This window comes from Spodoptera frugiperda, chromosome 9 (assembly GCF_023101765.2).
Source record: "Spodoptera frugiperda isolate SF20-4 chromosome 9, AGI-APGP_CSIRO_Sfru_2.0, whole genome shotgun sequence".
NCBI classification, from domain to species: domain Eukaryota; kingdom Metazoa; phylum Arthropoda; class Insecta; order Lepidoptera; family Noctuidae; genus Spodoptera; species Spodoptera frugiperda.
Window position 1 is genome coordinate 2918961 of NC_064220.1, and position 72089 is coordinate 2991049.

At 35.9% G+C, this 72089-nt stretch overlaps 5 protein-coding genes across 8 annotated transcripts; 4 read left to right on the forward strand and 1 right to left on the reverse strand.

Moving 5' to 3' along the window:
• The first annotated feature begins 1178 nt into the window (after positions 1-1178).
• LOC118271095 (probable RNA-binding protein EIF1AD) lies at positions 1179-5189 on the forward strand. Its single transcript, XM_035586982.2, has 2 exons — positions 1179-1582; positions 3935-5189. The coding sequence occupies exons 1-2, from the start codon at positions 1460-1462 to the stop codon at positions 4301-4303; spliced, it is 492 nt and encodes a 163-aa protein (XP_035442875.2). The 5' UTR covers positions 1179-1459; the 3' UTR covers positions 4304-5189.
• Positions 4903-6816, reverse strand: LOC118271094 (speckle-type POZ protein-like). Its single transcript, XM_035586981.2, has one exon. It carries the CDS (start codon positions 6654-6656, stop codon positions 5517-5519), a length of 1140 nt encoding a protein of 379 aa, XP_035442874.2. The 5' UTR covers positions 6657-6816; the 3' UTR covers positions 4903-5516.
• A 302-nt stretch (positions 6817-7118) lies between these two features.
• Positions 7119-13969, forward strand: LOC118271175 (ras-related protein Rab-30). The gene is made up of 4 exons (XM_035587130.2): positions 7119-7578; positions 8258-8441; positions 9662-9813; positions 11065-13969. The coding sequence occupies exons 1-4, from the start codon at positions 7408-7410 to the stop codon at positions 11164-11166; spliced, it is 609 nt and encodes a 202-aa protein (XP_035443023.1). The 5' UTR covers positions 7119-7407; the 3' UTR covers positions 11167-13969.
• Positions 13970-14618: 649 nt separating this feature from the next.
• LOC118270966 (coronin-7) lies at positions 14619-44658 on the forward strand. 3 transcript variants are annotated; one of them, XM_035586814.2, is made up of 23 exons: positions 14619-14775; positions 15225-15597; positions 19413-19599; positions 21441-21644; positions 22365-22586; positions 23256-23383; positions 24213-24353; positions 27106-27696; positions 28261-28369; positions 28987-29115; positions 29800-29920; positions 30526-30624; positions 31098-31195; positions 31490-31603; positions 32376-32615; positions 33064-33323; positions 33796-33917; positions 34425-34563; positions 35127-35258; positions 35770-35844; positions 36690-36825; positions 38970-39094; positions 39877-44658. In XM_035586814.2, exons 2-23 carry the CDS (start codon positions 15289-15291, stop codon positions 39967-39969), a joined length of 3774 nt encoding a protein of 1257 aa, XP_035442707.2. In that variant the 5' UTR covers positions 14619-14775; positions 15225-15288; the 3' UTR covers positions 39970-44658. The 3 variants fall into 3 exon arrangements, with proteins under 3 accessions (XP_035442707.2, XP_035442708.2, XP_035442709.2); XM_035586815.2 differs by having other exon boundaries at positions 27106-27687; XM_035586816.2 differs by lacking the exon at positions 27106-27696 and having other exon boundaries at positions 14620-14775.
• An 8550-nt stretch (positions 44659-53208) lies between these two features.
• LOC118271320 (uncharacterized) lies at positions 53209-66691 on the forward strand. 2 transcript variants are annotated; one of them, XM_035587377.2, is made up of 2 exons: positions 53209-53371; positions 64905-66691. In XM_035587377.2, exon 2 carries the CDS (start codon positions 64913-64915, stop codon positions 65798-65800), a length of 888 nt encoding a protein of 295 aa, XP_035443270.2. In that variant the 5' UTR covers positions 53209-53371; positions 64905-64912; the 3' UTR covers positions 65801-66691. The 2 variants fall into 2 exon arrangements, with proteins under 2 accessions (XP_035443270.2, XP_050551773.1); XM_050695816.1 differs by lacking the exon at positions 53209-53371 and adding an exon at positions 63513-63668.
• The last annotated feature ends 5398 nt before the right edge of the window (positions 66692-72089 follow it).

The following is a 72089-nucleotide window of genomic DNA, read 5'->3' on the forward strand; positions in this document are numbered from 1 at the left end:
GTCAAACAGATTTTATTCCGTAAATATCGCTCCAAAAGAAGTTTGACTCATCTCAAGTGCTTTTAGTCAACATGTATCTTTAATACTATCGAAAATTCTTTTACTACTAACCTCTACGAACCCTTTTTAGTAAATTTTAACGTTTGTAGTAATCGTATATGCCTTGAAACAGTATTTAGGTAATAAAAATCGTTTTCAAAAAATACTCTGAAAAGAATTTTTTTTCTGTTTTACTACAAACGAATAAAATTGCACTACAATCCACTACTAACGTTCATTTATGAGAAACAGCCGGAAAAAACATTTTTTTTTTTAATTTTGGGGAATGACATTTTTTAACTACTTTTTTCAAATTTTTCGGTATTACTACTAACGAAAATAGCTTCACTACCTATCCACTACTAATCGAAATCTTTCGAAAAACCATTGAAAAAACCAATTTTTCCAAAGTCGGGTGGCATGTTCACACAGGTATAACACGGTAGCCAAATGTTTTAAACTGTAGCTAGAGGTACTTACCTATTAAATCCATTTACTTAGCTCAATTTAGGGAAGTTCCACAATGTAAGCTACCATTTCAGTAAAAACTTGACATTGTAGAATTTTTTCTTAACTTGAATTTCATTAGTTCCAGAGTTACCTACGTTAATGACTTTTACAAGTATAACTGTACTACCGGGGTGATATATTGCATCATTATACTCGATATCAAGCTCTAATCAAACAATATATGTACTGATATAAATCATAATGTGAAATGAACATATAGGTAAGTCATTTTCGGAACGATCAATGAAAAAGTACCCACCTATAGATACGATGCAGCGATGCACAATGTATACATACCTACATATGCGTTGAGATTTATACATACTTTTCAGCACAGAAGACTAGTTCCAGCCCCGGCAGTCTGCATTCTATATCATTAGCGAAATAGAAATACAAAGGATTTACGGAATTTACAACATCCGTACAGTGCATCAATTTCAAATTCTTAAAACATTATATTTTGATTAAACATAAGTCTAGTAAGTCTTGATAATATGAATATTAATTATTTTTTAAAATAATTCTACGACATAAAACATTTGAGAAAATAAAAATCGAATGAGAAGAAAGATATGCATAAAATTTCAACCAGAGCAATATTCGGATCTGGAACGCTACATAACCTACAACTATACGTATACTGACATATAGCGAGCGTAGCACTCTGTTCTGTGAGAACCGATCGATATTCGATAAAGAAGATTCCATTTTGTCCTAAGAGTATTACAGATAAAGAGTGATTCTGTGTTTAGTGTAACTAGCTGATGCACGCTATCTTTGTTTTCGTTCTTATTTCAGTTTTCGCGACGGGTTTTAGTTGTAAATTAAAGTAACACTAAAGCCTTAATAAAAAATCAATACAATCAATTTTTAGTTAGGGGTGTGTATCTTTTTGTTTTATTATTTGTAAATGTCTCGAGTGACTAGAAGAAAGCACGTCATGAATGAAAATACGTGGGATGATGATGAGCTCCCTAAGGAGAACCAGAGCATTGTGAAAGTGACCAAGAATAGGGGAAATAATTTACATGCGGTAAGAAATTCATATCTAGACACACGGCAGTGTGTCCGCCAAGTTCGAGCAAAAAAACCGACACACCGGCCGTGGGTTATATTACACGAACCATTTCGGGCCAAGTTCGACCCACCTATAACTCAAAATCTATTTTATCTACGCATATGAAATTTCTAGTATCTGTCGAGATCTACTTACTTATCTAAAATACAAAATTTCATTAATGTACCTATTGTAGGTCTTGAGATATTGACGTCAGAAAATCGCTATTTTTACTATACACTCACTGACTGACTGACTCACTCACTCACTCACTCACTCATCAAAAACCTAGACCACTTCCAATGGTCGTATTGACTTGAAATTTGGCATGGAGGTAGGTCTTTAGGTCAAGGTAAAGGAAAAAATCTGAAAATGGCCAAGTGTGAGTCGGTTTTAAAAATAATGAAGGTGTAAATTCATACCCCTAAGGAACTAAAACAAAAAAATTATCTATATCTTCCAATGGTCGTACCGACCTAAAATTCGTTACGAAGGTTTGTATTTAGTCAAAGTAAAGTAAAATAAGAAAAAAAGAAAATAAACTTTACAAAAATAAATGAAATCCCACCCAAAACATAAATGTGAAAGGCTGCCAAGTTCGATAATATTGGAATGCTTCGCCTATAAAAGAAGTGAGATCTAAATAAGTACCAAGTTCCATACACAGACCTCAGTTAAAAATGATATAACTTGGCAAGTTTTAATAGAAAATTATATACTTGACTCATTGCGTTTAGTAGGTTTATAACAAAGTGTGTGAAAACTTGCCAACTTGTTATATCATTTTTAACTGAGGTCTGTGTATGGAACTTGGTACTTATTTAGATCTCACTTCTTTTATAGGCGAAGCATTCCAATATTATCGAACTTGGCAGCCTTTCACATTTATGTTTTGGGTGGGATTATATATAGAAACTTAGAGATTCAGCGACCCCACAGTCAAACCATTACAACGGTTTTGTGGGGCTTAGTCTATAATATTGTTACCTGTGTGGAAATGAAATAAATAAATAAATAATAAATATAAATCTATATCTATACTTATACCAATAGATATCAGTATATATTTTCAGGTTTCTATTAGGAAACATTTTTCTTATAAATTTCATTGTTTAAATGCGCTATTCCCTGTAAATATTGGATATAATTGAATATTTAACACACAATTGTGTGTATTTATTGAAGAGAACCATATGTATGATAATATAACACCATGCTACGATCAATAGGGGCCGAACAGTGAGTGTAGCCACACGTTTGTAGCTGGCATGTGATAATTTTCTAATAAAATAATTAGTGAAGTCATCGAGGAGGTCTATGTGCAGCAGTGGACATCTTGTGTCATCAATTAAATCAATCATCATCATCAGCCTATAAGTGGCCACTGCTGACCAAAGGCCAGTATACTATAGTAGTCTTTGCAAAGGCCTCTTCTCACATGAAGAAGGTTTGAACATTAATCACCACTCTTGCTCAATGCGAGTTGGCGAATTCAAATTTATGATTAGAAATTATAAAGCCCAGGGTTTCTCACATACTTGAAATTCACAGTTTATCAGTGGTGTCTAAATAATCTTAGAAAGTACATATAACTCAGAAAAAGTCACTGTGGTACTTGCCGTTGGTAGGATTTGAACCCGTGCTCTCATGCATAAGAAGTTGGCGTCTTAAATCACTGGACCACCACATCCCCAAAGCACCAATTAAACCAATGATGTTGGTTTAATGTTCTTATATCGTGACTTTCAAATTAATTACTACATTATCAATAATTATTATTAATTTTATTCCATATATTAATTTTAAAATCCACAAAAATTCAGATTTAAATACTACTTAAAATAAGAGCAGATTAGTAGAGTAGTACTCCTAAAAGAAAAAGGAATAGGAAGGATTTCAAGAACTGCATGCAGTATCAGTTAATGTTACAATTATTAAAAGTAGTACCCAATACCTAGTTTTGAATAAGCTATTCAATTTTAATAATTATATATGTATAGCATTGCCAATTTGAGACATTTAGTACATGTTGACTGCACGGTAGTCGCGGTGGCTGGCCAATCGGCTACCGCGCCCACACGGCTCAATCCTTTTGTGTGGTCCATTAGGTTTTGTTTCGGGTCAGGGTGTCATGTGTATGTATGTAAATATACCCACGACACAGGAGACAACAAGAGACCCTAGTGTGAGGCAGTTATTTTAAAGAAAAATATAACCGTTTTATCTGGCTGTGACAGTTGTACACTTCTCTAAGTAGTTAATTTAGTTAAATTATGAGGTGTGCTATAAAATAAATAATTTTATTTATGTAAAATTTTTCTTTTTTAGGTAATTAATCCATCTGGTGAAGAATTCTTAGTATCAATGCCTACTAAATTCAGAAAAAACATTTGGGTGCGACGGGGATCATTTATCGTTGTTGAACCGATACCTGAAGGAGACAAAGTAAAAGCTGAAATAGTCAAAGTTTTGAATAAGGACTCTATAAAATATTATAAAGAACAGAATGTTTGGCCTAAAGAGTTTGATGACACACAAGGGGACATGAGTGATGATGAATTATTTGCCAACTGTAACAGAGACCCAGCATACTGTAATAGTGACACCGACTCGGAAGATGATGATGATGACGACAGCAGTGATCTTATGAGTGAAACGGACAGTGGTAACGACAGTGGTGATACTCGTACGAGATAATTATTTATTGTAATATTAAATTTTTTATAAGTATTTATTTGATTTGCTATGTTGAGCAATCTTTTCTCCCTAAGACAGGGGTTCCCAACCCTTTTCTGGTCAAAGACCACTTTTATAATTCTTGTTATGTTAGGGATCACAACTACTATTAATTTTTTCGTGTGGGCTTACTCTCTATTTTGCATTAGTGTAATCAGTTGCACCTCTTAGTTGTTTTCCTTTTTTGGGCTGAGGTGTAGTCTTGTATACTTTTTTTATCGCAGACCATTTTGTCTGCAGACTACCGGTTGGGAACCACTGATCTAAGTACTTACTTATGTACCAATGCATTGAGCAAATATGTTTATACTCATCTCTAATTTTAGGCAACTATAGTTATTTAGGGACTAGTACAGTAGTGTTTTTTAGATTTATATAAATCGTACCTTTGTAAAGGCAAAGGCAAACATTCTAAAAATGAGTTGAATATCCTTATTAAGACTAGGGTCTGCTCATTACTTAACAAATTTTTAGAGTTTTTGCCCTTTATACTATTGTATTACCAAATATATAACGTAGTAAGCTTTTAAAATAATATAGAGAATGAAAAGAAACAAATATCTTGTCATATTGTCTATAAGACATTTTATTTGTTACACACTTCTCAAAATATTGTATACATAAACATATAAAATGAGATTTATATTGATAACTTAAAGACCTAATTGACATCATTTTAGATTTGCTACAAAACTTGCACCCTACTTGAGATCATAATAATTATAGACAAAACATTTGTAATAGTAGACTAAATGTTAGAGGAATGTTTACACCAATTTCGTTACCATATTAGCCGACATTGATAATTGTATGTTAATCAAATTGTAATAAATATTTCAAAATTAAATATGCTACTTTATTACATTCATTCATTACAGTCCAATTTAACGCCCTCAACATTACAATTTTTCTTTTAAATTCTAATGGCAAAATAATTAAGAATTTAGTCATTGTAATATCATAATTACTAATAACAATCTGGCATTAATAAGAACAATGATAATAGGACAAGTTCATCTTAATTGCCATTAAGATTTAAAACATTAATCACACACACACTCGCACATAAGCTGGAATGCACTACAATCTGTCAGGAATTTGGAAATATGAAGACAATATGAGCAACAATTGTCAAGTTTAATCTCATAGAAATCTTCTGTAGTGAGATAGTTAACTACTTAATATCTGCATCAATATCATCAGTCATAATGTATTCATAAATCCTTTTGATCAGTTCTACAGACTTCACTTTATTCCAACCTTCAGTCTTGGTTATTAGTTTTGCCTGACCATCCTTTATGAACTCCAGGGTAAGCTGCTTCAACGCATTAGCAGAGTGAAGATCAGCCAGTTGTAAAGTTTCTATGGCATTTTCCACTGTTAGTTTCTTATGCAAAGCTTCCTCGCAGAGATTCTTCAATCTGCTTAGTTGGTAATAGTCTGCCGCAGCCAACAACTTCTCTGGTATTTCGTCTACCCTTGGAGCTTTGTCACTGTATATGAAAGTCAGGACTTCTCTCAATACCTCCGACTCTAATGGAGATTCAACAACATTAGTGTAGCATTCAGTAGTATTATGTTCAAAGTGTGCCCTGAGCACTGCACTTCGGCTCGCTAACACAGCCTTGTGCACCTTATATTCAACATCCTCAGCAGATTTCATAGTGACATCAGAAAACAATCCATTGTTTAGTAAATTTTCAAAATCATTGCTCAGTTGTGCCTCAGGGATGTTCGAGTGGTCCACTTTAATATCATTAGTCACCATAAACTGGAATTTAAGTCGCAAACTGCCATCACTAAGTAGGAATATGTCTCTGCCATCATAACTGGCGATGTCTCGTTTGAATAGGGTTGCTAAGTACTGCCATTTATTTGCCTGAACAGTGTGATACTCTTTTATTACTATCGATCGCTCTTCGAAACGTTTCAGGCATATGGTTAGGATAGACTTCAAGAATACTGGAGTTGGAGACAGATAGTAGATTTCTATGATGTCATTATCTCTTCCTAAGAATTGCATCTTCAATTGAAATCTTGATTCAGACAAATCAGTAGAGGGATCCTTAGATTTCTCGGTGCGAAACTCTCTTTTAGTTTTGTTTTCCAGCAGTATGATAAAATTTGGCACTGTCCATATTATGGTATTTATTTTAGTTTGTCCCTCGGTACGGGTAGTATAATTTATACTAGACATAGTTCTAAGAATTTTAATTCGAGCAAACCAAACAAAATACGTGCTACGCCACCGAATAAACTTTATGCACCGCACGCATATACACCCGCGAATACAACTTGGACGCACTAAATACATCAATCAAAGTCATCTAACGGTCTGTCAAAGATAAACGTAATACCGTCAAACTAGATGAAAATTAAACTAAGAAACAAAACAAACGTGTTTATTTTAAATTAAGCAACAATTTACTAACTAACAAACAAACAAACTCTGGACTATTTTGTTATTAAGCGTCGCATCGTAGTGTTGTGTTGCAATGTTTTTGAATAGTATCGATTCACCTAAAATCGACTAAAAATTGACATTCATTGCTGTTTACGAAGTAAGTTTACGATAAGTTTTGCTAGCTGAATATGTAAACGTAAGTATAGTTTGAATAAAATTGAATTATTTGCAGCTTATACCTTTACTCTTTGGTAATATTTAGCAAACTTATAAAATAATTTCGTTGTATTAAATGGTTACTAAAAGTTAAAACGATGATAAACAAAATTAGAATATAATAAGTGACGCAAGCTTTTAACGTTCTTCGTAAAAGCAAAAGCCAAAAACAATTTTACTTGAACGACGTCGATATTTTTCGCTCTTGAGTTTTCTTTCTCATTGTTTTGGCTGTAGAATTGATTTGACAATACGGTTGTCGATTTCACTATCTAATCGTAATGAACTTGTGATCGCAAAATAATCTATTTGATAAAAATATCAGTGATTTATCGTAATGTAATAGACGTTCTATTCATCAAAGCGTAACAGTGAGAGGTGAAGATTACTAAATACCTAAAGAATTCTATTTTTTTCTCGCGACAAATGTGAATTGGTGCTCGTTATGGAGGATTATAAGTTTCTATTTAAAGTAGTATTAGTTGGGAATGCAGGAGTTGGGAAAACATGTTTGGTACGTCGTTTTACTCAGGGTCTTTTTCCACCTGGCCAGGGTGCTACGATTGGAGTGGATTTCATGATAAAAACTGTAGAAGTGGACGGTGAGAAAGTGAAGGTGAGTTTCTTTAACACTGATACCAAATATGGCATCTATTGCATCATTTTAGAGCTACAATTACTAGTTTAGAGTGTGTATTTGTGTTTTCTTTATAAAAAATAATCCTTTGTGCAGTGATGCCCTTGTATTATTATAAAGAAAATTAAAAACAATGAACTTCACACCAAGTTGCCAGTAATTAAGTCATTCAGTATTTATTTGTTTAGACCTGTAATAAATGAGAAAGTTTATGTTCAAAAATTATTTATTAAACTAATTTATAGTGACAAAGTTTGCTGTTCATAAATTAAACATGTACCTATTATAAAATTTTATATTATTGCATCTAATAATGTACTTTATCACATTTAATTATTACCTATCTGATATTATTTTTAGATGGTTTGGTGGATTTTCCTTTTAGTCCTTATTGCCTGATTTGTAATTTATATACTATGTCATATATATATATTATGAAATTTATATTTTCGTAATTCATACATGGAACCTAATTTATATACCATACAAGAGTCATAATAACATTCCAGGGCATCAAATATTTACTGAGAAGGTGTTTTTACAAATACCAAAACTTGTACCCATTTTTTTTTCTTTACACTTATAGTACCTAACAACTAATGAACCAAGCTGCTTTTATATGCAAAAAGTAAAAAATATTTTTGTTTTCCTCTTTTAGTTGCAAATATGGGACACCGCTGGCCAAGAGAGGTTCCGTTCAATTACTCAGAGCTACTACAGATCTGCTCATGCTCTGATACTGGTGTATGACATATCTTGCCAGCCGACGTTTGACTGTCTACCTGATTGGCTTAGAGAAATTGAAGAATATGCCAACAATAAAGTTCTTAGGATATTAGTTGGTGAGTAATTTTTTAATTAAAGATATTTCTAGCATGTTGACTAGTAGTGGTTGAATAACTGGCTGCTGGGCAACTTGTTATGGATTCCATACCTGTTCCAATCAGTGTGACACCCAATCTATGTGACCCACTATGCTGGGGTAATCACATTCAATAACACATCTACTTTTCCCTGATGCCAGGTATAGAGAGAAACAAATAAGTACAATTTGCATCTTTTTAGCTACTTTAAAAAAAATGGACTTTGAATATTTCCAGAACTGTATTTCATAATAATTTATTTTATTTGTTTCATAATGAAAATAAATCATTATTATTTTTTATTAAAACACTCGTAGAAGTTATACAGCTTACATAATAAATTGCAATGCTCCAATGCTTAAATCAATCCTTAGGGAATGAAAGTATTCAATTGGCATAATTATTGTAATGATTTAAAAAGAGAAAGTAAATTGTCTTACAAGGCCTTGTGTGGTCACTGCACAGTTGACATGACCTTATACAGGAACTTGTCAGTGAAGCTATTGATTCATTTGACCCTAATTTTCGAACCATAGCTGGAAGTGATCAATTTGATGAGGCCCATTGGGGTTAAGGACATGTTGTTTTGTAACTTTCATATGTTTAAATGTTGTTATTTAATGGTCTATTATTTTTGTAAGGAGTAGGTTTTAGACAGTAGTGTGTCTATATTCGATCCATAATCTATTTGAGACGCTGATTTCCAAAAAATTATGATAAGTAATTGATGAAAAGGTATATTACCAAAATTTTCAATTACTTAGTACTTTTATAAATTAAATAAAACAATACTCTCAATACCATATGAGGGTAACAGGGAGCGAGGTCGTAGGCGGTCACCCACGCCTTAAATAGCCATTCGATCTTGTTTGGTGATGACTCATAAACCTCTAAGTACTATTACGCCTTAAATCCTAAAATGTAGCATAATCTACTTATTCGATGAATAGGTATGATGATTAAGTTAAGATTATTTTATTTTTAATATAAGTTTTTTATGAACAAATACTGAGAACTTATTTTTTTTTTATAATCCCATTAAAATGTTAAGTTCTCTGCCTAATTTCATGCCTTTGTATGTAATTATTTTATTACATAAAATTATTTAATATTTTTATTCTTATTGCGATACATCAAAAGAGACTATTTTTTTCTGGATATAATTGGTTATTTTTTCAAATCTTATAATGCAATTTCAGGTAACAAAACTGATCGGGAAGACAGGGAGATACCGAGGCACATTGGCGAAGACTTTGCACAGCGCCACGGCATGTATTTCTTAGAGACATCAGCTAAAGAAGCTGAAAATGTCGAGCGATTATTTATGGAAATAGCTGTTGAACTCATGGAAGTAAGTTTACCCAATCTTTTTATACAAACATGCATTTATCATTCGCTTTAAAAGTGTTCTGCAAATAGCACTGTTTAGCTAAAACCTAAACAGATGTAGAGATGATTCAAGAAATCGAAACGGGAGTGAGAAAAGCGAGGATTTTTACAAGTAGCCGAGGTCAAGGCGTAGCGTATAAAGGAAAACTTGTATCTACACAGTTATTATGTTTTTATGGATTTGCAACCTATTGTTTAGGTGACTCGTAAATCATGACCACGCGATAAAAAAACAAATTCCACGTTTTGTTACGAGTATTAAGAGGCTGCCTCATTTGTTGAGTGGTCGTAAGTGCGACTGCCGGGTAAGAGGTCTCTTGAGGGAAGGAGAATCCTGGGTCGGGAAAAGTATTGCTGGTGTTTTTCGCCTTATCGAAAATTTCTCAGTAGTAGTATGGAGTCTGGAATTCTGGCCAGTATATGGCAAAAGGCTTACCACCTATTACATGAGACTGACATAAATAGTGAAAAGTTGGTGTATATTGTACAGTGGCATTACGTGCCATAATGTTCAGCTCTACAACGTAACGTTACGCCTTTGGGGATAAAAAGGCGTGACGTTACGTTACGAATATTAAGACATTAGAAATATTATTCAACAAAAATGGTCTTCTTGGAAGTCTTTACCGATAAAATTCTCACAATTATTTTCAGTTTCGCTAAAAACCTAAAATGCCGTGAATAATTACATTACCATGGACCATCGACTTGTTTGTGTTAACATTTATTGGGCATAAACGTTTGATTGTATAAATTGTTCGCTCAAAATAGAAGTGTAAATATTTTCGACTTATACATATTATAACAAAGTAAAACAGACGTCAATTTCCATCTGTTTATAATTTAGCAAATAGTACGAAGGTTATCGTTGAATGTTGTAGATTTTTACACATTATACTTAGTTACTTACAGGCCCTAGTTAGTGTAGTTGACGACTGATTGTTTCTTTTTTTTTCATAATCAGGTAATTCTCGATGGAATATTATCGGTAAATTACCTATGAAGTTATTTAGGTCTTTCTTTTCAGTTGGGGATGTCACAGCATCCCCTGGCTGCCTCTTATTTTAATTTATTCTCTTCATGTGGTTTGTTTGGTTATTTAACATATTACTGCTCCTAAATAATACCCCTTGCATGGGTAGGCGAAACATTTATTTCGTCACCTTATATGTAGTTATTTTTAAAGTACTAATCAATTTTTTTCTTATTCCAGCAAGCAAAATGCAAGGAGTTGCCGAAATATGACGGTAGCTTAGGACCGATCAACGGAAAAACAACGTCGGTAGGTGACGGTTCGTGTTGTCTACGCTCGTAAACTTAACGAATTTATCTCATTGATATTAAAATAGTTAAAATCTGCTGCGGTGTTTTTGAAAAGAGACTTTATTAGTTTCTACTAAAGGTAGGTTTTAAGATGCAAGCAATAGTATATTTTTGAGGGATTGAGGCGTATTCGTCACTTTTATTTAAATTGAATGTTGCATTAATCTTTTTTCTTTTTTTTTTCATTTAAATGGGTTGTGGAAAGAATATGCTAAAAGTACATAATATTTTCGTGCGTTGAAAATAAGTCAATATAAATACAATTTAATAAATAACTCCATACCACGTCACTATACTGACAAAAGGAATTGATATTTTGTTGTTAACGAATTAGTAAGTACCTATCGATTTTATAGATATTTTTAGTCGATTTTTTTATATTAATCGTTTTATTTTTTTATATTCTTGCCAACGAACGAACGACGGACTGACAAGAATTTTTTATTTGTATATTTTGTTTTAAAGCATTAATACTTTTCACTAACACCGCGACAGTCATGTCGTATATTTCGTAGGACGGAAGTCATTCCACTCGCTTTAAGTGCTGTGCCGTTGTCACAATGTCATGACGTTTGTTGTCATAATGTCATTTTCATGTCACTAATTCATGTCAATTCGTAGAAGTAGTGTTGATACCATTATATTGCATATCAAGTATTAATTCTATTAATTATAGTTAAAAATTGAGACCAAGCATAGGTTTACTCGACTAAAATACAGCTGGTTGTATATCTGTTATAATGGTTTAGTGTTAGGTCTTATGTTCTAAGCAGTAAGGTTGACTTTCACCAAGTATTATTACGGATGTGCGATTGGCTGTATACACATACACATAACGTTTAATGGACGACGGCGTAGATTGGTTAAATCTTTGGCAGACATCAAGGTTTGTTTTTTAATACGAGAAATGCATAATATTGTTAACATGGTACATGACACGCGTTTAATATTAAAATTACCGCAACGACAGCCTTAAACTGTTTGTAGATTTAAATAAGGCATCAATCATAATCGGCAGGCATAATAACTAAATACGAGATCAAAAACTGTTGTGACAATAGAGAAAGACTAAAATCATTAATAATTTAGTCGATTAATCGATTACGCTTATCCCTGGATTTAGTCGTTTAAAATCAATATCTGTAATTAAATATCAGTTCTTAGATTGATTTACAATTAAGAATAAAAACGAGTTCAACAAATTATATCGTATCTTCGTGTCAAGGAAGGTAGCGTGGAGTTAATTGGTTTATATTATAAATCATGTTAAGATGTAATTAGTGATAATTGTACGTTGTAAATCAATTGTCTGATGTCTGACAAAGATTCGTTCTACGCTAGTAACGTCAGGATAGTCATGACATTGTATCAATGTAGTAAACGATTTTGCTGTTTGCAACTTTTGTTATTAATATGATAAATTAGTACCTATTGCCCAAATTGTTCGTAAAAATGTTGCAAAGTAATATTTTCGTTTAATTATTATTGATCCATTTTATCATTTGAATGCCATGTTCCTTAGAACTTTAATTTACGTTTTAAATTCGTAAAGTCAAAGAATTATGATAATGAATCCAGTATTGATATTGTACTTAATTTTATTTTATTATTAATTTATTTCACTTAAAAGATTGTAGTATTATTTTGAAGCATTTTTACACAATGTGAGAGGGCTTAGAACATCTCTCGGAGTGGTTACTAGATAATGTAGGGTAATGTTACTGAAATACTATTTTGTAGACGATTACCTAGATTTTAATGTACTCTAATGTTAGAATTGATAGTCACAGGAATTACAGAATCAGAGACTGTCTTACTACAGGACAATATGCATGTTTTGAATGAAATTGAAGTGTAGACATGGACATGGAAGTTTTCTCGTGTTGTAGTGAATTTTATTACTTGTCATAGTCGTTAGATTCAAATTTTATCTTTTGCTCTATAATTTTAATAGCAATGTTCGTTCTGTTAGCATTTACATACATTTATGTGAATATGTTCCCTTAAAATAAGCAACAACTTCAATTTCATTTATAAATTAATACAGTTTTGTGAGAAAAATGTTGATGAATGATAGACTAAGATCAGTATTTGTTACATTCCTAAAATGCATAGTTGGAATAAATTGTTGTATTTTCTACATATTTTTTTTATTCATTCAAGAAATGTTAATAATGTGATCTCTTTTAAAAATATATTATTTTGTAATAGAATTTGACTAGATATTACGATACACATACATATTATTGTACATTTATTAATTTTGCTAGTTTATCATAAAAGCTACATAATAGTGTTTTAGTAAATTGTTAATTTTAACTTAGTGTTAAACGATTATATTTATTTTCTTGTTGTAGGTGCCCATTTTGGAATTTTATATGTTAATTTTTTATACTAAACATCACACGTAACTGTATAATGCACTTGATGTTTTAAATGATTTTTTATATTAAAGTTATATATTTCATGTTGTTCGTAATTTTGTGCAATATAAAGTTTATTTTTGTCGGCCACACTTGCCTAGTTGACATTGCTATGTTTTATTGATTAACATACATAAATATATTTTAAATCATGTTATGAATTGCGTATTTCTATGCTTTTGTACAATGTTGTATTAGTCCGATACAGTTTAATGTTGATTTGTGGCTGGTTGCACTATTATTGGATCTGAAATATCTAATTGAATAAATATTTCTCCATATTACATTGATTATAATTATATTGAAATTAATCCTCACCAAAGAAATTGAATTATTGTAATACTCGGAATATAATAAATCACTTTGGATATATGTTTTGTTTTTTTTTTTACCTAACTTATTAAGTCAACAGTCAGTGCAAAAACTCTAGTGCTCTCTGTTTTCATGAGACGAAAGCGGGTTCCAAACCTACATACACTTACCTACTGCTTCATCAAAATCAAGTTACTGATAGGAACACAGTGCTTGTGCCCGAAGCAAGAGTCAAAATAATCTAATTCATGTATGATGCTTGATTTCGATAATAACAATAACACTGCAAAAATGCATATTGGCGTAGTGGCTCGAGAATTGGTTACTGCACAATGTGTCGCAGGTTCAATTCCGGCATGGTACGATTCTTTCAAAAGCACCCACGACATATAAGGAAAAAATTATATTAGGGGCGAAAGTTTAATATATTTGGATAGTAAACTGTCACAAGTATACAAACATTAAATACAAAAGAAAAATAATTAAGGCAACTTCCAAATAATACTGCGTAAAACGAAACAGAGCAGCTGTTCAAAGAGCGTAGTGTTGTAAAAAGTTACTAAAATAATGGTGACGACTAAACAAAAATTCTCGACTTCCGATTTAAGACAAAATCATCGGTTAATGATAATATAAAAATATACAAATAAAGTGCAATTGCGTAATAATAATCAAAGAAAACTTAAAATTCATAGGAATTGGATTTTTTAAATAATCACCTATTTTTTCTGAAATGTCATCGGTAGGCATCGACTATGATGTTTATATTATTTATCGATCCACTCTAATGTCGCTTTTGAAATGGCCGACGTTTAGGGGGAGTGTCTAGCGGAAATCGAATTTCTGAGTAATTTTTACCAGATAAGGTAAGTAGTCGAACATAATATTTATTTATTACGATAACTAAAGTAATGGACAATGTAACTGTATCCCAAAACCCTGCCTCATTAACTGTAGTAAGAGTTTCCGGTGCGACAGCCGGCCAAGTTATTCAAAACAAAAGGTGTTTTTACGGTATTTTGTACTTTTCCATTCAGGAATTTCAGGTGTTGTAAAGCAATTTCATTCTATATTTAGACTCATCATAGAAGTTTTATAAAAAAACGTATTTTCTGTTACAATTTCTCTATGTGATTTCGGTACAAAGAAATGCTCTACCTATACTAAGTAGCCTGATTTTTTCTAATTAGAAATGTAATTAGTGTAAGTGAAATACTTATTCTCGGCTTAAAATACCGTAACTTAATGTAAGAGTCGCTTTTGAGTTATAAAAAAGTATTTGGTGATTAAAATGTTGATAAAAAAATTGTTTCAGACTAGTACACCTCATACATTCCAAATTTAAAGACTGACAAACTTTTTTTAAAAAGTGGATAATCATGGCTTGGCGTTTCAAAGCCTCTAAGTATAAAAATGCGGCACCGATTGTGCCTAAGCCAGAGGCATGTATTCGGGACATTTGTGTTGGATCATATCAGACTTATGGGAACAACATTTGTGCGTCTGCTGCCTTCATGGCGTTCAACTGGGAGCATGTTGGGTCGAGCATGGCTGTGCTTCCCCTGGATGACTGCGGGAGGAAGAGCAAGACAATGCCTCTGCTGCATGCTCATTCTGACACCATAACTGACATGGAGTTTTCACCCTTCCATGACGGCTTGCTGCTCACAGGATCACAGGATTCCTTGGTAAGCATTGTTTAATTCATATTTTCATCACCATTACTAATATTCAACTGTTCTTGTCTTTGATATCATTACTTTATCTGTGCCATTTAAAAAAGTATTCTGATGTATTTGCAGGGCTACTAATTAATTTTTATCTGTTACTTTACTTGTCTTAATTTTGTCAAAAACTAATAAATATTGGCTATTACTCTAAAAATTGCTATCAGAATGGTCAAACAATAACATTTAACTCTGAAAAGAAAAGCCATGTTTGCATAAAAAATTTAAATAAATAAAATATCCCTAAGTACATACAACCCTTAAAATATCCTAGACTATTTCCATTTCTTAATACACTTATAATGATTTAAAAAATGTAACATACTGATAGATATTCAAGAAATTTATCAATATTTTATTTAATTTAAATCCTTTATAAACGGGAATATGACCATGCCAATGACCTAACTACATATAGTACATATGAACAGCAACATTTTAAAAATATTTTGGCTCAAGATGATATTTGCTCCGTACATGTGCACACATTAACATAGACCTAAATATTCGCTGAAGTGTGGAAACTAGATTTTGACTTTCCAACGGCAATATTTTAGCTATGATGACTTGAAGATTTCTTTTAATGTTCAGACTTTAGATGGCTATAATAAAATGTACACTTCTTTTATAAGAGTATAAGCAGACTTGTCAATTTGCAATTCAATGATATGAGCAAAAACATAAGGATTGTGTCTGATGTCAATTTTTATTTGCACTTTCACTAGTTAACTCAATAATTACTCTGTTTTTAATAATTTCTTCAGATAACTGTCATGAGACATACTAAATTAACTAAAAATGCATGAACATGGGAAGACTGCTCCTGGGCTTACCTCTGTGACTTGAAACTAGTAGAGTTTTTCTCAGTATACTTCGTTAATATGAGTTAATAACCATTATGTTTAGTTAATTTCTTTAGATTTTGTATCATACACAAATTCTTAATAATGTATAACATTTCTCTATCACAGTGGGGCTTAATATCCTAATAATATTCATAGAACAGCAAGTACATATACAAGTATGTTAAAAATCTTGTATGCATCTAAATTATACACTTAACGATTTGAAGAAATACACAATGATTCTGAAAACGAATAAATCTGGTGAAGATTGAAAAAAAATAAGCAAAATAAAGATGAATAGGTATATGTGAACAAGTGCTCAAACCATTAGTAATAGGAATGCAATGAAATGTAATAATTTATTGTGTACCTCTATAAAAAGTGATAAATATAGAGTAGATAAAATGGCGCACTTATCTTTCGTACACGGAATTTGTACCACAGATAACATATGTCATGGATGCACAATGGCACATTTCTATGGTGTAATACTTTTAGAACACATTTGCGATAATGTCCTCCTGATCGAATTCCGATCATGGTGTTACTAGTAGCGTAACGTATGACTATCGAGCAAGAGGTTTGATTCCAGTGTTTGGCAAAGTTCACTGTGCCATAAAAGATATTTATTTAATTTATTGCACCGTAAATGCATGGTTGATAATTACGCATACTCGAGTACGTAGTACAACAAAAATGTTACAATTTCTTCAATATTTTGTTTGTAGTATAAGGTATATGTCACTTGAATAATATACTAAAGGCATGCCTTTCATTTGGAAAATAATAAATAGAAAAGAGATATTTTCAACACTTGATAAACTAAAACCTACGTCCTAAGGCTAACATTAGAACTTTTACCATGTTTCGATACTGTTGCATTATGAATGTGTGCCAAAATATCGGAAACTCATAGACATAAAATACATACATGGTAAATATCCCGTCTTAAGTTCTAACGCTAATAGTTTTGTTCCATAAAAAAAAATAGTAAAATAGTGTACTAAAAAAAAATATATATACAGCAGGACCTCTTTAATCCGAACTCTGAAAATTTAGCCCCCGTTCGGATTGGTGGAGCGTTCGGATTATAGGGATATAGATGATAAAGGTATTTTTTGCGAATAAAACTACATAATAGGTACATACATAATACAATATTTGTATTAATCTATAAACGTTACATATTTTATTCAACATTTTTGAAGAAATCCAGTATTTTGAAAGTAACTGGCGGGCGAAAGCAAGACAGCGCGGACTCGGGTCGGGGGTTCGGATTACAGAGGTGTTCGGACTAGAGGGGGTTCGGATTAAAGAGGTCCTGCTGTAGTTACATAAAAATCATTTGAATTTTCTTCAGTAAATATCCCGTCTTAAGTTCTAACGCTAATAGTTTTGTTCCATAAAAAAAATAGTAAAATAGTGTACTAAAAAAAAATACATAGTTACATTAAAATCATTTTAATTTTCTTCATCTTTTTCTGTTATGCGTCGTAGTGTCTATAAACATTACCAATTAGAAACAAATGCAGTAGATGTATTTAATCGCGTTGTTATTATTAGACGTAGTAAACTAGTAAGGGAACAGGAAAATGTTCTACAAATACATATAAGTACCTAGGTAGTTGCTCATTGCAATGGGTTAATTACGACAACATACAATAGGCGCACTTATCTCCCTTTTGACTGAACGGATTGTCTATTATGATTTACTGTTCACCATTTACGTTTAAGGTCTTAAATACCACCCACTCGCACGAAGCGTTTCGCTTCAAGCTTCCTTATACGAACTGCTAGGGAGTGGAACTCTTTGTCGGTCTGTATTTCCTGATGGGTATAACCTGGGTGTCTTCAAAGCCCGAGTGGTAGGTAGGTTGCTTATTGGCAGACGTGCTCCATCGTAGGCCGCATCATCACTTACCATCTGGCGAGATAGCGGCCAAACTTCGACCTATTAAATGTAAAAAAAAGGTTTTATGGATAGTAAAAATATGACTACCTTTTATAGAATAGTTACATGTTCCATTACTATGAACCAACCAATAGGGATAATGACTGGGTCAAAAATAAATTATTACAACTTTTCAATACAATAAAATATTCAAAAACAATCACACTCTCATTCATAAATTTGATGAACTACTTAATTTTCGTTTTTTTCTAGCTAAATTTCTAGAAATAAGTCTGCTATTTGACGTCAAAAACTTATGACGTCATAATAGAGTATTTCATACAAAGTTCATAGAAAATATCGTTTTGACGTTTCGAAAAAAGTATTGAATTTGACTAGTAGGAAACATGCCTATTTGACGTGGTAAGAAAGTTAAACAGCACTTGTAGTAATAAAAGTGTTATGACTGCAAACTAAAAAGAGTCGTCATAAGTTACGTCTATTATAAATTGATTGTCGCTTGTTCCGTGTCTCGGAAGGCACTTTAAATCGTCTCTGCACCTGATCTCTTTCCGGTCGTGTCGGATTGCCGTCCCATCAAACCATGAGAGAGAGCGCACTTGTGTTTGCACACTTATTTGACTTGTGCAGCATAATATCTCCTGCAAATTGGTTAACCTGTTCAAGTTTGGTACCCAAAAAAAAGAGCCATAAATATCTGAAGTTTTTATACGTACCGAGTCTACTGTCATACATCAGCCTCAATTCACACACTGCTCATGAATATGAGTCCCGCTGTGAGTTGAAACTAGTAGCGCATTAATGAGTTCACTAAACCGTTTGTTTCAATTAATTAGTATGTCTATTTTTATTTGACCTTGAGCGAGGCGAGTGTCAGAGTCTTACTGACTAGAAACCACTCCTTACCTACTCCTGTTTTTCGAGCCGGAGCCCCGGTAACCCACCTACGCAGTCCGGAGCTCCGGTAATTAGTATATCTTACTATAGTTATTTATTACTCAAATATTATTTGGTTCTAGGTAAAAATATGGCACATTCCGCCCGAAGGTTTGAAGGAGTCGCTGTCGACTCCGGAGTGTACGTTGTCTCAGAAGCAGCGTCGCGTTGAGAATGTTGGCTTTCACCCGGTGGCTGATGGTCTGATACACGTCGCCTCCGGCCATGAACTCGCTCTTTGGGACCTTACTAAGCAGAAAGAGGCTTTTGGTAAGTTTACGGGAAGTTTTACCCCATATTAGCGGTTTGTCCTGTACGGTAAAAGAATTACTGCGTAGGTAAAGTTTGGTACTACAAACGAACCAACTCAAACCAGTCACTAGTCTGTTTGTTACCACGACTGGCGCAACTCAGTGAAACGCTAAACTAAATACGAAAATATGCCTTAAAAAGATAACAAGATCACGAAAAACTTGGCGTTTATGTAAGAGAGTTTCGATTGTTGTTTTGACTGCACGATTGGTGGCTGGGCAACCGGCTGCCGCGCAACGTGTAGCGGGTTCGATTCCCGCATGGAGCAACGCTTTGTGTGATCCACATATATGCGAAATTGTATATTTGTAAACGCACCCAAGACACATCTCCTCAACTCTCCTGACACACAGAAGAAAATCCAAGACGGGGGTGCGAGGTATTCCTCGAAGCGCAACTGTTTTGAAGCGCACCTCTCCAAGCGCACCTATTTTATTCCTCGAAGCGCACCCGTTAGTTGCGCTTCAAGGAACTATTAAAAATATTAATTTTTATTTCCTCGAAGCGCACCTATGTTATATTTTCGACTAGAGAGGGGATGCTAACTGAAACTATCGATAATAAGATATCGATAATCTGATACACGTAGCGCTATCTATGAGCAAATAAGGTTAAACCTTTAAAAATTGTTTCTTGTCGATGTATGACATCGCAAAATGAAATGTTCCGCTTGAATCCAATCAACGACTTTTATTATCGTAATTACAGATGTGTTTTGTTGTCAAGTTTTTCATTTTCTTAAATAATAAAAACGCTATTAAATCAGTCTAGTTTGCAAACACAGTGAGAAACCTTAAAACTAATACACAGTGTAAAGTAAACATTAAAAAAAAACACACCATTAAATATAATAAAATATCACAGATGGTTTATTTCCATATTAAATGTTTAACAATTACAAATAGGATACTTTTGGATAAACCTAGTTCCCGAGATTTTCTTCGAAGCGCTTGTTTGTAATGAAAAAAACACCCACTTGCAACTGCATTTGGAAACACTGCTAGAAAAGCACTGATTGCGGCTTCCTCAAAGTCGCCTTTATAAAAATCTACTTCCATATTAGGTATTGTAGATTTCAACAATTGAAATAGTATTTCGTTGTGTGAGTGAGGTTACTGAGGCCCAATTACCCCCTTCCCAATCTTCCCCATCCCCATTCCCGAACAACAACCCTTAAATTCCTAACTCCCAAAAAGCCGGTAACGCACTTGTTAAGCCTCTGGTGTTTCAAGTGTCCATGGGCGGCGGCGATTGCTTACCATCAGGTAATACGTTGCCGGCATGTCTCATAAAAAAAAGAATTATACTAATACTTTCGGTTGAAGTCTATGGCCACTCATAAGGATCATTATTAAAAAAAAAACAATCTATGGTCGACGAGTACAGAGTTCTTGACTATTGTATAAAGGGGTTTCAAGGGGAACATTTCATTTTGCGATGTCATACATCGACAAGAAACAATTTTTAAAGGTTTAACCTTATTTGCTCATAGATAGCGTTACGTGTATCAGATTATCGATATCTTATTATCGACAGTTTCAGTTAGCATCCCCTCTCTAGTCGAAAATAAAACATAGGTGCGCTTCGAGGAAATAAAAATTAATATTTTTAATAGTTCCTTGAAGCGCAACTAACGGGTGCGCTTCGAGGAATAAAATAGGTGCGCTTGGAGAGGTGCGCTTCAAAACAGTTGCGCTTCGAGGAATACCTCGGGGGTGCGTTTGAGTGAAAAAAAAAAAAAACGTAATTTTAATAATTTTCCTTAAAAATTGTAATAATTTTCCTTAAACATCTAACAGTGAACAGAGACCACGGTGAGGTGATACAGTCTACCTCGTGGAAGAAGGATGGCAAGTTGCTGGCGACTTCTTGCAAAGACAAGAAGGTGCGCATCATAGACCCGAGGGCGGCCACCGCTGTGGTGGATGTAGCCAACAGCCACCAGAACATTAAAGACAGCAGGATTGTGTGGCTCGGAGATCAGGATAGAATATTGACTACTGGTAAGTTCTTCAGATATTTACTTCTAGGACAGGAACCTGGGGACCTCTCGCACTGATCAGTGATCGACAATTCTGACACAATTGTTATAGCAGACTAAGGCACCTGGTAGCCTTTTTCGTTAGTATTAGTCTTCTTCTTCCTCAACCAAGTATGTATAGGAGTTATTCGTATATTGTGCGGGCAAGCAATGATTTCAATAAACTCTGTAAAGTTTTCTTTTGACCCATTTAATACAAAACTCGTCGTGGCGCGCAGATAACTGAACCGTCAGTTGTTTAATTCATAATACCTATACAGTGCTTAATGTATTACTGCCGTACTCAGAGACATTGAATGATTACTTAAACCATTCCTTAGTAACGATTTTCTTCCGAAAACAATTGCAAAGAACCGAGTTAAGTAACCATTAATTGACTCTGAGTGCGGCGGTTAATTTGAGCAGCAATATGTGATTGATTATCATAACTAATATTTAACATTTTAACAGTTTATAGATCTGTTGGCATGCATTTGTATTTTCTCCTGCTATTCGGGAAAATCTATAATTGGCTTTTTGTCACATTATACCACATTATTTATTCAAATTCTATAGCTGTTGGTTTTCCATGTTAAATTAATAAATAAGTATGTTACATGATCACATACAGTATTATACTCTGTCGTCACTTCTCGGTATGTTGGTAGTCTATGTTCTTAAATTATTATCCTTTTACCACCAGGTTTCGATTCAGCCCGTCTCCGTCAGATAATGATCCGTGATATCCGCAACCTATCACAAACGCAGAAGACCTTGGAGCTGGACTGTTCCACTGGGATCCTGATGCCACTCTTCGATCCTGATACCAACATGCTGTTCCTAGCTGGGAAGGGAGATACCACAATCTTGTACATGGAGCTTACGGACAGGGAACCTTACCTCATTGAAGGATTGAGGCATTCTGGTGAGTTTACTGACTCATCTTTTTTTTATTACTGCTCTACACTAGAATTTTCTCCTGTGTCGTGGGTGCTTTTACAAACATACAAGTTCACATACACATGACACCCAGACCCAATCAACAATTTGTGGATCACACAAAGAGCTGCACCGTGTAATCCAGGAATCGAACCCGCTACACGCTGCACGGCAGCCGGTTGCCCAGCTACGACATCATAGATTGTTATCTGACTATTGATAGTTATGAAAACTAACTTCTGAACTTAGATAATAACTGAAATTAATCCAAAACCTCTGGATAGGATCGAGTTCAGTTTGTGACAGAAGTCCAATAGTATTAATGTCAAAACTTAAACAGGACGCAAATATTCTGCAAGCATTTTTGCGTGCTCAAGTTTTGTAACTGTTTGATGTATAAAATTCTAATGTCTAATTTCCCTTATATCTTTGTAATTTTTAATTGAATTTTTTATAATTTCTGTATGGACATTTGTTCTGAAATAAAGATTTATTATTAAACTTCATCTATAAAGATTTTGGGTCAAGATCGGTTATTTATTAATTTCGCTCGTAAGTAAGCCGTATTTTATATATAGTAAATAGATAAAAGGACTTAGAAAACATATTAGTTACAAAAGTAGATACATATTTGTAAATAATTATTTTGTAATAGGTGAACAAACTAAGGGTGCTTGCTTGGTACCGAAGCGAGCTCTTCGCGTGATGGAAGGCGAAGTGAACAGGGTGCTACAACTGGCCGGGTCCTCGGTCGTGCCTATTATGTACCAAGTGCCAAGAAAGGTATGTTGTCCATATTATTACCTAATATATTCTTCGAGTGGTCGAAAGCGCGACTACAGAGCATAAGGCCTCTGATTTCGATCCCAAGTCGGACAGGATAATCTATTCAATTTATAAGTTTTTAAACTGACATGATCACTAACACTATTATTAGAACTTATGACAGGATATTTACCATTTTTATTTATTTTGATGAGATTCCGATATTTCGGCACTGTTGCAAGCGCATCAAAATTAATAAACATGGTAAATATCCCGTCATAAGTTCTAATAATTATCTATTGAATCTAAAATAGAACTCGGTAATATCTAGTCTAGAGTTGTACTTAGTGTTTTGTTATTGCGTATTTAGGAAACAGAGATTAAGGTTCCCTAAGAAAAGGAGCATCCTCAGACCAGGCGAGGTGACCACACCTGGCGGGCTTTCTGCCCAACTGTTGATCGTTGGGATTTTCCAACCACATTTATTCGCATGTAAACTTCATATGTGCGATGTAGGATTTTATGACGTCGATAGTCTATGTGCGATTTTTGTCGTGTTGCCAAACGTATAACATACATCTTCAAATTTGCATAATGCGCCGCGAAATAAAAGGTATGATGGTATGTATGTTTTTTATAAGTTTTTAAACTGACATGGTCACTAACACTATTATTAGAACTTATGACGGGATGTTTACCATGTTTATTCACTTTGGTGAGTTTCCGATATTTCGGCACTGTTGCAAGCGCCATGATCACGGATTAACTGGAAACTCACCAAAGTGAATAAACATGGTAAATATCCCGTCATAAGTTCTAATAATAGTGTATGTTTTTTGTTCGGCAGAGTTATCGCGACTACCACGCAGACTTGTACCCTGATACAACTGGCTCGGTGACGTACCTCAGTGCTCCGATGTGGCTCGATAACCAGGACCATCCAGTACCCAACATTTCTTTGCACCCAGACGCTAATAATGGCACACAGGTCAGTCACAATCACAATACAGTGTACTGTATATCTTAGTAGTATATTATAGTTTGAGTTTTCAACCTAAAAAGAGCGTTTACTCGGCGCGAGTTTTCAAATAAACTTTATCAGTAAACTGATTTTAGTAAAACTTGGTAAGTTGGTACTCATACGCATTATAACAAGATCTAAGAAGTTTATTATAAATATTGTCAGAACAGGATAGCGTTAAGATTTCATACAAAACTTAAAATCAAGCGTAACTGCTCGCTTAAACGATATTTGCGTATAAGTAGCAATTAATTAAAATCTGTTTTCAATCTGTTTCCATGAATTTGGACTTGAAAGTTTGTATGACAACCACGCTGCGTAAACGTTCGTAACTATAGGGAATAGTGAGGGCTACCGAATTTGAGATTAACACCTAGAAATCTCTACTCTCCTCTTTAATAGAAAAATTACAGGGATTGCCTTTCTAGTGAACACAAAAACGGTAGCCCTTATTGAATATGTAGGCATTAATTTAAAATAAGGTACTGATATGTTTTTCTGAATATTATTATTAAATTTGCCTGCGAGAGGTGACAATTTACGTTAACAGTCGAGTTGCTTAAATTAATGCTCACCAATTCAACTGCACTCTGTGACAATGTGTCAATGACAGTTATAGAGATAAGGTAGTACTATGTAGGTAATGTTCAAAAGCCTTCGCTTTTAATATTGTTGTGCATGAGTTATTTATAGATTTTTGTTTTTATTTAATGGATTTTTTGTTAAATACTATCGTTTTATCATCCCATTTTTATGAAATATAGAAAATCGGAGCGTTATTTTATTAGGATACCATTGTCGCTAAACCAGTGCGCAAACAATAATATATTTATATAGTAAGTAGAAGTCAGCTACCAAATCGACCCATAGCCATAGTTTAAACGTAAACGTAAAACAAACTCGTACTACTCTGATGTCGACCATACTTGGCTGCGCAAATCGGTCGGGCAACCATGGTGTCCTAACTAAAAAATTAAGGCGGTAAAAAAGCATGACAGTAATTACGGATATGACATTTTGGGAGCCTGGGCAGGGACTATCTGCGAAGTTATTGTGTATATAGGTAAGAAAATAAAGATGGACTTAGAGTGGAAACAGTAGCTTTTGTTACACAGAATATAGGTAATTCGGTGTAATTTGCTTTTATGAAAAGAGCATGTTCCTTTTTGAAAGGCCGGCAACGCACTTGTAACGCCTCTGGTGTTACGAGTGTCCATGGGCGACGTTGATCACTTACCATCAGGTGATCCATATGCTCGTTTGACCCCTATTTCATAAAAAATTAAACCATGTCTTTAATAATAATAATTTGTCGACTCAGTAGTTACTGTTTCAGTACAGAATTAATCTTTATTTTCTTACCTGTATACTAAATAAAAGTCATTTCATCACCAAGTGATTCTAGTCAGTGTCTGTCCATATAAAAACGTATCATTATAATTTGTTTTTATTCCTAACGGTATCAGAATTTCAGAAATAAGTGAAAGGCAACAAACACTGTTTTATATTATTTGTGTCTGAGAAAGAATAGAGTAGATGACTAATTTTTATTTTAATGTCCGTCTTTTAGATAATTTTAAAATATTAGACGAGTATTTTTTATTTTCTTACGGAAACAAGTAGGTACTTTCCACGTTATATTGATTTGAAATATCGCCTGATGTCACTTCTAAGTACGTTTTATGCATAGAAATGACGTATTTGCTTCCAATCCCAAACTTTGATTCGATTTATCTAAGTATGTCTCTATAGTATCTTTTAGGACAAAATAAATAAATACGTGTCTAATATATTTTCATTACCTAACTGACGGACTAAATAGATTTTTAATTTTCATACCCCGTCATCATCCCTATTGTATAAAAATTGAATTAAAGGTGATTTATCATTTCATTATTATTATTCGATTGGGTTCCATGTCATAAGTTAATTACGTATATGATACAAGAGGTTTAGGAAAACTAATATTGTTTTACTTGGGGTGTAAACATGATATTAAAAGAAAACATTTATTTTAAAGCCATTTTCCATAATATCAACCTATCTATGTGCTTACTAGAGATGTAATTAAGTACTTATATAAATTAATATACTATTAACACATTTTGTATGGAGCCTATGTCAAAATTCTCTCTAGTAAGCATTTAGCGAAGCCAAACATCTAGTCTTTTAGTTAGAAAATAAAGAAATAAATAACTGCCGTACTCAGAGTCATTTAATGGTTACTTAAGTCCTTAGCAATTGTTTTCAGGATAAAATCATTTTTAAGGGATAGTTTAAGCAATCATTAAATGTCTCTGAGTACGGCAGTTAGACAAGTAAGTCGAGAGTATTGCCTAAATTTTGGTTGTTGCGTAGATTTTTTTTGCATGTTATTTTTTAAGTTAAGTTTTTTTTTTGCCTTTTTATTTTCATTTAAAGTGGTGTGTTTTGCGTATTTTCTTTATGGTTTACATGGAATATTAACCCATGGTGTTTTTTATATTTTTTGTGAATGAGTGGGATATTTTTTATATTTTTTAGAAAAAGGTGAGTTATAGATGCTTGTTATTCAGTGATCATTTATGTTATTTTCAGTTTTATTAGTTATTTTTGAGTGGTGCTTGTTTTTTTTTTTAACATTGCGGGCTTAAAAGGGTTACGTAAGTACTGCTATTTGTATATTTTTCGTACTTTATATTAGTAGTTACAAGTAAATAATTAGCCATTCTCCTTTTAGATTCACCGCGGGAATTTAGAAGAAATGGTTAAGGCTATATTGGCAATGCCTCCACCGAAGAAGACCGATTCGAAGAAGATGGCGCCGGCACCAGTTCAGATCGAAGAACCTGTGAAAACTGTAACGAAACCACCACCAGAACCAAAAGACGAAGACCGAATCGACTTTGTCAACGTAAAAGACCTTATTAAGGGCATGGAAAGACAGAAATCTAACAAAGTAGACTATCAGAAAGAGACAAATGGCTTCCACAAGAAGATTACAGATAACGGTCACGATAATTGTCACGAGAAGAAGACTGATTCTGAACCAGAGAAGCCCGAACCAGACGTTATTCCGCAAAAGACTGAGAAGACCGAGGACAACGATGAAAAGACCGAAAAGACCATTGAGAAAACTGATAGTACGGAGTCGACCGAGTCTTCTCTATCGAGGAGTAACAGTTTGATTAACGGGGTACCTGTTCAGGTGCCAAAGCCGATGCCCAGATCCTCGATTTCGGAGCCAGGGTCCATGGAGGAGCATTCGGAGGTGCCCAAACCAAAGCCTAGGACTACAACAGTACCTGGGTCTGGCTACAAGGTACATGAGGTTTGTGGTTTGAAGTGTAGAGTTGTTGTTTTGTGTTTTTGTGCAAGATTTCAGTACATAGTTTCGCTTGAGGACTGTTGATAGATTTGATAGGAGATCCCATGGTTTTGCCACTAAGAGATTAGCTTCAAAATATTCGGCTATTTAATTAATATACGGTTGGCATTTCATCGACTGTGGTGTGAGTATGATGCTTGCATTGAAAGATTAATTCAATGATAATAATGAAAAAAGTAGTTAAAATGATTAATTCCAGTTATGTTTGACATCGTAGTGTTTGGGTGTTTGAGCTACGATATTTTAGTAAATTATTGGATTGGTTTTTTTTTGTTTATTTATTGTTTATTTTTTTGCTTTCTTTTGACAATGTGATGCAGTTTTTTTATGATTTCATTTTATTTAAGTTTTTTTTTGTTTAAATGTTTTAATTGATTATTTTGTTATTTTTGCGTGTTTTATTTTTTGAACTTATTTTATTATATTTATATTTAAGTAAATTCTATTGGTATAAGCAAATGTTTATCTTGTATTATAAGTATCTTAAACAATTTGCTTTTTAAATAGCCTCGTCTTGGACCGAAGCCGTTCTCAGCGGCTACTGGCAACGAAGATTTCTCGTTCGATAAAGTCTTCTCAGTGCCAGCTGTGCCTGGACTCACCAAATCTGATTCAGGTAAGATTCTCTTATTAAAGGTGTCTTAAAAATAAAACATATATACCGTTCCTAGAAATTAATACATACATACATACATATCGTCACGCCTTTAATCCCCGGAAGTTGACAGAGGTGTACATTATGGCACGTAATGCACACCCACTTTTCACGAATTATGTTGTAAGTCCCATGTAATAGGTGGTGAGCCTATTGCCATATACCGGGCACATTTCCAGACTCCGTGCTACCACTGAGAAATGGTCGAAAAACCGAAAAAATAATAGTAACCCGACCCAGAAATCGAACCCGAGACCTCTTGCTCACATTTGCAACCACTCTGCCAATGAGGCAGTCATCATAGTAAATAAAGCCATAATAATTGACTGCACGGTTGGTGCGGTGGCTGGACAACTGGCTACCGCGCAACGTGTAGCGGGTTAGATTCCTGCACAGAGTAACATTTTATGTGATCCACAAATTGTTCTTTCGGGTCTGGGTGTTATATGCATGTGTAGCTTTTGTAAACGCACCCACGTCACGGGAGAAAATCCTATTGTGGCTACGTTATTTGTTACCCGACTGCGCCAGAAGGAGGGTTATGTTTTTTAAAAGAAATTATTATTATTATTTCATAGCATCATCTCCAGTGTCTGGCCAGGCGACTACCCCGACTGCTACATCGACGCCTACTGCCAAGGACGGCAGCGAAGAGAAAGACAAGTCGTTGTCTCCCACTAGCGATGTGGAAATCGCACCTAATAAAGGTACGGTACTATACTACTTACCAACCATTGACGATTTTAATACATTTGTTGAGTGGTGGGATTGAAAAACGGATGCAACCTCACGGCTTTTATCCCTGAAGGGGTAGGCAGAGGTGCACATTACGGCACGTAATGCCGCTATGCAATGAACTTGTAATGAGGACTTGTAATTGGCTTTATGTTGTTTATAAAATCTTTCTTTTGTTAAGTTTTTATATAGCTGTAAGTCTTCCATAGTGTAATAAATGAATAAATAAATAAATAAATAATAAATAAATAAATAAATAATAAATAAATAAATCACATCCACTCTTCACCATTTGTGTTATAAGTTCCATGTAATATGGGGTGAACCTATTGCCATATACTGGGCACAATTCCAGACTCCGTGCTCCTCTTTCGAATAGGAACCGGAAAAAGCCCAGTAATACTTTGCCTGACCCGATAGTCGAATACGAGACCCCTTGCTCGGCAGTCGCTATTGCGATCACTCGACCAACAAGGCAGTCAATGTAAAAAGATTTAGATTGTTTATCATTTTGTTTCGAATTGAACGAGTTAGTTAAGTTAGTGAACTTGTATAATACCTATCTAATACTAACCAGTAAGCAAATCTACAGTTAGAAATGTAATAATTTATCTTACTTTATGTTTCGTATTAAAACGTCTAATTTTAACATTTAGAAGAATACACAAATGGCAAGTCGGACACGAGTTTAGAAGAAGAGGTGAATTCTTCTGACTCCGGCTACCGCCCGAAGACGCCAAGCACAGCGGAACGAAGGAAAATGTTTGAAAATACTGAGTAAGTATTCGTGTAATCAGTTATATTATACTAGCAAACCCGGCGAAATCCGTTTCGCCACCAATGATTTTCCTTTCTTTTTCTGCTTTTCTCTTGAAACTTTCCTAATTTAAATTGCTATAAACCTCACGGAGCTCGAGACCTTTCCAACGAATGCAAAACCGTGAAAATCGGTTCGTGCGTTCTGGAGTTATAGCGTCAGGAAGGAAAACCCAACTTGTTTTTATATTAGAGATTTGTTGTAGTTAAAAGTCAATGTTCGTTATTTCGTAACATGCATGTTACAAGTAGGGAATTCAATCTCGTGAGATTCTGCTTGACGCCCAATCTTGCGAGATTTGTACAGATACAAGTCTTTTTCGTTTTCAAAAATTATTAGCATCTATGCTAATACTAAAATGCTTAGACCCAATTATTAGCATCTATTAATTGCTTATACCCAATTACCCCCAATTACTTATTCACCCACTTTTGTCCATATATTTTCACCAGGTAAACTTTGTTCACATTATTGAGATATAAAAATGCTAACTAGTTGACTAAAAAAATATTTATTATAAGTTTGCACTGCATTGATTTTATACTAATAAAAATGTTTTCCTTAGCGGTGCCCAGTCAATAGCTGACCGTCGTCGTGCGTACGAGTCGAGATCCGTGAGCGTCGCCGTCGAGTCCGATACACCGCCGTCGCCCGCTCCTCTTAGGTAAAACAAAAAAATCTCAATTTTGTGCTCGAAGGGGTAGGCAGAAGTGTAATATTCACTTGTCACCAGTTTCTTATGAGAATTATGTAATAGGGGATAAGACTATTGCAATAGGTATATTGCATATAAGGTGTCAAGGAGGCAATCGCCTTGACGCCTAATCCTGTCGGGGCTCCGGCGAAGGTCTAACTAGAGGACACGGTGACCCTTATCGGTGCTGAAGGTGACCATCGAGGTGGTTTTAGTGAGGTAAAAATCTCCTAGTGAGTGTGGATTTTTACCTCACTCTTTCTGCCTAAAAAGCTAGGTGCCTTTTGAAGGTTTCCCTTCGCGACAGAAAATAAAAATTTATATTGCGTATGCAGTCCATGCCGAAATCCCCAAATAATCCTTTGCTTGATCCAGGCCTACAACTCGAGATTTGGAGTTTAATATTAATATTTAAGTAAAATTTAATTATTAATTTGTTTCAGACGTCGAGATTCGCTGAAATCCCGCAAAAGTCCAGACCGCGAAGATAAGAGGGCTTCGGTACCTAATGTCACTACAAAGAGGACCTCCACTGTATTTGGTGAGAACATTTTAATACTATTATATTATAATCTATCGTATTATAATCTATTATAATCTAATAGATCGTAGAATCGTATTATAATCTAATAGATATTATATTATAATTATGAATAAAGTTTATTTACGATATGTTTCAATAAATCTATACATAAATCTATAGAATTGAATTTTGACTTTAGGCTCCATAGAAATGTATAATTTTTTTTTCTAGTAAGCAAGTCTACCGAGAGATTGGTTAGGTTTGGTTAAGAAAGAGATTTATGTTTAATAAATCTATTTATGTGTTCAACAGGCAAAGTATCGAAATTCCGCCACTTGAAGGGAACTCCTGGCCATAAGTCGACTCAGTTGGAGAATATCAAGAACATTAGCAGACAGATATCTGGGGAATGCAACGGTTTCTATGGTGAGGATATTATAAATAATTTTATTTTTCATTAGTCTATTACTAAAAATAAAGTAATTAAAAAAATAATTTATACTCAAAAAAAAAAACATCAACAGGTACACGCATATACATCCACAACCAGAGTGTTCACATTCATAGTGCTAACACTTATACCCCACACTTACGTTCACTCACACTCACTCGCATTCACACTAACATTTTCACTCATACCCACATTCACCCTCACGTCCACACCCACACCCACGTTCACACCTACACTCACACCTACACTCACAGTACCCATGGGTGAGTTTTCAAAAAAACTAACTTTTATTTAACAAATCATTAATCTCCTGCGTTATTAAGCATCGCGGTAGCTTATTATCATCCTTATTTTTATTGGATTGGTTGAGAACAATGTCACAGTTTAATTTGTTGAAACCAAATTTTGTGTTCTATACGGCAAAATTCCTAACTTTTGGTTGAGGATAATGACGCCGTTAACATTTTGTGATTTCGGTAAACCACCCCCATACTCGCAATACCTACCTAATAAACAGGTTCAGTATATATTTACATACATACATACATAACCTCACGCCTGTCTCCAATGGGGGTAGGCAGAGACAATGGAACGCCAATTGCCACGGTTCTTACACACTTCTTTCGCTGCATCAACAGTCATCAGTCTTTTCATGCATGCTCGTCGGTTAAAGGTACTTTTAATTTGTATAGTATATATAGTACATATATATTTAGAATCGCAATAACATATACGATGATATTCCAGCGAACGGCTACCGTTGCGCGGTCCCGCTGGGCGGCGGCGGCGGGCGGGTCGGCGTGCTGGAGCTACCTACGGGGGCTACCCGTGTCGCAGTGGCCCGCAACGGGCCGGGCGCGCCGCGCGTGCCCGCGCTGCTGCACCCCGCGCCGCTGCAGGACTGGGCCTGGGACCCCTTCCGACCCACGCGTCTACTCGTCGCCTGCGACGACGGACTCGTGCGCGAGTGGATCATACCTGAAGACGGTGAGTTTTTTGTGCTATTCATTTTCATTTTGTGCCTTTGTTTGAGCTAAAGATGTCCAAATTAAGTCTGCAGCGCAGTGTTAAGCATCCAACTATATAGATGGTAATTTGGCACTCATTCAGAAGTAGTCAAGACCTTAATTTTTCAGTCAATTTAAATGCTCATTTTATTTTGTTTCATAGATTTATTTAAAATACTCTAAAATTATATTTTTAAACTACTTATAATATACAAAAAGCAAAATAACATTTAAAATTATAAAAATACTACACATTTTTATATATAGGTTATAGTATAATTAGTAGTAGTAATATTGCAGTAATCTTACTCTTAATTCAATATCCATTTTTTAGATTCCCATATAATATTTTTTTTCCATTTTAAATAGTTTCATTGATTAAAAATCAACCGTTAAATTATTTCAACACTTATATTTTCACACTCCAGGACTACAAGAATCAACCAACGAGCCGGCTCGTACGTTCTCGGCTCACCCGGACAAGATCTACATAATACGGTTCCACCCGACCGCGTCAGATTTACTGACCACTGCGGCTCACGACTTGAGTGTAAAGATCTGGGATTTGAACCCGGAGACTCCCGTGGCAGCCATTATATTGACTGGCCACACCGATCAGATATTCGCGTTGGACTGGTCACCTTGTGGAGAGTATCTGGCTACTGTATGCAAAGATGGACTTATAAGGGTGAGTCTTTTAATTCTTTACCTTTAAATTGATTTATTTGATAACTTTATTGCTTAGTCGAAACTTCTTACCCAAGCATATTAAGTGCCTTTAATTTTCTATGACATTTTTAGTTTGTTAAAACCTATGTTTTTTACTACAGTTTCTTAGGGAGAAGCAATAAAAGTAATTTTTAAAACGTAGCTGGTTATGTAGCGTTTGTTTCGTGCCCTCTCAAAGAGGCTAACGCCCGAATACTCAAACGCTACTCAATTTTAAGTTGTACTTAAATATCGTGCTATCTCTGTCATTTTATAAAGAATTGATAGTGACAGAACTACATTTGAGAGCGTCTTAAAATTGAGTAGCGTTTGAGTATTCGGCCATATGTTACTTTTCATTTTTCTATCAGAACTATCTAACAGATTTTACCCTACAAAAACTACTATTATACACGTTTTTAACTTAATTTACTTAATTATGTGCATGGCAGGTGTACAAGCCCCGGTCGTCGACGGAGCCGATAGCGAGCGGGCCGGGCCCGGCCGGCAGCCGCGGCGCGCGCGTCGTCTGGGCCCTCAACGGGACGCATCTCGTCGTCACCGGCTTCGACAAGTAAGTACACTCTCATACTATCTTGGAAAGAAAGAAAAGTTGATCTATGATGTGGCTATTAGAGGTAGAATTGAAAGAAAGAAAGAAAGGATCTATACGATCTTACCATCAGCTTATCCGTCTGCTTCTTTGTCCCTCCTCGCCATAAAAGTAAATAATCAGTTATTCGAATTTCGAAGAATATTTGTGTAGTATAAAATAAATTATTACAACTTATCAATACAATAAAATATTTAAAACTAATCACACTCTCATTCATAAATTTGATGAACTACTTAATTTTAGATTTTTTCTAACTAAATTTCTCAAAATAAGTGCTATTTGACGTAAAAATCTGATGACGTCATAATAGAGTATTTCATATAAAGTTCATGGAAAATATCGTTTTAGACGATTCGAAAAAAGTATTGAATTTGACTAGTTGGAAACTAGCATAATTCTTTCAATGATGGTGGACCTTTAGTTAACCGTTGCAAAATAATGCTAACATCTAAATCATCTCGACAGAGTATCAGAGCGTCAGATCCTGCTATACAAGGCTAGCGACCTGTCTGCGCCCGTGTGCACGGTGGGACTGGACGTGTCCCCCGCCATACTGCAGATACACATCGACCACGACTCCGGCACTCTGTTCCTCACAGGACGGGTAAGGCAGCTTTTATTATCATTGTAATTATTAGCAACACGTGACAGTCTGCTCCTGGACTATAAAACTTCTACATAACAGGGGTTTGTTATAACCTCCTCTTTTGGCTGGCGAGTTGGAGATCGCATCCATCCCTAGTTTAGATTTACTGGAGAACGCTGGTGCGTAATCTCTATTAAATGTAGACTCTCGCGTCTTTCCAGTCAGATTATGATGATGACTGCACGGTTGGTGCGGTGGCTGGGCAACTGGCTGCCGCGCAACGGGTAGCGGATTCGATTCCCGCACGGAGCAACTCTGTGATCCACAAATTGTTGTTTCGGGTCTGGGTGTCATGTGTATGTGAACTTGTATGTTTGTAAAACGCACCCACGATACAGGAGAAAATCCTAATGTGGGGCAACGTTTTTTTTTAATAAAAAAAAAAGAAAAGATTGTGAAAGTCTTCCATCTGATTTCATTATCTGTCACGTAATCTGTAAGAATAGCTTAAAATAACATTAAATGTTATAATGTTATACTGTGGAAACAAGATAGTTACAATAAAGAGTGTTTGTCCTTAGGGCGACTCGACGATCTACTGCTACGAGGTGACGAGCGAGGCGCCCCACCTGTGCGCGCTGTCCCACCACCGCTCGCCCACGCTGCACCAAGGGATCGCCTTCCTGCAGAAGAATCTAGTCGCTGTTGAAAAGGTAAGGTCGCCTCCAAAATATGTCATAATGATGATAAATAATGATAAATGATATTTATTTCTGTAAATAGGATATAAAATATAAAAATAAGTCGGGTTTTCCTTCGTGACGTTATAACTCCAAAACGCACGAACCGATTTCTACGTTTTACATTCGTTGAAAAGGTTTCGTGCTCCATGAGGTTTATAGCAAAGAAAATCCAAGAAAAAATTCAAGAGAAAAGCACGAAAACAGGGTAATCATTGGTGGTGAAACGGAGTTTGCCGGGGTTTGCTAGTAGTTTATAAAATAACACTTCCCACCACGTCAATATTTCAAATAGCTAGATGAGGCCGGCATTTCCTATCCGACTACTCTGAGAAGAAATGCCGAAACAAACTCAGATGTCATAGTCTCTTTTAAAGTCCAGACAATGAAATAGAGGATAATGTGAGAGATATATAATGATATAAGGTTCTACTGCTTAGTTACGATACATATATTAACTACATATGTTCTATGCTCTTTACAGGTGGAATTTGCAAGAGCTCTACGACTGACTAATGGAACAGTCGAGCCTTTGTCTTTCACCGTACCCAGAATAAAGGCAAGTATTAGTAAATCGTATTTTGCTATTTAATTTAAAAGAAATAAGTACATCTCACCCCCTATTATTACATGGAACTTGCAACACAAATGGTGAAAAGAGGGTGTACATTGTATAGCGGCATTATGTGCCGTAATGTATAACCTTTGCCTATTCCTTTGGGGACGTTGCAAATACATCACAGTTTACTCATCTTATACAAAATTCATAAAAGTGTTTTCGACATTTAGAAAAAATAAATAAACTCGAATTTTAAACTCGTCATCATCTTTGCTACAAAGGAAAGTACTACGATAATTTATTGACTTCTGTTTAAATAAAAAGTTGTGTAAATTATTCTAAAAGCAATACCTGAAATGTTGGTTCGTTTGTAACAAGTTCTGTATATTAATTATTATGTTATCGGCTTACTCACGTAACTATTTGACGAGGAACTCGACTAGTTTCAAGCCATGCTAGAGTAGCAGCGCGACAATCGCCGCGTTGTGTGTCGCGGAATGCTGCTCATGAATATGAGTCTCTAGCATGGCTTGAAACTAGTCGAGTTCCTCGTCAAAACATTACGTGAGTAAGCCGATAACATAATAATCTATACTAATATTATAAAGCTGAAGAGTTTGTTTGTTTGTTTGAACGCGCTAATCGCAGGAACTACTGGTCCGATTTGAATAATTATTTTTGTGTTGGATAGCGCATTTATCGAGGAAGGTTATAGGCTATAAATCATCACGCTACGATCAATAGGAACCGAGCAGAGCGGGTGAAACCGCGCGGAAGTAGCTAGTTAATTTAGTATGTCTCAGGAAAGTTACAATAAAATTAAAGATGTGTATATGTGTTTGTAGAGCGAGTTGTTCCAAGACGACCTGTTCCCGCCGACGCTGGTGACATGGGAGGCGTGGCAGGGCGCCCGCGCCTGGTTACACGGGGACCCTGTCACTCCGCGCATCGTCAGTCTGCAGCCGCCCGGCATGGAGCCATGTCAGTACTACTACCTTTTTTTTTTGAGAGGGGAAAATCATCCAATGACTTCTCCCGCCTTAGGTGAGGTGGGAGGGAGTGTCAGACTCTTACTGACTAAAAACCACCCCGTTCCTTCTAATACTTTAGCCGGAGCCCCGGTAACCTTTTACGTTGTCCGCAGCTCCGGACTACTTATCTACCTGCATCTAGTATACGAGAACCAATTGCCCAATCCCTGAATTCCCTATCCTCAAATCCCTAACCCTCAAAAGGTCGACAAAGCACTTATAACTCCTGTTATGTTGTCGATTGCTTACTATCAGGTGATCTGTCGGATAACATAGTAAATATATTGCATATAAATATATTAAAATGAAATCTATTGCGCGACGTCTTTTGTTGCGTTTGGAGTTCATTGTTGTAAGCTCCAGTGTTGTTCGAAAGTAGTCGAGCATAATATAACAGACTAGTTTCGAAAACTTTAATCAAACGAGTGAGTTATAAGAGTAACTGCCTCACTCAGAGATATCTAATGATAACTCAAACTATTCCTTAGTAACAATTTTGTATCGAAAACAATTGCTAAGGACTGGGTTAAGTTACCATTAAATGACTCTGAGTATGGCCGAAAGCTGCATATCTATACATATAATAAAATCGTAGAAAAGTGCTGTCTGTACATTGAAAATAAAAATAAAAAAAATAGCAGGGGTTATTGTTATGTCGATGTCGAACCCAAAAATGTAATTAACTTTTTTTTTGTCTGTTTGTCTGTTTGTCTGTTTGTCTGTTTGTCTGTTTGTCTGTTTGTCTGTTCGTCTGTGCGCGCTAATCTCAGAAACGGCCGAGTTGGATGCGGTTTTCACGAATATATTGTGGGATGCTTAAATTTACATTTAGTGTTTGTTTCATGTCAATCGGCATAAATAAAAAAGTTATGTCAAATTAAAGAATCACGTCGAACATTCTATGCTTATACCATTAATCTCCGCAACTATTTGACGGATTTGGTTGAAATTTGGTACAGATATAGTTTAGAACCTTAGAAAGGACATAGATATATTTTTATTTAAAAAATCAAAAAATAAAAATAAGAAATAAATTATTTATAAATAATTCTATGTCGATCGTTACACGACTTTGGTTCATGTTATTGTTTTAATTTATCGAAAAAAAGTAAATAAATAGTAAAAAGGTATGAAAAAAATAATATCAATATAATAAAACATTTAGTACAAAGAAAATGCTCTAACGGAGTATAGATAATTCTATGTCGATCGTTACACGACTTCGGTTCATGTTATTGTTTTAATTCATCGAAAAAAAGTAAATAAATAGTAAAAAGGTATGAAAAAAATAATATCAATATAATTAAACTTTTAGTACAAAGAAAATGCCCGAACGGAGTATAAATAAATAATCCAAGTTGTCTTTATCCTCGATAGATGGCGTTGGGATCGAAATAGATCGCGCTATGGTTTCGTTACATTCATTTGGTTGGGTATCGGCCGAGCGCTTCGGTACTATCGTAGAAAAAGTGTATTATCTGTCGTATGATTATTTGTCTGTAGTGGTCCTGCTGTTTCGTATATTCTAAATTGGTTTCGTTGTATTTGTCAATTAATAAGTTTATTTGTTGGGTTTTCCTGGTTTTCTGGTTAAACTATTTAACGTAGGTTTAGTTTGATATCGATTATTAGTAGTTACTGTAGTTAGTTTTTTTAATAAAATTGTAAGTCTAATTTATAAATTAATTAGATTAGATTTAAGTCGTTTCTTTTAAATTATTTAGTTTAAGCTTGGTTATTATAGCATAGAGGATAGGTTGTAATATAGTTTCTTTTTTAATTGTTATAAATTCGTAATTCGTAGCTTTCTTTAGTTTTAAGTTAGTTTAAGTCCGTTTTTAAACAATTTTTTCAATGCCCTAAGTGAGTATACATCTATTAAATTCAAACGCAGAGCTCATTATGTTGATTTTTGAAGAGTTCCCTGGAATATCTTCCACATCTCATTTTTGAAGAGATCCCGCGAGATCGGGAACTATGTGGTTAAAACCAAAAATTTGCCGGAAGTCACTATTCCACGCGAACGAAGTCGCGGGCAAAAGCTAGTATTAATTATTTTATTTAGAATTATAATTATGACGTATGTTTCCTTAGTATCGGCGCATACCGCGGCGTCGCCCGTGTCCCGCGAGGCCCGCGACAAGCCGGCCGCCACCAAGCCCAAGCCCGACCTCATCAAGTCGCACGTCCCGCAGGATACCAAGGCTAAGGAGGACAGCGTGAGTATTTTTTTATTTAAATAAACGTTGCCCCACATTAGGATTTTCTCCTGTGTCGTGGGTGCGTTTACAAACATAAAAGTACACATACACATGACACCCAGACCCGAAACAACAATTTGTGGATCACACAAAGAGTTGCTCCGTGCGGGAATCGAACCCGCTACCCGTTGCGCGGCAGCCAGTTGCTCAGCCACCGCACCAACCGTGCAGTCGAAATAATGACAGAACATTATGAGCACTAACAATACAGTAAGATTTTTAGTTTTAATTCCGCTTATACAAAACTAAAAATCTTATTGTATTGTTAGTGTAGCATGGATTTCCGCAAAGTAACGCCTGATTCTATTCTATATAGAACATTATGCTTCTTGCTGCTGATTGATTCGATAACTGTGGACAATCGGCTGCCGTGCAACGGGATCGATTCTCTCACGGACCAACCCGTTTTGTGATCCACAAATTCTTGTTTCGGGTTTTGGTGTCATATGTATGTTTAATTTGATTAAGTTTTATCTGTCTTATAAAAATATTGTAAAACTTGACGTCTTTTTAATATTTGACTGCAATTGGGTTCAATGCCTGCACGCAGAATTTGTGTGATCTACAAATTGTTGTTGCGGGACTGGATGTCATGTGTATGTGTACTTTTATGTTTGTTAACACACCTACGACACAGGAGAAAATACCAGTGTGGGGCAATACTAGTGTCGGGAAGGAAAATAAGACATAATTTTCTCTTTATTGTAAACAAAGTATTTTAAAAAATCTTTCTTTCCCAGATAATGAAATCCATTAGCGCCAAAGTGCAGATGAATTTGAAACTGGAGCAAGACAGTATGGAAGGTGTCGACGAATCCGAATGGGATCAGTGAAAGGTAACCCGACTAAATCAAGTGCAATTGAACAACTCTAGCTTGTAGTGTTATTTAGAGGCTCCCGTAATCGGTCGCGTTATATGTACAACGACTGATCGCCCGTAGACTGATTTTGGCGGTACGAATATAGATATTTGCTTGAAAATTTAATGTGTATTTAAAGCATACTTTCAGATATGATAATGATTTTGTTATAAAAATACAATTAAATATGTGAAGATGTCAAAAAAGAATGTATGATACAATGAAAAACTTGTTTAGTTTATAAATTGTCACAATAGGAGTACAAGTAAGGCGGAACGGCAAGTATTTTTAATAGAAAATGATAAGTTAACTAACATTTGAACTCAGTACAGTTATTCACTTAGTCAAATCCGAAGATATAGACCTGCATAGAAGAATGCAAGTTCTTCGTTACGGTAGTAGTATGAATTATTTATTGTTGAAAATTATTCCTATCTCTATACGTACCGTCAAATCTAAAACAATGAAATAGCACCCCTCGCAAACGAAATTTAACTTTTTATACCTAACAATAAACTTGGGATTTCAAAATATTTTATAGAAATTTTTCCAGTGGATCCCATTTTTTACATTTTAATCTTAGATATCAAATAGTCGTGGTAATGTAGAGCCCTAGTGTTATACGTCGGCGCATAAGTCCAATAATATGTACTGATTATAGTTTTTAAGTCCACTGTCAAAATATACATTCAGATTTGAAAATGGGAGTCTTCGGGATAAAAAATTGACCGCGAGGCGACGAAATGGGGAAACATAGACATAGTATTTAATTTGAACTAGATATCTTATATTTGAAATCGGTCAGTGCAATTTTGGTGGTAGAATTGTAATTGGTTGTTATAAAGCTCCTTACTAGACGTCTCCCATTTCCAAATTGGAATGATTATTAAAATATCAAGTCACTGCTCACGGCCAGTCACATTCTCATCGCCGCACTGCTGATAAATTATTTGCTGTAATGCTAAACTCGTGATCTCATTGATATTCGACCAAAACTTAACCAACCATGCTCATAATGCTCACTTAACGCGTTTATTATTGACCCACAATTTGTTCTAATAATTACTAGCAAAATGCTCAAAATTCCATTTAAAAGGACACAAATTTTAGTCGACTATTGTCAGTAAACTCCAATCGATACATTTAGTATCGATACATCCAATATCGATACATTCAGTGTCGATACATTCAGTATCGATACATTTCGTATCGATTTCAAACTCGATTATCGCATAAAGTTTTTATTAAACAAATAGGTCAGCGCAACATTCCTACATTTTGCCATAAAATGCATTTATTTATATTGCGTATGCGTATTTACTTTATGTATGAAATAACGAAAAATATTGAATATACGTATGATTTGTATGTAATACTTGTATGTAAGGATGTGTAGGGTATTCATACTTATTAGGGAATTGACATTTTATGATGTAACCGATATTCTATAGTCACCATTAATATTGCTAGAAATAACACTGGCTTGTGATCATTGGAAATCTATGATTTCATTTACAAGAACCGACTAAAAGTATACTAAATATATTACTTAACTGAAAATAAAAGGTTTGCAATGATCACTAAGTTAGTTTGGAGATACATTGAAGATGGAGCCTGTAAACTAACGCCCAATACTCAAATGCTACTCAATTTTAAGTTGTACTCAAATATCGTGCTATCTCTGTCATTTTATAAAGAATTGATAGTGACAGAACTACATTTGAGAGCGTCTTAAAATTGAGTAGCGTTTGAGTATTCGGGCATAAGTCTTCTAGATTCCCCAGTTACTTCCAATAGATAACCAAATTATTATTTCTTGCACTTAGTATATCTCTTCTTTCTTATATCTAGTTATTATAAAATCTCTCTTAATAAAGTGACCCATTCTAAACAGGACTCCATCTTCCTTGCATTTCCTTCTTAGTCTTTGTATATGAAAAAAAAAAATATCTGTAACTAATGAAAGCGCGACTTAGTACCGCTAGTTGATGCCATAAACACACCACTTTTTGCTCAAAACGCCAAAGACTATGTTTTTCTTGTCAATATGTTGAAATTGTATTAGTTTATATTTTATTTTGAAAACTTTTATGGGATGTGTGAAGTAACTGCTACAGCGAGATTCGTCGTCAGTCGAAAATATTTATTTAAAGTCAAAATGAGACTTGGCGAGACTGCGAAAGTTACTACACCGTCTCAACCCTATTTCTCTATTACGAAAATGTCTGTCTTTGTTCCAATCGACAGAAATATCTAGATAGCTAGATTTTGTACCTAGTATTAAAAAGGAATCTCATTTTTAAATTATGTATGTATTAAATATTCCCATTCAAAATTAAACTTTAAAGTCATGAAATTAAAAGTTAAAGCGCATCAATAGGCCTACAAGAGCGAGTATGATGTATGTAGTGTCCTCTCACTCGCACTCACCAAGTAAGAGTGAGACAAAAGTCAGGGACGTCATACTCAAGCTTTCGTATTTTACTTAAATATTTACGAATAGGTGTAATTTTTATTCACTAGTCAAAAATATATACTTTAAATGGGAAGATTCTTAAAAATATATTCAAAATGTATTACTTTATGATTAATTTATGATTAAGATTTCTATGTATATTTTTAGTTTAGATTTTGAGCGGTTTGTTGTCGGTGGGATTTTAAAAATACACAAAATAATTAAATATTAATCTAGTACAATTAATTTTACTAACAGTTAATAATTGAACAACAAATCACTAAAAGATAATAAACCAATCAAAAACCGACCTTATCTCCTATGGAAAATGTTCAAAATATTACCGACAGCAAACAGACGCTTCATACTACTGCACACTATATTCATATCAAACTAAAGAAATCACCACATTATATCGTTTGCTAGTAAGAACGCACCTTTGGTAACAAGTATATTTAACAGTATCTTTTAAGAGCAAGAGATAAATGAAATTTTATATGAGGGTGTGGTCTCAGTAACAGCGGGTACATAAGCTGAGCGGATATTGTAAGACTGGATTTCTACCATAACTCATTTTGTATTATAACTATCGTACCAATGACATGATAAATTAATAAGGTATATGGCTTACTCACGTTCTAATATTTTGACTCAACTAGTTTCAAGTCATCCAGGAGCCCATAATCATGAGCAATACTTGCGACAAATATCCCATCTGTTTACAAATTTCATTCGTCTATTTGGGAAATAATAGTATTAGATAATTTCATTACCATAACTTCAACCGCCCTGGACGAGGCGAGAGGGAGTGTCAGACTCTTACTGACTAAAAACCACCCCGTTCCTACTCCTGCTTTTCGAGCCGGAGCCCCGGTACACCCGCTAGGTAGTCCGCAGCTCCGGATAGAATACACATATGCCATTACTTTTTGGGATACAAATAGGAATATGAGATAAAGCCAATATTAAAGTGTCAAATTGTTACCCGAATCGTGCCCGCTAGTACACAGACCACACCCTAATCAGTCTCACCACCATTTTATTAATTCTCATTGTTTGTGAGTTTTAAATCAAAAGTAGAATTTATTTGACGGTTTCTTATTATTCAAGTTAATGTGTACTCAGCGATAATACTTTGTTAAGTGAAATTTTAAAATATCTGTTGACTTAACACTCGAATTTGTAATCTAAATAGACAAATGAGTATAATTTAACAATAAACGCCCAAGACAAAATAATGATGATAATATTTATCTAAGAAAAGTTGGTGTAATTTGTCTTAGCGCTAGGTATATCCAATTTTAAGTGTGGGAGAGCCAGTTCGTCCTGAGTGATACCACGGCCTCACAGAAAACCGACGTGAAACAACGCTTGCGTTGTGTTTCGTTGGGTGAGTGAGATTACCGGAGGCCCAATTATCCGCCCTTCCCAATCTTCCCAACCCCGATTCCCCAACAATCCTTAATTTCCTAACCCCCAAAAGGCCGGTAACGCACTTGTAACGCCTCTGGTGTTTCGGGTGTCCATGGGCGGCGGCGATTGCTTACCATCAGGTGATCCGTCTGCTCGTTTTCGTTAAAAAAATTGTATTGACGCTATGTTTATTAATAGCAGTAGATATTACAAGAGTACCAAACTAAAAACTTGTGTGTTCTTTAAGAAATCGTCAAATATGTTTATGCACAAAGTGTTACCTGCATTAATTTGCTCTCTAAATCCCTTACCAAAGTTGTGAAATGACAATAAATTGATTTTGTAACGTGAACCTTCCTCGTCACCCCTAAAATAGTTTCGTCCAAAACGCTAAATGTATTTATGTATGTAATACGTAAAATTGCTACAAAATTGGGAATCTAGTGCCAATATTTCTTTTTTTGTTTCATTATTGTGAAATCGGCGTTAGATGTGTTGAATCTTTTCCCTAATCCTTTTTCGATAACATTGATAGAGCTAGCAGGCAACAAGAAATGTGTGAACTTTTTTCTAACAGATGACATTGAGGATTGGCGCCAAAACATCTGTCAATTTTATCGAAGGAGGTTACATGTAATGTAATATAATGATCACAGACGATACCCTCATTGTGTGAGTGCGTGTAATTTTTGTATTTTTGGATGTTGTAAACCTACAGATATCCTAGCGTTAAGGCTCAATATTTGGAGATATTTTTATTATTTTGCATTTTTTTATTAAACTCTTGCTAAATTTATGAGTGTTTTATTTTTAAACCTGTTGTTATATGATCAATCGTGTAGTTTTTATCTTACCAATATTATACATGCGAAAGTGCATGACTTTGTGTGTATTTTTTTTACTCAATCAAGCCAAAACGGCTGAAGGGATCGTGATGAAATTTAGAACAGGGGTGGATTATGTTCTGGAATAATACATAGGCTACTTTTATCCCACGGGATCACGGGTGAAGCCGCAGGCAGAAGCAAGTAGAAAAATATCAATGTCACTACATTGTCACATACTTAAACTCACATGGTAACCTATTAATACACGACCTTTATCAATTAGTTCGTACTTCAACACTACCAGCCATAACAAACAACACGCAATTTAGTTCCGGGAATCGAAACATACATACATATTACCCATAAGCACTTAGTACTCGTGGTAAATGGATTTAATTAATCTGGAGTATGGTCCGCTTTGTGAATAGTATGATAAAAAAATCATTTCATATGGGAGAGCACGGTTGGTGCGGTGGCTGGGCAACTGGCTGCCGCGCAACGTGTAGCGGGCTCGACTCCAGCAACAATTCTTTGTATGCTCCACAAATAGTTGTTTCGGGTCTGGGTGTCATGTGTATGTGAACTTGTATGTTTGTAAAAGCACCCACAATACAGAAAACTGGCGTGAAGTAACATTTGCGTTGAGTTTGCCATGTGATACCAAAGTCTCAATTCCCCGATACTGAAAGCCATGTGTGGGTGAACTGAGGGACCACACTGGGAATTCGCGAAATGAAAGTTCTAGGATTTAGTAGTAGACCTAAAACAATTGTAGAACGAATCTGGGAATTTGTAAACAAATATATTAAAAACTATGACCCATAAAGTGTGGTCCCTCAGTTCTCAAAGACGATCAGCCAGATCTCGGAAAGTATCTTATAAAAGAAGGTTTGGTGAATACAGACATTTAGTAAAGAATTTGTAAAGATATCTATTAAATATCAGAGCACAAAGCATTAAAGATAAAAAAAGTATAGCAACTGAACTGTGGTCCCTCAGTCCACATAACAAAGATAAATATTTTAGTGAATATTACTGAATAAAACCGTTATTATTTTACATAAAGTTTTAGTAAAAGTCTTAAAACATATTGTAAAAAGAAATGGATCTTAAATATCGAAGCATTTCGAAGATAGCGATGATTAAAAGTGGTCCCTCAATCCTCTCCTCCACTGACATATAGACACTGCTAGCTGCTAGACGAGAGGAATATCAGAAAGTCTAGTGTACTTAACATTTAGTAATAGTTTTCTACTAAATAATAGGTATATAAAATTTTGTATTTCTTACCTCTAAGCTGAGAAAATATAAATTTTTTAATCCTATGAAAATAGGTAGACCAGTGTGACCACAAAATCAAACAAAGTGTAGACATTATTCTTTATTTAATATAACATCATTATTCAGATGAAACGAAAACAAGGTTGTACGATTAATTTAATGCTTTATTACATGGCTTATGTGTATTTAATAAAAAGTAGAAAAAAATGTACAAAATTAACTCATCACTTATTAAAATACTTTTATTTAAGTAAGTGACATTTGGACGTAGCTTAATGAGTGTAAGTATATTTGTTGGTCAGTACTTTCAATAATGTTGAGACGTTGATCATCGTAGCAAAAGAAACGTTCATTAATAAAACAGTGACATCGGTAATGGCCAAGACCGCTTGGAATTAATGATGGAATGAATTCAGATGCGCCCAGGATTTTGTTTTTTACTGTTACGGTAACAGGAACATTACTAAGACAATTTTTATCAGTGCCACTCAAATCGAATGAAATTATTTTTGAAAGCTCGTAATTGTAACTAAATTGGTGATCACAAGTGGTACAGCTCCTGTTTCCTTCATCGATGGTAATTGCCTCTTCTAAAATACCAACGCGTTTGTCTACACTTTGTTTGATTTTGTGGTCACACTGGTCTACCTATTTTCATAGGATTAAAAAATTAATATTTTCTCAGCTTAGAGGTAAGAAATACAAAATTTTATATATCTATTATTTAGTAGAAAACTATTACTAAATGTTAAGTACACTAGACTTTCTGATATTCCTCTCGTCTAGCAGCTAGCAGTGTCTATATGTCAGTGGAGGAGAGGATTGAGGGACCACTTTTAATCATCGCTATCTTCGAAATGCTTCGATATTTAAGATCCATTTCTTTTTACAATATGTTTTAAGACTTTTACTAAAACTTTATGTAAAATAATAACGGTTTTATTCAGTAATATTCACTAAAATATTTATCTTTGTTATGTGGACTGAGGGACCACAGTTCAGTTGCTATACTTTTTTTATCTTTAATGCTTTGTGCTCTGATATTTAATAGATATCTTTACAAATTCTTTACTAAATGTCTGTATTCACCAAACCTTCTTTTATAAGATACTTTCCGAGATCTGGCTGATCGTCTTTGAGAACTGAGGGACCACACTTTATGGGTCATAGTTTTTAATATATTTGTTTACAAATTCCCAGATTCGTTCTACAATTGTTTTAGGTCTACTACTAAATCCTAGAACTTTATGTTATAGGCTTATTCACGCAACTGTTCTACTTTTGAGTTTCCATGCAGTACTGATGCTTACCATCAGGTGTATTGGCCCCTATTTTCAAGCTAAACATCAGCTTTACAGAGGTAATATAACTTACCTGTCAATTATTTAGTGGTTTATTTAAAAATATTTTAGTGCCGAACAATTGAAAAAAAAATGGATTATCGGCTTATCACGACTGTTTGCGAGAAACTGATAGTGTCAAGCGCATGCTAGAGGCTCATACATAATAAGCGCTGATAAGCCGGTAACATAATTAATATAGTATTTCTCACGAAAGTTATAATAAAAAAGAATTGGTTTAGTTATTTTGATTTTCTTCTATATAAGCATAGTAACATAAAGTTTTCTGATATATACAATTGTACACCTATGCGAGACGCTCTTGAGTTTTTATTGTTTCATACAGCGTCAGCCAAGAGGTTAAGGATATTTCTTAAAACCGTCTATACGTTTATTGCTATGTATATGTAAGCTCCCGAGTCACGCTACAAGTATCTTGGGAAGACATGAAAATGTATTGTCAACCCATGTCGTGCGGCGACGATTGATGAGCCGCTGTTAATCCCCGAAGGTGGGAGGTCACGACCAATCAGCCCAGCCTTGTCACTCACTCTGATGAACATGTGTTGTGACGTATAAGGACTGTGGTGCTAAGGAGCTATGTAATCTATGTATCTTGTTTTTATTCTTACAGTTTTATAGATAATGCTATAAATGATATGCGGTTTCTAGTAAATGACGCGTTAAAATAAACAAAAAATATTGATGTTATTATAGTCTGTTTCGTTGTAATTATTAATTCGTAAACACTGATATAGGTAGTCTGTTTTGTTGAAATGATGCATTTGGAAAGATTTAAATTTATCGTGTAACAAGAATAGTCACTCTGTTATCTATTCTCTGAAAGATGTAGCAAATAATTTTATTATTAATTTATTTATAGCCATGATTCCTATTACATTGTCAAGGGTCTCCCCACCCACTTTCTTTCAATACAGCTTTGCACTAAGCCTTTTGCGGCAAACCTTGCAATTAATTAGTATCGCCATCCCTTTTATCCCAGAAAGGGTAGGCAGAGGTGCACATTACGGCACGTAATGCCACTGCACAATATACGCCCACTTTTCACCATAAGTCCCATGTACTAGGTGGTGAGCTTATTGCCATAAACTGAGCACAATTCCAGACACCATGCTACTACTACTAGAAACTTTCGATAAACCGAAAAGAGCCTAGCAATACTTTGCCCGACCCGGGAATCGAACCAGGGACCTCTTGCCCGGCAGTCGCTTGCGTCCACTCGACCAACGAGGCAGCCAATTAATTGGCTTATATACAAAAACTGTAAATAGTAAGTCCTTAATTTAAGTACAGACCTACTTCAAAAGGAAAATAAACTCATGTTTATCACGACAAAATCTTCAACAGTTTTCACACACAATGATATCGTGAAAAAGTCACTTTCCAGCGACAAACTTCAATGGTAACTTATCTTTGGGATTTGAAAAAAGGCTCGTAAAAAGGTTTTCAAAGTACTGTTAGTTGATAGATGTTAGCAATCTGTTGGGCAGGCTTTGAGTGCCGGTTGATCGGGACACAATTTTTCAGCCTTATTCAAGTTATCTTCAAGGTTTCCCTGCGGCCGCTTAGTGGTGACAAAAGGGATTTGGTGTTATAGCTAACTAAAAATAGTAGGTAGCAGATATGTGTGAGTGTAGGGGTGATTGGGAAAACGATTTTTTGATCAAACAAAATTTTATGTTAATGTTTGGCATTAAGTATTCTGAAGGAGAAAGCATTAAGCAGATCAGTAACCTTAGTACGAGTTTGCTTTATCGAAAGGAGAATGCGTTCGGCGCTCCGATTAGTTGGTTTATTCTCTCGTTTCGATTACCTTAAACGTAAAGCAAACTCGTACTAAGGGTACGATTTCGCTGGACAAGAACCTATTAAATTAAAAGGTACCCTTGTTGGCCCCAAAGTGAAAAAACAAGTACCTATTACTTCCTCCATTAAAAAAACCTCATCAAACCCCCTATACCTACACCAAAAACATCAACGACGTCACAAGAGTCAAAATTTGAGCGGAACAAACGTCATTAATTGCGATTCTCCTCCACGGGACAGATATTGCCTCCTTTAGTATCCAAGTTATTTAATCTAAGTAACGTACGCCGTAACTTTTGGGCCCAACTTATTTGTACGTGTACGTGAGCAACCTCACATGGACCAGGTAAAGGTTTTGTTCAAATACTTGGGTTTGATGATCGCCAAAAGTAATATGGCGGATGTCTTTGGTAATATATCTCGCTTGGGTTATGGGACGTGGTATGCAATAATAATAAAAAGGCGTTATACCTGTTCTTTGATCATTTGGACAATGATTTTCGTGAAATGAGGATGTTAGAGTTGAAGACTAGATATCAATTTTGATATTGATGCAAAAAAATAAAGGTACTAGTGACACTGATGATATAGGTACGTAGAAGGCTCGGATTCGCTGAATGGGTATTTCAGGGAGAGTCTTGCTTAGGCATGAATGGACCGGTTCGACTGGAGTGACCATGGAGGCACCACGGCCTCGCAGAAAACTGACGTGAAACAACGCTTGCCTTGTGTTTCGTTGTGTGAGTGAGATTACCGGAGGTCCAATTTACCCTGTCCCAATCTTCCCAATCCCCGATTCCTCAAGAACCTCTAAATTCCTAACCCCAAAAGGCGGACAACGCATTTGTAATGCCTCTGGTGTTTCTGGTGTCCTTAGGCGGCATATACCATAAAAAAAAAATAAGTAAAATGTTATAAGTTTTTAAACTGACATGGTCACTAACACTAGAATTGGAACTTGATACGGGATATTTACCATGTTTTTCAGTTTATCCGTGATCATGGCGCTTGCAACAGTGCCGAAATATCGGAAATTCATAAAAATTTAAAAACATGGTAAATATCCCGTGTCAAGTTCCAATTCAAGTAAAATGTTAGATACGAAGCAAAGAGGAAGAAAAATAAGCGTGCCTCCAGTGAAATCGTTATCAGCGTAAAATGAAACCAGTCAAAGAGTCTCTACTTACATGGTGATGCTTCATAAAGCTGTGATGCGCGATGAAAAATGCAAAAATCTTGGATCTGGGTCGCACATCAAAGGTTCTTAAATGGCCTACCAGAGGGCATGGTAGCGGTTGGGCCATAAGAAATGCGGTTTACTTGACATGGATTAGAATAGAACTTCATTTTATGTAAAACTTACAGAAATAAGTTTATTTGTAGTAGCAGGTATGTAGACAACGAATCGATGCTTTAAAAAAGTTTTACTTTTTTCAGTAGTTTTTTTAAGGGGGGAAAATCGTCCAATTACTTTTTCCTGCCTTGGGCGAGGCGAGAGGGAGTGTCAGACTCTTACTGACTAAAAACTACCCCGTTTCTATTCCTGCTTTTTGAGCTGGAGCCTCGGTAAACCCGTTTGGTAGTCCGCAGCTTTGGGCATCAACAGCCTTTGATTTCTCTTATTTGAATCGTTTACAATCTATGCATTTCTTGACAAATGGTGTTTGAAATATGTACCTAGGTATATTTAAATAGGGTTGAATATAGAAATAACAAGAATGCTGTGGTCTCAAGCCTCATGTTCCATGACGTCACTTTCAACCACTAAACCGAAGCAATTACTAAGGTTTTAGTCGAAATAAGTAAATTCTTCGCGTATTTAGCAACCGCAGGCAACCGCGTGGAATTCATTAGGCGCGTGTTTTCTTCAAACAAGATATTGAGATTAAAACCGTGTTTAATTTAATATAATTGTATTTGCTTTTCGCCAATTCACTAAGTGTTTCTGTGTGTTATGGTCGTGTTCTACAATTAGAATATTAAGAACAATTCCGTTGTTTTAGGGCGTCATTTTTAGGGAGCAGCCTGTTTTATTTTCTATTAAAATGCTTTTACATTGTTGTTAAGAGAGGTTTGTGGTATCATAATTTGGTGAAAGCTTCAGTGTCGTGTCTGAAATGGGCAAATTATGAAGATTTTTTAATTTTCCTAATTGATAGTCAATTACTTGCTCAGTTTTGTTGTCTTAATGGTCAAAGGTGTGATTACTGGATTATTCAGTAAGTTAATTACCACGCAGGAGTTTTTTTCGAGGGGGGGAAATCATCTAATTACTTCTCTCGCGAGGCGAGGAGGAGTGTCAGACTCTTACTGACTAAGAACCACCCCGTTCCTACTCCTGGTTTTCGAACCAGAGCCCCGTTAAACCCACTAGGTAGTCCGCAGCTCCTGATCAGGCATCAGCCCTATCATTATTTGTAGGTATAATTCGTAACATTAGTAGTCCTAACTGAGTTTGAAATAAGACTTAAATTTGGATAGTGTACCCATTTACAACACAACCACACCAAAATTCTATGCTAATTGGTGTATGATTGCGGTCTATTCAAAATGCTGACAGTGCTACGATAAATTACGTTGACCCACGCGATAATTAATGCCGATCTGACTCTGACCAGCCAAGGGCTTTGTTTACCTAGCTTGTGCAGATACCGTGTCATTCTATTATCTGTGGCCATGCAGTGCGTCCGAGGGGTATGTATGTGGTGGACAGAAGCCATGGTATCTACTTATGGAATGCTGTGACTATGAACAACGATAATACTCCCTTGTGTAGCGTAGGTAATTGGTGAGTATTATTTATCATAGGTTCTCCTCTGTCCGTCTGTAGGGTATCTGAAGTGAGCTGCGGACTACCTAGCGGGTTTACCGGGGCTTCGGTTCGAAAAGCAGGTGTAAGAACGGTTTTTAGTCAGTAAGAGTCTGACACTACCTCTCGCCTCGCCCAAGGCGGGAGAAGTCATTGGATGATTTTCCCCCCTCAAAAAAAAGGGTACCCGAGGTAGAGAAATAGTTCTAGGTTTATAGGATGTTATGTAATGATATGGGGTTCATTTTAAAACGGAGTAAACAATAAAAATAATTGTTTTCAGTTATATAAATAAGAATTTCGTATAAAAGCAACTGGACTAGGCATGTTATGTGCGTCATAGAGCTTGGAATAGACGTTCGCCGCAGGCCTTAACATTATTAAAAACTTTTTTAGTTAAAAATAACATATAATTTCACCATTAGTAGGTAGTGTTGCTTGGTGGTCGAGATTTAGAAAAAAAAAACTTGAATAAAAATATCATACCTAATAGAAAAAGATATCATATAAAAAGATATATCATTGATATCTTTTTCTTCTATAAGAAAAAGAATAGAAGACTTAAACTTGCAAAGAGCGCCTGGATATAGCCTAACAGACAGATATAGAACAAAATAACCTTAAATAAACCTTCAGACATTTTATTGTTTACATTTTAATCATTTTATCTTAAAACAGAATTGACCTACGAAGAGGAGAAGTCGTTTTAATTCGAAGCTATGGAACCAATCAAATTCTATTTTCGGTCATTGCAGTAATTAATCCGACTGAAAACAATTCATAAAGCGTTATTAGTGTAAAATCCCATATCATGCAACGTTATTGTATCGTGTGTATGACGCTAATTGTGCGTAATGCAGAGAAATAAGAAGGTTCATTAATTTTCTTTTAATAATTTATTTTGATTAGACTTTAGAAATTCGTGATTTTTGTTTGTATTTTAGATAAGGTTGTTATTAAAAAATATGAGAAATATCAATTAAAACTTACGACAGTAGAGTCGTAGATACCAGATTTTATTTTACTAGGTCACTTTACTAGACCTAATTTAACAAAATGTGTAGGCAGGAACAACTAGATATGGTCTAGTCTAGAATTACTTTAGGTTTTCAACGCACGTACACTACAATATGTTTAAAAATAGTTACTATATTTTCCAAAACATTTTGGAAAATGTCATAAAGGCTACTTTCGCGTGAAACTAGTTTGAAGTTTACCTTCTGTTTACTTAACTTTTTGGTGGTAACGTATGTGGTAATTTGGTATTTAAAAAGGTAACAGTTTGAAACGATACACATTGTGGCTCCCGATTGGATTGAGAGCACGCGTTTGCTTTTGTCTAGTATTTCATTTGTTTCTTTTACGGCCAACCTATGTGAAAAATGTGCACTCGATTTTGGATTTTTACGCTTTAATGATAAAGGTGAGAATTATTTGTTGTTTATTTCATGATTAGAAAAAAATTACTTACTTTGAAAAGGTTTCAAAATATATTTATTTTAACCTCATATTTTCAGTAAATACATAGGATTTATAAATACATTTATGAGATTTATAAATCAATTCTTATGTAGGTCCAAGGAGTATGACTCTTTAATATTATGAATCAATATAAAACATCCTCTATAATGAATTATAAACCAAAAAAGCTATTTTCCGATGGTAAAGTGGTTACAAGTGCGACTGTCGAGAGTAGGTTTGATTTGATTTGGACAATTGGTCATGATTTCCATAAGTACATAATATATGGCGATTTTCAGTAAACGTTTAGTATAAGGTATATACAATAAATAGCATAGGGTTAAATTTCCAATAAAAACAAGCACTGCAATAGTGTACTAAAGAAGAAAAAAACAGCGTTGGTTTAATAAACTCTATCTTTATATATATAATTCTTCTGTAAGTGTGTATGTCACTGAACTTCTTTTAAACGACTGGACCGATTTTGATGAATTTTTTTGTGTGTGTTCAAGGGGATCTGAGAATGGTTTAGATTCACAATTTTGTTCGCTGGACAATGTTTTTTTAATTAATTTTTAATTTATTAGTAGTTGTTGATTTTGGAATGTTTTACATAGGATCCGACAGACGGCGCGCCGTCTGTCGGATCCTATGTATCATCGCAGTGTCAAATATTAATGACGTTAGATATTGTCACATTTCAATAATAATTTTCATCAATATGGTCCAGAATGTTTTAGCTTATTAAAAAAGTTTAAAATTTTTAAATTAAAGACGTGTGCCCTAAAAAACAAGTAAAGTCATAGGTACGTTGTATCAATAAGTTACAAAAATCCAACTCTAGTTATATCCACACAAAAATCCATTACAATTTGGTTTAAAAATACTAGTGTGCGTACTTTATGGTTCACGGCGTATCAACAATAAAAACTCATTGGACGATGTGCTTTCATCGACACGGTTTTCGAACGTAAAAAAAAGTGAGCCATATTTACCAACAAAGTATAATTTCACACATAGCTATTATTAAATTTTACGAAAGGGTGGACATTGATCGTATAAAAGAAAGTTATTTTACCGAAAATATGTTAAAATGTTATAAAACAAGTTCGGGGAATAATGGCGCATACAGCTGGTAAAAATGGTGATTATTTAGTTTTTCGAAAATGTCTCACTACGCATGTACATATATGTACAGGCAGGTAGGTATAATGCGGAGCCTGAAACTGTGCCTGGTAAATGATAACAGGTTGAGACCCAATTAAATATATGTGTCTTAAAATAAAACTAGTGAAAAGTGAGTTTACATTGTGTCTATCTATGATGAGAACCTCTGTCTCTTACTTCAGAGAAAAACACGTGATGTTTGCTTAATAGGTAACCATATATAATTTAAGTACTGAGAAGTGGTAACAATAAAAACATTAAAAAGAGGAGCGGTAACAAACAAAATACACAATAATTAATTAGTATGTTATCGGCTTACTCACATAACTGTTTGACGAGGAACTCGACTAGTTTCAAGCCATGCTAGAGACTCATATTCATGAATAGCTAGCAGTAGCTGCGCGACAATCATCGTGTGTCGCGGAATGCTACTTTAATGTTTTTAATGTCTCACGAAAGATAAAACATACAAAATAAAATATACATAGTTTCTAGTTACTACCTATACAAGAAATTAAACTTACTACGTACATTGACTCAGAAATCCAATCTCTTCATAAATGGCGAATTTTCTTCAACTTTCCTGTAAGATTTAAAGAAGCAAAGATTAAAATATTTAAATAGAACATTATAATATCGTAAATAATGTAATATCTTCAAAGCTGTTGCTTCCGTAAACCGGAACTGTGTTCAGGACAAGAGCATATCCTTTCTGCTTGGAATCTACAACGCAGAATGAGTTTGAAATTATTTTTGTAACCGCATTTCATAGTTGTTTACTGAAACCAATATTATCTCGCCTTGAGCAAGGCAAGAGGGAGTGTCAGACTCTTACTGACTAAAAATCACCTCGTTCCTATTCTTGCTTTTCTCACCTTTCACCTCGCCCAAGGCGGGAGAAGTTATTGGATGATTCTCCACTCCTCCCCCTTAAAAAGTAAAATGTGGAGATTATGGCAAGCCTCGTTTGTGTAGTGGAGGCCCATAGTCCAGCAGTAGACTGCCCTGGGCTGTCGATCATACATATATGTACGTACGTAAGATTTAGACATTTTTGTATATTAACTTATTCTTGTATACTGCCCGACTCTAGTACCGAAGCTACGCCTCAAGACAAAAAGGGCGAAACTTTTTCAAAAGTAAATCATTAAGTCTGTATCTAAATACTAGTATTTAACATAAAAAAACACAACAAAAAGCCTCCCTTAAATCTCGCCTCAAACGGCAAAGAAATAAACAAAGCGATGTGAACAAAACAAATGAATCATAGGGAGAAAAGAAAAACTATTATCAACAAAGTTACACTGAGATTGTTCCAGAACGGTCCAACTAAAGATTTACTTCGTAATATCTGTGCTGATCCAACAATGAAACACTTTAATGGTTTGTATATAGATAATGATGATGCATTAAGCAGTAACTCTCGACTTTGTATTCTAGAAAATGTAAATGTAATACTTAATGTGGTTATTTTTCCTGTAATGGTGTAGATTGAGGTGTATTTTATGCTCTTTGTACTACAGGATCATAAAATACTACATATATGTACACAAAGCAACATAATCTGGTATACAGGCTACACATCAACACAAGTATTGTTAGACAATATGCTTGTGTGGGGTATTTTCATAATAATGTGCATACAACTATGTAGTTTCATCACATATATACACTTATACTAAATATCATTTTCGCATTAATTCAATAATTAAATATATATATAAAAACAAGGGTAAAAATAAATCAAATAATGAACGATCGAGTTACAAAATTATGCCCATATAAATATAATATCTTCTCATCGTTTTTGGTAATAGCTAGTTGAGCCTTTTTATACATGTGATGTGCAGTGTATTGTTACGTAGCTGTATATACATATAAGAATTTTAATAGTATCTGTTTCAAAAGTACCTAAGTTAAATACTTAGTTTAATTGGAATAAATGATTTGACTTTGACTTTGATCTATAAAGGAGTTTTTTCAACTGCGTTGCACTTAGAATTGATGACAACAATGACATAATAATAATAAAATTGCGCCACAATATAATGTTACAAATGCATATTAAATGCGGAAGTTTTCATTAAAAAGACTAATACAATTTCAAAACATACACAATAACAATTAATACCTAAGCTGGTTGAGTTACAATAAAACCAACCATTATGGTGATTTTCCACCAGAGATGTAGCTACGCTACGAGAATATAATAAGCTAAGCTGTAAAATTATGTGACCGTTTCCGTTGATACTAAGCTATGTAACGGTGCGAGTAAGATGTGCTATGAAGATGCGTCGTCGCAAAGTAGCTGTGCGAGGAAGATGCGCAACTCGAGTATGCAATGTGTCGATAGTAGGGAAGCCAACTGTAGGGGAGTAAATGAAGAAAACCACCACGTAAAGAACTTAGAAATGTCGCGAACGAGGACGCTGTACATGTATGCGCTGACCCGTTGCATCAATCACACTGACGACCGTAACCCCCTCGCGTCCCGCGCCCCGCGCACACGCACAGCCTCCTCGAACGTTCTTTTACTTTATTATTTAAAAATAGTAGGTACATGAAAATTTTATGTAAATGAATTTAAACAAATTGGGTTTCAACAGTTAACATTCCCCACCCCAGTGCGTCAGCACTCATCCTCCGTCTGGATTCGAGCAATACGTGCGGCTGACCGACGCAAAACACCAGTCTTGGTTTTAATGTCCAGCACACGTATGCGGCCATCCCTCCCTGCCATTACTGCCTGCACTCGACCGCGCGGCCAAACATTACGCGGAGAATCGGGATCGACGATGAGCACAAGGTCACCCACTTGCAAGGGCCTTTGTTCCAGATGCCATTTAGTCCTAGGTCGCATATCTGGCAGCACCTCCCTCACCCAACGCTTCCAAAACAAATCTGCGAGTCTTTGGGAGATGCGCCATTGTTTACGTAAATATGCGTCGGAATCATCGTAAGCGCCGATCGTAGGTAAGTTAGATGAAGCTCCCAGTAAAAAATGGTTAGGGGTCAGTGACTCATCGGAGTGCGGTTCAACGCTTACGTGGGTCAGCGGACGACTGTTAACCATGTGTTCTACCTCTGCCAACAAGGTGTTTAGGACCTCGTCGCGGGGTGCTCGTTCTTTCAGTACGACCTTCAATGAGTTTTTAACGCAACGTATAAGGCGTTCCCATGCCCCACCCCAATGTGGGCTTGCAGGTGGGGAGAAGGTCCATGTCGTGCCGTACTTTACAGCTTCTCCCTTTAGGGTCTCTTCGTCTAGGTCGCTAATCGACTTCTTTATTTCGTTTGTTGCCCCTCTCAGGTTAGTCCCGTTATCTGAGAACATGTGTTGGGGCCAACCTCTTCTCGCAGCCATGCGTCGTAAGGCCATAATGAAGGCATCAGTGGTGAGTGTCGACACTACTTCGATATGTATGGCTCTGATAGTCATGCAGGTGAATAGAACGCCATATCTTTTTTCTCGTCGTCTGTACTGGACTGTCACCTCCATAGGCCCAAAAAGGTCCACTCCACAGAAGGTGAACGGACGTTGAAAATGAGCCATTCTGGCTTCAGGTAAGTTGCCCATTCTGGGTGGTTGCGGCAGAGTTTTTTTTATTCTACAAAACATGCATTTTGAGGTCACATGTTTAATCGTAGGTCTCAAACGAATTATCCAGTAATGTTGTTTCACATTATTTACAACAACTTCTTGATTTCCGTGGGCGGCCTTCACGTGGTGGTGTCTGACTATCAACTGGGCGACGTGGCTGCGCCCGTCAAGTATTACTGGATATTTGGTTTCAGGTGATATTCCAGGCGCCTGTTCGATGCGGCTTCCAACGCGTAAAACCCCGTACTCGTCAATCACAGGAGTTAAGGTGAGTAACTTGCTTTTCCGATCTAATGGTTTTTTCTGTTTCAGGTTTTCCAGGTCTTCAGCGAATGTCTGTCGCTGGGAGTGCATAATCAACAGACGTTCGGCTCTTCTCATCATATCACCATCGATTGCACTGGTACGTTTTTTGCATTTATCAATAAATAATAATACAGTACAAGTACTTTTCAGGAGGCGCAGCCAGGATGAAAATCTTTCAGGTTCCGGGACAGCAGGTGAGTACTGTTCAGTGACGACGAGAGAGACCCGTTCCAGGTCTTCGGTGCCGACCTCCAGCTGTTGTATGTCTGTTGGCCATGTCTCTTGTCCCCCGTACAAGAACTCGGGGCCATACAACCATTCTTTTTGTAGTACATCCAATTCGCAGGAATCTCTCGTGGCGATGTCGGCTATATTCATTTTAGTAGGTATAAAATGCCATTCTTTTATTTGTGTCAATTCGTCTATTTCGCCGAGCCGGTGCGCCACAAACGCTTTATAATCTCGAGCATTGTTTCTAATCCAGTATAGAACAGTCGACGAGTCGCACCAGAAGTACCTTCCTTGTGGTAACATATTTCTATGTTCTTTTGTTATCGTATCTGCAAGTCGAGCGGCGAGGAGCGCCGCCTGAAGCTCTAATCGTGGTACGGACGTATGTTTTATCGGTGCCACTCTGCACTTACTCGAAATGAACGCTAATCTAATTTGACCATCATTATCTTGCCAGCGCCAATACGCGACGGCGGCCATAGCGTATGTCGAGCTATCACTGAATATATGCAGCTGTAGGTTTGTATAACTTAATCTTGTAGCGGAGGCGCGCGCCGACGGCGCCCGCGATGACTTGCTATCCGGTGCGTTCGGTGCAACTATCTCCGTCTTGCTCTTACCTACGCTCGCGTGATAACAACGAGGTAATCGAATATCGCCAACCTTTTTAAGAAGGTTTAGCCAGTGTAACCATTTTTCATATGTGGCGTCTAGTATTTCGTCATCCCAGCCCAGACTAGTTTTCCACATTTGTTGTAATATTATTTTAGCTCTTATCATTAATGGTGATAAGAACCCGTAGACGTCATATACAGACATAATTAACCGTAACATTTCCCTTTTCGTAGGACGTTTCAGGCCACTTATTATGTTTTCAGGAATTCGTTTAAATGAGGTATCGAATCCCAACGTATCTTCTTTCGGGTACCAGATTAACCCAAGAGTTCGTTCTCCAGCTTCCTGCAGACCGACTTTGAACCTTACTGCATTAGAACATAAGGCTTCTTTTGGTAAGTTTTCTAACACTACCTCGCTGTTACTATTCCAGTTTCTTATCTCAAAACCTCCGCATTTATGAATGTATGTAATTTCTTTTGTTAATCGAACAGCTGTTGACTCGTCTTCCAAGCTATCTATATAATCATCCATGTAATGTTGCTTATATATTGCATTTACTGCTGCGGAGTGACTTGTTTCGAATCTTTTAGCATTTTTGTTTTTTATGAATTGTGAAATGAACGGTGACGAATTCGAACCAAAGATTAATGACGTCATCGCATAAGTCTTGACAGGATCGTCTGGGGAGTCTCTCCACAGGAAACGCAGTGCGTTTTGGTCCTCACTTTGTATTTTAATCCTTAGGAACATGTCGCGAATGTCACCCGTCACAGCCACTCTGTTCTCGCGGAATCTCAGCATAATTCCGTACAGAGACATAAGTAGGTCAGGTCCAGTTAGTAAATAATCGTTCAATGAAAAGTTATGACTCTTAGCGGCGGCGTCAAAAACCAACCTCAGTTTGTTCTTATTGGGGTTGTCTACGCCGAAGTGAGGAAGGTACCAGGTCCTTGGCGTGGTTTGGGTATCGGTCAACTCTCGAGCGTAGTCATTGTGTAGGAGATGGTCTATTCTCTCTTTATATCTCTGGGCGTAATGTTCACATTTCTTTAGTTTTCTTTCAACTCCTTTCAGTCTGTTCAAGGCAGTGGTGAATGACTCTGGCATCTTACAATTTTCATCCTTCCATGGCAGGCCGATGTACCACCTGCCGTCTTTTAGGATAGAAGTTCTTTCGAGGTGGGCTATTGCTCGTTCATCTTCTGAGTTTAGACGAGGTTTCCCTGTTACTCCCATAGCTTCTATTGAAAAAGAGCGCCGGACTTCCTCATGTAAGTCGTTCATTGTGCATTCATTTTCTATTTGAGATTCATCGGTTGCAGTTAAAAACAAAGTTGAATGCTTGCTTCGACATTTGACGTTCACGTTCAAGGACGCGCGGCCGTGTAAACACCAACCGAGCGGCGTACGGGTTAGGTATGGTTCCGTAGGTTTGCCTTTGATGACTTCCAGGGGTAATAACAAATCGTAGTTGTCTTGGCCAATTAGTATTTCTGGTTTACATTGTCCATAGCATAATTTGTGTTTTATATTATTAATTGCGTCACCGCACTTTAGTTTATCAAGCGAGATAAATTGCGTAGGTAAGTTTAGTCCTTTCGTAGTACGTGCTTGCAACGTAAACATCGTACCGTCACAGTTTGACACGCTTAAGTCCACGATTTCACTATCATACATAAGTTCGCTGCTGTCCCATGCGCCACGCACTTTTAATGTTTGTTTACGACCGCGTATACCTAACTTCACCATAAGTACGTCACTAGCTATAGTCACAGTCGAACCATCATCTAGTAGGGCCACCGTGTTCACTGTTCCGTTAGGTCCGTGTATTTTTATAGGTACTGTCTTTAGCAACACTTGACTATAACTCTCTTCGTTAATGAAGGCAACAGCCTCAGTAGACCGCGGCGCCGAGGCCGGGGCGGGCGCCCCGGGGGCTGCCGCAACGGTTGGTTCGCTTTGTTGGTTACCGCGCCCATTGGGGTAGTGAAGAAGCTGGTGGTGTGGTTGTCCACAATTGTCCGTGTCACACACGGGTGCTGAACAACTGTCACGGTTATGGCGCGACACCAGACACTTATAACATAAACCGTTTCGTTTTATGTACTGCCATCTGTCCTTACGTAACGCTTTTCTAAACTTTTTACAGTCTATTATTTTATGTTTATTTATTTTACAGAAGCGGCACTTATCGTCACCAACGTTACTGTCCGAAGAGTTTTGCACTAGCACCGTTTGAGTTTTGTAATCACTTTGTTTACGTTTATAGTCACTGGGATTGTATATTAAGCTCACTGAAGTTTTTGATATTTTTATGGCTTCTTGGCTTAGAAACTCGGACAATATCATGAGTTTTGGCTTGTCTCCGCTGCTGATGATTGGGTAACTGTAGTCTGCCCATTTTGAGATAAGCACTGTAGGTAGTTTGGACAGGATTATTGATAATAAATTTGTTCCTTTCAGGTACTCATCTTGCCCAATAGCGAGCACCGCAGCGACATAGTTTTTTACTTTTACAGAGAACGTTATTATTTCTCTGTGATATTCCTGGGTCATCGGTTGAAGTTTGCTAATCTCGTACATAATTTTAGAGATGATTATATCTGGATTTCCAAATTGTAATTCCAGAGTAGACATTATCACATCCGGTGACGTAGCACTAATTAACAATGCTGTTACAGCATTCTTTGCGGCTCCATGTAAACATTTACGTAATCTCCATAAGTTTTCCTGATTGCTGAAGTTACACACTTTAGTTGAGTTTTTGTATGCCTGCTTGAACTGCAGCCAATCCAACGGGTCACCTCCAAAACCAGGTAAGTCTTTAGGTGTACTCAATCGGCTCAGCATTTGAGCATGCGATCCGCTAGCTGTGGTAGCGGCGGCCAGATCCTTGAGGGCGCTTGCCAGCAAGTGAACTGTTCCATCAGTGCCCCCTGGGGCTGTTGCTTGCTGCGCCAGCGACGGCAGCGGAAGGTCATGGTCGCCCAGATTAGTATCCTGCGGCTGAGCAGCCTCGGCTTCCAGTTCGCGATGACTCCGGTCCAGCCACTTCTCCACTGCAACTTGTGTATAATCTTCTTCTTCTTTTCCTTCCGATTGTGAACTGTATTCTTCGTTTTCTAGCTCGGCCAAATCGGCCGCCAACTTTTTATCGATTATTTCCATTTGTATTTTTGCCTTAGCTTCTGCTGCTTCTAATTCCAGTCTTTTTCTTCTAGCTAACACTGATGACGACGTGGACTTTGACCGAGATTTTGACATTGAGGGTGGTTGTAACTTTATGTCCTTTCTTTGTTCGTCACAGTCACTCGTAGTGTTTGGTAGCCTGGAACCTTCTTCAACAGCAGTTTCCATGCCTTCAGGGCCCTTTGACATTTCCCCATGAAGTTCTTTGTTTTTTTCGCTGTGCTCCGTGTATTCACCATAGCTCGCTGTTTCCGTGGAGTATGAAACATAAGGTCCAGCAGATGCGGCTCGAATGACCAGAATGTAGGGGAGTAAATGAAGAAAACCACCACGTAAAGAACTTAGAAATGTCGCGAACGAGGACGCTGTACATGTATGCGCTGACCCGTTGCATCAATCACACTGACGACCGTAACCCCCTCGCGTCCCGCGCCCCGCGCACACGCACAGCCTCCTCGAACGTTCTTTTACTTTATTATTTAAAAATAGTAGGTACATGAAAATTTTATGTAAATGAATTTAAACAAATTGGGTTTCAACAGTTAACACCAACCATAGCACATATCTATAGCACAAATCCATAGCACGCATCTTTCCATATAAAAAATATATCGTAGTTGAGTCTGTTTCCACCAGTGCTAAGCTATGTGAATCCAAACGCATCCACAGCAACGTAGCATAGCACATCTCTGGTGGAAAAGCACCATCATTCTAAACGTATGATTCTGCGGTTGAAATGTCACGTAAAAGCGACCCTCTACAGTCGAACTCCTAAATAATACACTTAAAACAATGTCCTAAAAAGAAAGGAAGAAAGGGCGCAATAAATCGATCCCCCGTTCCATTCGGTGACACAGTTTTCAATGCGCTAAGTGCACTTCTAATTCCACTGATAGCGTTTAATATTTAATGAGTATACGTCGCGTGACATTATCGATCTTACTACAAAGCGCCCTAGATTCGTTCATAAGCTTTCCGCTATTCAAGCCTTGGCCCGTATTTGCTCTCAACTTTTTTTTCATTCGTTACTTTATTTTAAAATGCGAACGATGTGATGTGAACGTTTTAAAAAAAATATAGTGATGTCGATGTGTGTTCGATTTGTTCCAATTTTTTGAATCAGTTGTGGTGAACGAGGAATAGAGAGGTATAATACATTTTGTGTTGGTTTTTAGTTACGAAGTTTAAAGTGTATAAATGTTAGCGATTTCCCGCGTTCTATGTAGTGCTTTGTTCTGTAAAAAACGAGGAGTTAGTTTACGGTAATAAAAGTTCTCTGTAAGTTTTAAGTCTGTAGTGATTTTTTAAGTCTGTCAAGTGACATAGAAGAGTGAAGTTTTTCAGTGTTTTAGCATTTTCGTCCGTGCAAATATCTAAAGCAAATAAATTCTGAAATGTAGGTCAACGCGAATACAAATAAACAACGTTTTGTCACGTAGTTGGAACTTTAGTGGCGTTTTGGCACTAAATGTAACCTATTCAGAAGTTTGTTTACTTTGTTAGCATAATGTAGGCATGATGTTTCTGTGTTGTGGTCGAAACTGAATGGTTATTTATTTCTAAAAAATATATGACGTGTTGTGTTACTGAATTATTTTTAATTTTGTTGTTGATTGAATATTATACATGCTGGAGGTTTAATGCCACTGATTAACGGTTAAGGAAAACATCGTGAGGAATTTCTGATTATAAGTTTAGATCGCCACCCGCATTGAACGCGTGGTGATTAATGTTCAAATCTTTTCTGTGCGGGAAACTTTTGGTCTGCAGTAGCCACTTATAGGCTGTTGATGTGAATGATATGAATAATTAAAAAAAATAAGGTTTATCATGGATCAGTTAGGTTTATGTATAGGTAAATATTAAATTATTACAAATAACTGTGGGAACTATAACACATTGATTAAAAATGTATTATGAGGCGGTCTGAATTTCAATTTCAGCATTAAAAAAGTGTTATTCTTTAGTTTTGTTTTAAAATTCTAACTACCAGCGTAAAGTCTAGATGTAAGATAATTAGCTCGTTTCTTTTTACATAATATGATTAATGATATAACTAGGAATTATAGGGTGTAGAATACAGATATGTACTATTGCGTAGGTGTTACGCAGTTATTATTAGGAAAAATACGCGTATCTAGTATCTACCTTTTCCTGACCTTAATTCATTCTTCTCCTATAATAATATCTTCTGATTTATTTCGTTGCGGGATCCAAGACAATTATTCATGTCTTTCGGACGCGCCGGACTTCAGTGTTCCGTTGTTTTCATGGTTGTATCTACTGTAGATCCTGGCTTACAGGAGTTGCAGCGGCAAGGGAGGTTGTGAGGCGGGCTTGTGTCATAAAAAAAAAAACTTTAATCCAGTATTTTCTATTACAGATTCCGCCATGATTATCTTCATATTCCTGCTGGCCGTGACCGCGGCCGCCGATGTAAACGAGACGGAGCCACCATGTCCCTCGTGCCTTCTAATGAACACAACGTGTTACAACATGTCCTACCTCTTCGATCTCGACGCTCCCTTCAGAAAACAGGTAGTCATAAACAAAATGGACCTCCTTAGATCCAAAAACATGCTTTACTTCAGTTTCGAACCAGTATTCGAAGACGAAGAATATTACAAAACTGGCTTCGTCAAACTTGAGGACCTTAGCTACCATGGCATCATCACTGGGAGTCAGATCCTTAATCTGGGGACGTTTGACATAGATCAGGCTAATGGACAAATTTACTTCGGAGGCAGCGATGGTATATTCGTGTTGGATACAAACAACAACCAAATGGCGTCATACAGCAGTCGCGGCGATACAATAACGAATGTGTTTTACAAAAACCAAGTTTACTTCGTCCGGTATGATGACAAAGGGATCATTGTTAAGCAGGGGGATTACTTCAAGACTATTCTAGAATATTGGACTGTGAAGAAGTTTGTGGTGGTGGAAAAGGACACTGTTAACGTTATTGTGTTCTTAAGCAATTTAGGCTTGTTTGTTAGTAAGGGTAAGGTGGTGCATCGTCTTTCTAAAAACGCTTTTTTCAGAGGTCTGGCTGTTGACTTGGACGGTGAAGTGTACGCGTGGTGGCTAGACGGTATCTACAAAGTTATATTTTCAAAGAATATAATCCACTCAAAGATTGAGAAAGTAACTAATCTCCCTTTGATTGGAGCTATGGCTTTTGATAATAATAACAATATTCTCATTGCTTCTGATAAATCCCTGTATTTAATGGCGAAGACGTCGCATAGCTGTGGCGTAGTTAAGCCAGCAGATTAGATGTATTATATACATAAATATAATATCTGTATATATTTCTACTAATTCATCAATAGGTCCATTTAGGTACTAAGTATATAGTGATTTATTAGATAACTCAGAAATTAATAAGACATAGAGCTACCCATTACAAATATTGTTGATTAGCAATCTTTGTCAATATTTTAATATTTATGGTGTTATTATATTATTTATAATCTTTAGCGAGACATACTAAATTAATTATTATGTTATAGGCTTACTCACGTAACAGTAGCCTTGGAAATTTTCGCTGCGTCGTGTCGCCGAATGCTGTTCATGAATATGAGCCTTGTAGTATGGCTTGAAACTAGTCGAGTTCCTCGTCAAACAGTTACGCGAGTAAGCTGATAACATAATAATTAATTTATGGTGTTATTTCATAAAGTTATTTTATTGAAAAATATGTCGAACTCGAAACGTATCGTATAATTCGCTGTATTTTATATAACAGCGTGTTACATTAGAAATACATTTTCAGTAAGCTAAACAGCTTTTTATATTATCTATTCACGTCTGATCGCTTAAGGGAATCTTAAATATAATTAGCGTAATTTCTATCTTAATTAATGTAGTATTAACAATTAAGATTTTGAGACAAAGTACCTGTGATTTTGTTTATAGTTTTAGACACATCTCCCTTCAGATTTTCGAGAAAATTATTAAAAGGGATCGCTAGAAGTAATTGTTAGTTTTTTTCAACACTTTTTAAACCAATCATAGTAATTTATCAGCTTTATAAAGTGTAAAGTGTAAGAGTATAATACTTTAGCTACTAATTGTTTTCTATGCAAGCAAAAATGTACGTAATACTCAGTAATAGTGTAATTAACTTTTTTAAATAAATGTGTTACAAAATTTGCACAGACCAAAGTTTTCCATTTTTTATTTAATCCAATAGTGCAATGAGATACATACATACTATATTGATTATTATGTTATCGGTTTACTTACGTAACTGTTTGACGAGGAACTCGACTAGTTTCAAGCCATGCTAGAGGCTCATACTCGTCGAGTTCTTCGTCAAACAGTTACGTGAGAAAGTCGATAACATAATATTTACTCGTAATTAAGATTAATCTACTTAATATAATGTAGGTATCTGTACCTCTATCTGCAAGTATGTATTATATAAGTGATTTATCTATAAGAAACCATTTTTAAATACACACATTCATTAGCTTACATACCACTACAGGTAATTTTTCATTAACTAATTTTAAACGAATCCATTTCATTCCAATTGAAATCCATACTCAAAAAAATCGCAGCTTTTGGTACAACAACATATATTTTCTACCTAATAAAGTATCTAGAGTCTAGAGTATCCATTACTCATATGATCCTCGTCCTTACTCACACGTACTTGTAATTCCCGCAATTGCTCTGAGGTCAGGGCGAGTGAGGTTACCGTAAGCCGCCATAATAGAAGCGATGCCGTCAATACGCCGAGCTAAACAATTAACGCTTATTGTACCAAGGTCAAGAATAGGATTACATTGATCCCGAAACATGGAATCCAATTAATTTCGAGTACTTTAGTCTTTAGGTATATGTTATCTCAATATTTAAGCGTTTATGATGTAACACGCTTGTAAGTACTTTTTTTAATGGTATAGACATACATATGTACATAAGTAAGAGCACCAAACTTTATTGACGGACAGAATGACAGATTAAAAATTATTCCTTTATTTGTAGGCATTTCAAAAGTACCTATGGCTTAATTGGAAAAAATGATTTGACTTTGACTTTGAGTGCATATATTTTGATCCGGAGCTGCGGACTATCTAGGGACGGTGTGGTTTTTAGTCAGTAAGAGTATGACCAGTCTGACAATCCCTCTCGCCTTGCCCGAGGCGGGAGAAATCATTGGATGATTTTCCCGTCTAAAAAAGTATACCTTGTATAATACTAAACTTTGTAGCCCCGTCTTTTAGAAAAAAATGTAACTGAATCCTTTTGTAAAGTAATGACCAGTGAGGTACTCTAGATGTAACTAAAACGTTAATTAATAGAGCAAATATATCTTGTTTGTTGAATAAAGCCAAATATTTCTTTACTAACGTTTCTTTGAGCTAAAGAGTCTCAAGGACAGGAGTCCGTTGACCTCAAAATTTTGGGCGTTCTCGTCTTTAATTTGCTATATTAAATAGCATTTTAAATGACCAGAGGGCTCGTGATATGAATTAAAGGGATCTTTGCTCTTGAACCGTGGTTTTGTACACATATATACATACAAATATATAACGTATATCACTCTTGTTAATCTCTAAAGGAGCTGTACAAATGAGTCTGTTTGTAATGTGCTTTTCTAGGTATATTGTAATAAGAGGTTACGGTATTTTGAAGGACTTGCCCTTCTGCTTAACTGAGCTCAGTGGTTTACTTGGTGTCTAGTGAGGGCTGATGATGACTAAGGATAAGTATACTTTTCTTTTTAAGGGTGGAAAATCATTCAATGACTCTTCTCTATTTGGGCGAGGCGAGAGACGGACTGTCAGACTGTTACTGACTAAAAACCACCCCGTTCCTACTGCTGCTTTTCGAGCCGGAGCCCCGGTAAACCCGCTAGGTAATCCGCAGCTCTGGATCAGGCATCAGTCCTACTGGGCCCATCTGTGGTGGTCTGATGGCTAAGATAAATATATTAAGAAGCTTTTCCGTAAAATTAACTCACATTTGGACTTTATGTTGCTAGTAAGAATAATTAAAAAACCTAACCTTGACTTCATTACGTTAAACAAATACTTTAGTACATTAAAGCGTTTCTCCTTTTTATTAAAATAGTTACCGTTATACAAAGTACTATGAATCAAGAGACGGAAATATGTAGTTGTGTCCTAGTGGGCGTAAGATGCCCTACCAATGACGTCACATTGTCCATGAATGAATGAAAGAAGCAGATTATATGGACTTATCACAAATCTTGGATGTTTGTAGGAGTCAATTGAGCAAAGACGTGTGTCGTAATTTGTCCTAAAATCAGTGCCGTGCCATTACTAGCATATTTGGCCTATTTTAAAGTTCCTACTGTTGATATTCACGCCTCCTTCGTTTTGAATTAGTAGGCAAAATCGTTTGTGTATTTTTTATCGAAATTTGCAAAAACATGTAGTGTACAATTTAGTTTTAATAGTTTTTCTGTTCTGTTTTATAAATAATCATTGACTTTATAAGGAATCTCTATATGTAAAAATCAATTTCTGTTTATAAGTCTCGCTAAAACTCGAGAACGGCTGGACCGAATTGGTTAATTTTGGTCTTGAATTATTTGTGGAAGTTATAAACATAGATGTGATTTTGTTATTTTCTCACGACGCAGCGCATTTATTTATAGATAAGATTGATATTTAGGAACTTATTTTGTCATATGCAACTATTTTACTTTAGGTACGGTAATCAAGTAGCCAAAGTCAAGGTGAAAAAAATAGTTTAAAATAATATATCAATATTTAATTTTTGAGTCAGATTTGAAGGAATTTTAAGGGCCACCCGTTACCGTATATAGTTTAATTAAAATTGTGTTCAATTACAGTAAAAGATAAATCAGTTATAGTTACGACAACGTTTAAACTCCTACTCAATTGAGAAGTATAAAATAGTACCTAAGAGAGTTAAAAATAGAAATAACGACCGTTTTAAGTGCGAAGCAATTAACTGCTCGTTCAGATACTATAAGTGGGTAAGTCCTGTAAATGAAATTGTCGATATTCTTTATAATTTGTTACTACGAAATCTTAGGTTCACTTCTAGGATTACAATGTGGGTGTCTTCAAGTCTAGAGTGAATAGGCTCTTAAGAAACTAGTGCGCCTCACCATCAACGATTACATCACTACTTACCATCAGGTGGGATGTAGTCAAGCATTAGTTTTTGTCGAATAAAAAAAAAAAAAAACTTCTGAACGTGCGTTTTTTTACACATTGTACTATGGTATTTTTTTAGAATATGCCTTATATTACTTAAATTATAAAGGCCGGTAACGCACTTATAACGCCTCTGGTGTTTCGTGTGCTTATGGGCGGCGGCGATTGCTTACCATCAGGTGATCCGTCAGCTCGTGTACCGGCTTATACCATAAAAAATGGTCATTAGCGCAATCTTACTATAAAATCACGTCACAATACAGGTACAAAATATGAAGAAAAATGTATACAATAAGATTGTATCTGCGCAGCTCGTCACCGAAATCAGGTGTTACATTATTCATTCTTTGCAGCGTACATACATAACGTATGCACCTTCAAACTGGGTTTGGGCACAAGTTTTGAAAGGCACGTGAAGCCCATTCGTTAGATCGCCCGGTCGAGGCCCAAACTTTTTTATTAAAAGCGTACCGAATGGCCCATTCACTGATTGTTTTATTTCCAGTTAAATGTAACAGTCATTGTCTAACTTTTGCATGTTAGAAGTGTATTTTGGACCGTGGAGCGTGTGTGTATTTTATTCCGTTGGTAGTGCTGTTTCAAATTATATTTCGATTGTGATTTGAAATAAAATACACGACTCGCACGAAGCGCTTCGATTCAAGCTTCTCTGTGCGAACTGCTAGGGAGTGGAATTCTTTGCTGGAGTCTGTGTTTCCTGATAGGTATAACCTGGGTGTCTTCAAGGTCCGAGTGAACAGGTTGCTCATGGGCTGACGTGCATCATCGTAGGCTGCACCATCACTTACCACCAGGTGAGATAGCGGCAAATCGTCAGTCCATCAAAAGAAATAAAAAAACAATTATGATACAAACAAAAAAATAATGTTCCGAGTCTGGGTGTCATGTGGACTCGTATGTTTGTAAACGCACATACGACAAAAGAGACAATCTTAGTGTGGGGCACCATATAAAAAAAGAGAACTCTATATAATATACTACTCTATCAAATTAATTAAAGCAAAGTTTTCATAAAGCCGTTACTCAGCAGACTTGAGAAGTTACCAAGTGCTTAGTAAAGAATAAATAAGGCCTCTCGCTAACAAATTCCATTATTTATCATGCCGAGTATTGGAAAATTGATAGTAAATCGATTTTAAGTTTCTTCGGCCAATTGGAACGTTTAATTGCTTTTGTTGCCCGTCTGTATTTCATTTGAATGGTTATCTGCGTTGATCTATTGAAGTAGGCAAGATTGAAACGTTTGATGTTTGAAATGGAAATGAAAGAAATGCTTTGAGAAACTATTTTAAGGTAGGGCTGATGCTCGAATCGGAGCTGCGGCCTACAGAGCAGGTTACCGGGGCTCCGGCTCGAAGACCAGGAGTAGGAACGGGGTGGTTTTTAGTCAGTAAGAGTCTAACACTCCCTCTCGCCTCACCCAAGGTGGGAGAAGTCATTGGATGATTTTCTCCCCATAAAAAAGGATTTGTAAAAAGCCCTTAAATCGATATACCTATTGTTATCTGATTCAGGAATGTTACTGGTCAACTTTTTGCCTACTTAACCTAATCTTTTGGACCGAATGAGGCCGTTGTCGATCGTTGTACTTACTTAGAAAATAGTCTAATGATAATGGTTAATGTATCAAATTATATTATTATTTCTAACAATCTATGCTCTATCCTTCATACAACATACCATTTCCTTCAATACAAGATATATAGAGAGACGTATGTTACTATGTTGCTACGGCAGTGCATAGTGTAGGAACGATTCAGGGACCTAAGGTCTGCGTTCGACGTTTGATGTTTCAACTTGTGCCCAAACAAGTCAAGAGCACTTTGTTTAGCTGCTAGACGTTTTAGGGTGGTATGGTGCAAGGAGCTAGAAGACAGAGGCTTGAGCTGACTGAGCTAGAAAATTTACATTAACCATAGCTTAAAAAGAGATGCTGAAGGTAAAGAAATAGATTTTTTTATACGGCGCAAGTGTTCTTTCAGGTCGGATTTTTGTGAAGCTGTGATATTATGTCAGTGTTGAAGAGCCATGCTTTGGCACAAACGGGCCGGCTTGACTGGAGTGATACCACGGCCTCACAGAAAACCGACGTGAAATAATGTGTTGTGTTTCGTTATGTGAGTGAGGTTACCAGAGGCCCAATATCCCCCTTTCCAATCTTCCCAATCCCCAACAACCCTCAAATTCCTAACCTCCAAAATTCCGGCAACGCACTTATAACGCCTCTGGTGTTTCAAGTGTCCATGGGCGGCGGCGATTGCTTACCATCAGGTGATACGTCTGATTGTTTATTGGCGTGTTCAATGAAAACAAATATTGCTTACAAAGAGATGCTGAAGTTTAAGAAGTAAAAAGTTTCTTACACGGCAAGCATTCTTTCA

Excerpts from the sequence above, each read along its gene's own strand:
- LOC118271095 (XM_035586982.2), top strand. The coding sequence starts at position 1,460 with ATGTCTCGAGTGACTAGAAGAAAGCACGTCATGAATGAAAATACGTGG. Across the intron at positions 1,583-3,934 it reads GGGGAAATAATTTACATGCG|GTAATTAATCCATCTGGTGA; the intron begins GTAAGAAATTCA and ends TTTCTTTTTTAG.
- LOC118270966 (XM_035586814.2), top strand. The coding sequence starts at position 15,289 with ATGGCTTGGCGTTTCAAAGCCTCTAAGTATAAAAATGCGGCACCGATT. Across the intron at positions 22,587-23,255 it reads TGAAGGATTGAGGCATTCTG|GTGAACAAACTAAGGGTGCT; the intron begins GTGAGTTTACTG and ends ATTTTGTAATAG. Across the intron at positions 39,095-39,876 it reads CCAAGGCTAAGGAGGACAGC|ATAATGAAATCCATTAGCGC; the intron begins GTGAGTATTTTT and ends TTTCTTTCCCAG.
- LOC118271094 (XM_035586981.2), bottom strand. The coding sequence starts at position 6,656 with ATGTATTTAGTGCGTCCAAGTTGTATTCGCGGGTGTATATGCGTGCGG.
- LOC118271175 (XM_035587130.2), top strand. The coding sequence starts at position 7,408 with ATGGAGGATTATAAGTTTCTATTTAAAGTAGTATTAGTTGGGAATGCA. Across the intron at positions 7,579-8,257 it reads TGGACGGTGAGAAAGTGAAG|TTGCAAATATGGGACACCGC; the intron begins GTGAGTTTCTTT and ends TTCCTCTTTTAG. Across the intron at positions 9,814-11,064 it reads TAGCTGTTGAACTCATGGAA|CAAGCAAAATGCAAGGAGTT; the intron begins GTAAGTTTACCC and ends TTCTTATTCCAG.
- LOC118271320 (XM_035587377.2), top strand. The coding sequence starts at position 64,913 with ATGATTATCTTCATATTCCTGCTGGCCGTGACCGCGGCCGCCGATGTA.